Source organism: Coregonus clupeaformis, chromosome 34, assembly GCF_020615455.1.
Source record: "Coregonus clupeaformis isolate EN_2021a chromosome 34, ASM2061545v1, whole genome shotgun sequence".
NCBI classification, from domain to species: domain Eukaryota; kingdom Metazoa; phylum Chordata; class Actinopteri; order Salmoniformes; family Salmonidae; genus Coregonus; species Coregonus clupeaformis.
In genome coordinates this window covers 28,369,004-28,429,951 of record NC_059225.1, presented here as the reverse complement: position 1 = coordinate 28,429,951, position 60,948 = coordinate 28,369,004, and the positions used below count along the sequence as shown (strand labels likewise).

The 60,948-nt window shown below is 43.5% G+C and overlaps 1 protein-coding gene across 2 annotated transcripts; it reads left to right on the top strand.

Moving 5' to 3' along the window:
• The first annotated feature begins 5,325 nt into the window (after positions 1–5,325).
• LOC121549977 (enoyl-CoA delta isomerase 2) lies at positions 5,326–35,535 on the top strand. 2 transcript variants are annotated; one of them, XM_041862014.2, is made up of 10 exons: positions 5,326–5,486; positions 6,394–6,556; positions 6,910–7,008; positions 7,553–7,735; positions 24,762–24,831; positions 31,053–31,155; positions 31,236–31,356; positions 31,802–31,891; positions 32,147–32,290; positions 33,732–35,535. In XM_041862014.2, exons 1-10 carry the CDS (start codon positions 5,443–5,445, stop codon positions 33,885–33,887), a joined length of 1,173 nt encoding a protein of 390 aa, XP_041717948.1. In that variant the 5' UTR covers positions 5,326–5,442; the 3' UTR covers positions 33,888–35,535. The 2 variants fall into 2 exon arrangements, with proteins under 2 accessions (XP_041717948.1, XP_041717949.1); XM_041862015.2 differs by having other exon boundaries at positions 5,393–5,486; positions 6,399–6,556.
• The last annotated feature ends 25,413 nt before the right edge of the window (positions 35,536–60,948 follow it).

Here is a 60,948-nt window from a genome sequence, read left to right as displayed (position 1 = left end):
ATATGATCTTTTCCACAACTTGGACATCTCGGCTTCTCCGTTCTGCAAACACTTGAAACATGACCAAAAGCTTTCAATGATCATCCTGCATTGGTCTTGGGATAAATGCTCTGACTCTGTAGTTAATAACTAAGGGTTTCCCAAGCTCGGTCCCGGGGGCCCCCCCTGGCTGAACCTTTTGTGTTTTGCCCTAGCACTACATAGCTGATTCAAATAATCAAAGCTTGATGATGAGTTGGTTATTTGAATCAGCTGTGTAGTGCTAGGGCAAAAACGTAAACATGCACCCAGGGGAGGCCCCAGGACCGAGTTTGGGAAACCCTGCCCGAACTGCACTTGTGTACGGAGACTCCATATCAAAAAACAAAAGAACAGTGATAATGGCGCCAGAAGGGATGGCTGCCATTTTATGGACTCTTAACCAACCATGCTATTTTGTGTGTTTTTTCGCATTGTTTGTAACTTATTTTGTACATAATGTTGCTGCTACCGTCTCTTATGACCGAAAAGAGCTTCTGGACATCAGAACAGCGATTACTCACCTTGAACTGACTAATCATTTTTCTTTAATGAGTCGGACGAGAGGGATTTGCTCCAGACACCCGACAGGGCCCTCATCCCCGTCATTCAAAGTAGAAAGAAAAGGAGATATCGCGGAAGGAGATCAGGGTGCTTGGTAAGGAGCCGGCGACGAGTGGCTAATCTGCCTTTGCCATCGATACTATTGGCCAATTTACAATCGCTTGATAATAAAGTGGACGAACTACAGGCAAGTATATCCTACCAACGGGACATTAAAAACTAATATCTTATGTTTCACCGAGTCATGGCTGAACGAAGACATGAATAACATTCAACTGGCGGGTTACACACTGTATCGGCAGGATAGAACAGCAGCCTCTGGTAAGACAAGGGGTGGCGCTCTATGTATATTTGTAAACAACAGCTGGTGCACGATATCTAAGGAAGTCTTGAGGTTTTGCTCGCCTGAGGTAGAGTATCTCATGATAAGCTGTAGACTACACTATCTACCAAGAGACTTTATCTATATTCTTCGTAGCTGTCTATTTACCACCACAAACCGATGCTGGCACTAAGACCACACTCAATGAACTGTATACGGCCATAAGCTAAATTACTTCTGTGCTCGCTTCGAGGCAAGTAACACTGAAACAAGCATGAGGGCATCAGCTGTTCTGGACGACTGTGTGATCACGCTCTCCGTAGCCGATGTGAGTAAGACCTTTAAACAGGACAACATTCACACAAGGCCGCAGGGCCAGACGGATTACCAGGACGTGTACTCCGAGCACGCGCTGACCAACTGGCAAGTGTGTTTACTGACATTTTCAACCTCTCCCTGTCTGAGTCTGTAATACCAACATGTTTCAAGCAGACCACCATAGTCCCTGTGCCCAATAACACTAAGATAACCTGCCTAAATGACTACTGACCCGTAGCACTCACTTCTGTAGCCATGAAGTGCTTTGAAAGGCTGGTCATGGCTCACAACACCATTATCTCAGAAACCCTAGTCCCACTCCAATTTGCATACCACCCCAACAGATCCACAGATTATGCAATCTCTATTGCGCTCCACACTGCCCTTTCACACCTTGACAAAAGGAACACCTATGTGAGAATGCTATTCATTGACTACAGCTCAGCGTTCAACACCATAGTGCCCTCAAAGCTCATCACTAAGCTAAGGACCCTGGGACTAAACACCTCCCTCTGCAACTGGATCCTGGACTTCCTGACGGGCCGCCCCCAGGTGGTAAAGGTAGGTAACAACACATCCGCCACGCTGATCCTCAACACGGGGGCCCCTCAGGGGTGCGTGCTCAGCCTATAGGGAGGAGGTCAGAGACCTGGCCATGTGGTGCCAGGGTAACAACCTCTCCCTCAACGTGATCAAGAAGAAGGAGATGATTGTGGACTACAGGAAAAAGAAGAGGACCGAGCACGCCCCCATTCTCATCGACGGGGCTGTAGTGGAGCAGGTTGAGAGCTTCAAGTTCCTTGGTGTCCACATCACCAACAAACTAACACGGTCCAAGCACACCACGACAGTCGTGAAGAGGGCACGACAAAACCTATTCCCCCTAAGGAGACTCAAAGGATTTTGCATGGGTCCTCAGATCCTCAAAAGGTTCTACAGCTGCACCATCGAGAGCATCCTGACTGGTTGCATCACTGCCTGGTATGGCAACTGCTCGGCCTCCGACCGCATGGCACTACAGGGGGTAGTGCGTACGGCCCAGTACATCACTGGGGCCAAGCTTCCTGCCATCCATGACCTCTATACCAGGCGGTGTCAGAGGAAGGCCCTAAAAATTGTCAAAGACTCCAGCCACCCTAGTCATAGACTGTTCTCTCTGCTACCGCACGGCAAGCGGTACTGGAGCGCCAAGCCTAGGTCCAAGAGGCTTCTAAACAGCTTCTACCCACAAGCCATAAGCCTCCTGAACATCTAATCAAATGGCTACCCAGACTATTTGCATTGCCCCCACCCTCCCCCTTTTTACGCTGCTTCTACTCTGTTTATTATCTATGCATAGTCACTTTAATAACTCTACCTACATGTACATATTACCTCAATTACCTCGACTAACCGGTGCCCCTGCACATTGACTCGGTACCGGTACCCCATGTACAGTGGGGAAAAAAAGTATTTAGTCAGCCACCAATTGTGCAAGTTCTCCCACTTAAAAAGATGAGAGAGGCCGGTAATTTTCATCATAGGTACACGTCAACTATGACAGACAAATTGCGGAAAAAAAATCCAGAAAATCACATTGTAGTATTTTTAATGAATTTATTTGCAAATTATGGTGGAAAATAAGTATTTGGTCACCTACAAGCAAGCAAGATTTCTGGCTCTCACAGACCTGTAACTTTTACTTTAAGAGGCTCCTCTGTCCTCCACTCGATACCTGTATTAATGGCACGTGTTTGAACTTGTTATCAGCATAAAAGACACCTGTCCACAACCTCAAACAGTCACACTCCAAACTTCACTATGGCCAAGACCAAAGAGCTGTCAAAGGACACCAGAAACAAAATTGTAGACCTGCACCAGGCTGGGAAGACTGAATCTGCAATAGGTAAGCAGCTTGGTTTGAAGAAATCAACTGTGGGAGCAATTATTAGGAAATGGAAGACATACAAGACCACTGATAATCTCCCTCGATCTGGGGCTCCACGCAAGATCTCACCCCGTGGGGTCAAAATGATCACAAGAACGGTGAGCAAAAATCCCAGAACCACACGGGGGGACCTAGTGAATGACCTGCAGAGAGCTGGGACCAAAGTAACAAAGCCTACCATCAGTAACACACTACGCCGCCAGGGACTCAAATCCTGCAGAGCAAGACGTGTCCCCCCTTCTTAAGCCAGTACATGTCCAGGCCCGTCTGAAGTTTGCTAGAGTGCATTTGGATGATCCAGAAGAGGATTGGGAGAATGTCATATGGTCAGATGAAACCAAAATAGAACTTTTGGTAAAAACTCAACTCGTCATGTTTGGAGGACAAAGAATGCTGAGTTGCATCCAAAGAACACCATACCTACTGTGAAGCATGGGGGTGGAAACATCATGCTTTGGGGCTGTTTTTCTGCAAAGGGACCAGGACGACTGATCCGTGTAAAGGAAAGAATGAATGGGGCCATGTATCGTGAGATTTTGAGTGAAAACCTCTTTCCATCAGCAAGGGCATTGAAGATGAAACGTGGCTGGGTCTTTCAGCATGACAATGATCCCAAACACACCGCCCGGGCAACGAAGGAGTGGCTTCGTAAGAAGCATTTCAAGGTCCTGGAGTGGCCTAGCCAGTCTCCAGATCTCAACCCCATAGAAAATCTTTGGAGGGAGTTGAAAGTCCGTGTTGCTCCAGCGACAGCCCCAAAACATCACTGCTCTAGAGGAGATCTGCATGGAGGAATGGGCCAAAATACCAGCAACAGTGTGTGAAAACCTTGTGAAGACTTACAGAAAACGTTTGACCTGTGTCATTGCCAACAAAGGGTATATAACAAAGTATTGAGAAACTTTTGTTATTGACCAAATACTTATTTTCCACCATAATTTGCAAATAAATTCATAAAAAATCCTACAATGTGATTTTCTGGAATTTTTTTTCTCATTTTGTCTGTCATAATTGACGTGTACCTATGATGAAAATTACAGGCCTCTCTCATATTTTTAAGTGGGAGAACTTGCACAATTGGTGGCTGACTAAATACTTTTTTTCCCCACTGTATATAGCCTCGCTATTGTTATTTTCACTGCTGCTTTTTAATTATTTGTTACTTTTATTTCGTATTATTTTATATTGTATTTTTTTGTGTGATTTTTTGGGGTATTCTTTCTTAAAACTGCATTGTTGGTTAAGGGCTTGTAAGTAAGCATTTCACTGTAAGGTCTACACCTTACAGCGCATGTGACAAATACAATTTGATTTGATTTCAGACTCTTTTTCTTCATTCACCACACGATTCATCCGACGTGCATCAATCACTCCAGGAATATTTTTAATCTCTTCAACATCTACTTCCCACGAGACTCCAGATATACCCCCCTTGAGGGGTGCCCTGTTCCTAAGAGACACAAAGGACACTTCAAACTTATCAAATCGGGTGAGACACAACACACATTTCTTCTGATCCTCAGAAGCACAAAAAATCTAAACCAGCCCGCCTCTCGTGATCCTCACAGGCTTCACTCTACCCAGCACTCTCTCCACCAGTTTGGATATCTCAAATGGATTCCTCAAGATTGGTAATTCGATCAGCTGCTTGCTCCTCATTTACAAACCGTACTCCTACAAGATACGAAGTGACATTCTCATCACTGCACTCTACTTTGCTCGTTTTCCCTTTCTTTTTGACAATATTCCAATTCTCCTTAATTCTACCGCCATTAGATTCAGAATCCACATATATTTCTCCTGTCATGAATGAAAATGTCATATTTTGCAATCTCCCAAAATAAATTAGCTTTCTGACAAGCGACAAAGCTCTCCTCCATTTTATCTTCTGTCGTGAAACTGTGTCCATATGTTAACATCTCGTGTCCTCTCTCCTCGTCTCAGTCAAAACCCATTGGATGAGAAAGCCAGAGGTCCCGCCCCACTGACCTTTTCCTCCAATGGGTTTTGAGAAGGAGACGAGGAGAGAGGAAACAGAACGCGAGGAGGGAGCAATTGAGAAAAGCCCCCTATCTTTGACCTTATGCTCTCTGTCCAGTAGAGGAACGTGATTGCATGAAGATGACATACGGCGTAATGATACGTCACGATGTAAACGGAGCATTAGCCAATGGTGAAAGACAACGAATTGAGGGGGAGGGTTCTGGATTGTAAATAGCGAATTTATTTCGCCGGATTGTCTTGAACAACCATGTACTGCTACTGTACTTTGGACTGAAATTACCTCACTGTCATGTCTGTAGCATTACGCATCTTTTCACCGTGGCGATTTATCAGGTAAGATTAGCTAAAAACATCACACTCACTTGCAAGGTGGATTTACAGATAACTTGATGTGGACATGGTGCACGGAGCTGAGGTCAAACTGAGTAGATTAGAGTTTAGTTGTTCTGTATGAAGGGAGCTATAGCTTGCTAGTTTAGCATAGCCCAATTCTTAAGGAAAACGAATGGTCATTATTTTATTTTCACCATGTAGTTTTAGCTTGTTGGCACGAGAGCCTCAATCTCGGTGCTTGTATTTAGCTAAGGTTGTCTCAAAGATGTCATGTTCTGCACAGATAGCTAATTATCGCTGAGCTGTTATGTGGGAGTGCTACCGTACAATATCAAAGCAGGACATAAATGACCTTACATTCCAACGTATCAGCTACCACTACAAAAGCTTGCATGGTGATCTGCTCGCTAACTAGCTAGTTACTTCTAGTTATATAGCAAATATATTTTAGAACTATCGGTGGTTATAGACTGCTAGCCAAAGTAGCTAGTCTTGCAACAGCTATGACCTTTGCCCCACATCCGGATTTATGAGCCTTGTCTAACCAGACCAAATAACGACCAATTAATGAAAACCAGAGGAAAGGTCAAGTAACTAATTATTGATGGCTCATCGAATGCTGTCACAACATTTTTGTATCACAAACTGTACTGCAACTCTCACAGTACATTGTTATGTGTCATCCTGTCCCAATCCTCCCCATATCCAATACAGTAATTTAAAAAGGCCACTGTAGGTGTTAGGAGCTATCTTAGTGCAATCAGCCAAGTTCATTTGTGCTTTGGCATTTTATTGGAACATTTAGGCTTATGTATAATATTATTTAGCCTTTGTGGCAGTTCGTAATTGTTTTGGAAACAGTACCAGTTAGCAATGTCACTCATTTGTCTTGAAATGATCTCTTAAGGGCAGTCCAAGTATCACAAATTCCCACTCTGAAGCTGCACACAACTGGTTCTATGATGGGGGCGACGGTGGAGCAATTCAACCATGCCAAGAGTCAGATGGGCATGCTGAAGAAAGACCCTGGCAATGAGGCCAAGCTGAAAATCTATGCTCTCTTCAAACAGGTGAGAGGTCATTGTTCTTTGTTCTTAGCTACTTGGCTGTCATGTCTCTGAAGATTTTTGCATGTTGGATGCTGTGTCAGGAAAAAAGACAAGTTTCCATTGTACAGTAGATAAATAAAGATCTGTTGTAACGGTTGTAAATCTATCCAGGGCTGTTTCTTATTGGACAAGTCCAGGTAGTCCCTCCCTGTTTCAGTCTGTTTTCTTCCATTTGAGACCTAATGACAATGACCTAGATTCTTAACCTATCAGAGTGCATGAAGGCGACAGGATGAGGAAAGCCCTTAAAGTCTATTGGAGACACCGATCCTCTCATTTTAGTATCGTCTCTTCTCTCTTTGTTGTCTTATTAGGCCACTCAGGGACCCTGTAACACCCCCAAGCCAGGGATGCTTGACTTTGTCGGCAAGGCCAAATGGGATGCCTGGAAGTCTCTGGGCTCTGGATCTCAGGTAATCTGCAGTCCATTATTGCATATACATAACAGCACTGTCATACACATTTTATTAAAGATGCAGTCTGGGATCTTAAGCACTTATAAGTTCGTAACGTATACAAATTGCAAAACATGTAATTTTTTTTATTTTTTGCAGGACGTAACATATCATACGAAATGGATGATGTAGTACACAACTTTACACTTTTCGGGTACCCGTTTTGGCTCGTGAGCACTACTTTCAAAACGACTAGCTGAAATTATACAAAAGCTCTGGAGCAATATACCCATTTGTTTATCAAGGCTATTCCTCCCAAGTTTGTTAAAAACAACAGACAAAAATACACGACTTGTGAGCAAGGTCAAACACCTTGCTCACAAGGTTATAATATTAAAAACAAATTAGGATCAGCCATTCTTATTGAATGTCTCAATTTTCAGAGCCCATAAAAAACACAAACTACAATGTCCTCAATGTAGTAAAGTGCCATTGTCTTCACACAATGACATTGACAGACATAAATTGCTACATTGTATATCTCTTTATTCCTTCCTCTCAGGAAGATGCCAGACAGCAGTATGTAGACCTGATCGACTCTCTCCTGGCTGCTGAGGGTCCTGCGGTAGCCACACAGCCCTCTGGGAGCACTGCCACCTTTGACACGCTGCTGGTCTCCACAGAGGACAACGTCACCACTATTCGGCTCAATAGGCCACAGAAGAAGAACGCCATCACTGTGGAGGTACATCGATTTAAGTTAATAGGCATTAGTGTCATTGTCTATACAGCCTGGAGGTGTGTTGGTCATTGTCCTGTTGAAAAACAAATGATAGTCCCACTAAGCGCAAACCAGATGGGATGGTGTTTCGCTGCAGAATGCTGTGGTAGCCATGCTGTTTAAGTGTGCCTTGAATTCTAAATAAATCACAGACAGTGTCACCAGCAAAGCACCATCACACCTTTGGTGCTTTGCTGGTGACAGCTGCACCGACGAACCATCAAACAGGCAAAGCGTCAATGCAGGACTAAGATCGAATCGTACTACACCGGCTATTACATTTACATTTACATTTTAGTCATTTAGCAGACGCTCTTATCCAGAGCGACTACAAATTGGTGCATTCACCCTATAGCCAGTGGGATAACCACTTTACAATTATACTTTTTTTTTTTTTTTTGTGGGGGTAGAAGGATTACTTTATCCTATCCCAGGTGTTCCTTAAAGAGGTGGGGTTTCAAATGTCTCCGGAAGGTGGTGAGTGACTCCGCTGTCCTGGCGTCGTGAGGGAGCTTGTTCCACCATTGGGGTGCCAGAGCAGCGAACAGCTTTGACTGGGCTGAGCGGGAACTATGCTTCCGCAGAGGAAGGGGAGCCAGCAGGCCAGAGGTGGATGAACGCAATGCCCTCGCCTGGGTGTAGGGACTGATCAGAGCCTGAAGGTACGGAGGTGCCGTTCCCTCACTGCTCCATAGGCAAGCACCATGGTCTTGTAACGGATGCGAGCTTCAACTGGAAGCCAGTGGAGTGTGCGGAGGAGGGGGGTGACGTGAGAGAACTTGGGAAGGTTGAACACCAGACGGGCTGCGGCATTCTGGATGAGTTGTAGGGGTTTAATGGCACAGGCAGGGAGCCCAGCCAACAGCTATGACGCTCGTCGGATGTGGCAGGGCTTGCAAACTATTACAGACTACAAAGGGAAGCACAACCGCGAGCTGCCCAGTGACACGAGCCTACCAGACGAGCTAAATTACTTCTATGCTCGCTTCGAGGCAAGTAATACTGAAACATGCATGAGAGCATCAGCTGTTCCGGACGACTGTGTGATCACGCTCTCCGTAGCCGATATGAGTAAGACCTTTTCAATAGGTCAACATTCAGAAGGCCGCAGGGCCAGACGGATTACCAGGACATGTACTCTGGCAAGTGGCAAGTGTATTCACTGACATTTTCAACCTCTCCCTGTCTGAGTCTGTAATACCAACATGTTTCAAGCAGACCACCATAGTCCCTGTGTCCAAGAACACTAAGGTAACCTGCCTAAATGACTACCGACCCGTAGCACTCGCGTATGTAGCCATGAAGTGCTTTGAAAGGCTGGTCATGGCTCACATCAACACCATTATCCCAGAAATCCTAGACCCACTCCAATTTGCATACCGCCCCAACAGATCCACAGATGATGCAATCTCTATTGCGCTCCACACTGCCCTTTCACACCTGGACAAAAGGAACACCTATATGAGAATGCTATTAATTGACTACAGCTCAGCGTTCAACACCATAGTGCCCTCAAAGCTCATCACTAAGCTAAGGACCCTGGGACTAAACACCTCCTATAGGGAGGAGGTCATAGACCTGGCCGTGTGGTGCAAGGACAACAACCTCTCCCTCAACGTGATCAAGACAAAGGAGATGATTGTGGACTACAGGAAAAAGAAGAGGACCGAGCACGCCCCCATTATCATCGACGGGGCTGTAGTGGAGCAGGTTGAGAGCTTCAAGTTCCTTGGTGTCCACATCACCAACAAACTAACACTGTCCAAGCACACCAAGACAGTCGTGAAGAGGGCACGACAAAACCTATTCCCCCTAAGGAGACTGAAAAGATTTGGCATGGGTCCTCAGATCCTCAAAAGGTTCTATAGCTGCACCATCGAGAGCATCCTGACTGGTTGCATCACTGCCTGGTATGGCAACTGCTCGGCCTCCGACCGCAAGGCACTACAGAGGGTAGTGCATACGGCCCAGTACATCACTGGGGCCAAGCTTCCTGCCATCCAGGACCTCTATACCAGGCGGTGTCAGAGGAAGGCCCTCAAAATTGTCAAAGACTCCAGCCACCTTAGTCATAGACTGTTCTCTCTGCTACCGCACGGCAAGCGGTACCGGAGCACCAAGTCTAGGTCAAAGAGGCTTCTAAACAGCTTCTACCCCCAAGCCATAAGACTCTTGAACATCTAATCAAATGGCTACCCAGACTTTTTGCATTGCCCCCCCTCCCCCCCGCCTTCTACGCTGCTACTAATCTCTGTTTATTATCTAAGTATAGTCACTTTAATAATTCTTACCTAACATGCTTAAATGTCTTTGTAGTGGCTTCCTTTCCTCTTTACCATAGCCACTGCCCTAGCCTGAAGCGGGGTTGTTTCGGACGCATACAGTCCACACTCAACGCTTTCCAAACGTGCCAAACATTCAATGAGATCCAGGGATATAGTGCAACAAAAATGCTTTATTCTTCTTATCTAACAAAAAGGTATTCTCCAATCAACTTAAAGCAGAGATTACTTGAAATGCAAATACATAATATAATATGACCTGTCTGTCTGTATTTCTGTATGTCTATATGGTCAAAAAACTATACCGCTCCCGCATCTAGCAAGGACTCCTCCCCCGAAGGCCCAACTTCCTGCCTTTATACTAACACAATTAACACAGTACAATGAATGGGCAAGAGGGGGGCCAAAAACTGAGTTACACTAATAACAAATGAATATATCTCAATCCAGTAAATAAATCATAAAGGTACGTACCTAATATTTCATCATATACATTAATATTTAATATATTTACACAAATGTACATGGAGCTCAGTATGTTCAGTCTTTTATACAAAATATGCCCAAATCGGCTCTAACATACCGGCCCCTAATTGTTGACTGCACTGAATGCACAACAATTACTTAATATTCAAACGTAGAGCCAATACAAAAACATTCTATACCAGAGCACCATTACAGTTCATAGCTATATACAAATATACAAGGTGCCATATAGGAAAATAGTCCATAGATCTCAGTCTGAGTTGAAGTGTAAAGGTGTTCAACTTCCAAAAAATGTCAAGAGTTTGACGTCCACAAAATGTATGACATCAAAGAATGTAAGAGTACGACATCAACGAATCAGAGGTGCACGTGATTCAAAGATGGAGCACTGTGTGTGTGTGTGTGTGTCTCACTTCGTCGCCTCAAGGAGCAGACAGAGTTTATTGATAGGTCTCTGTAGGATATTGGTCTTAGTCTTAACCATGACGCTCCGGACAAGACCTTTGGCCCCTGGCAAAGCCTTCACCACACGCCCCCATTAGCCAAGAGTTCCTTGGGGCGGTGTCATCGACTGATGACCACAAGGTCACCAGGACTGAAGTTTCTCTTAGTTTTGTTCCACTTGTTCCGCTCCTGCATAAGTGGAAGATACTCCCCTGATCCATCTCTTCCAGAAGAGGTCAGTGATATATTGTACTTGCTTCCATCTCCTTCGTGAGTATAGGTCACTTCTCTGGAATAGTCCTGGTGGCAGGACTGGCTTTGCTTTCAGATGAAGCAGATGGTTCGGAGTCAGGGGTTCTAGATCGTTAGGGTCATTTGTTACAGTAGTGATTGGTCTGTCGTTCATAATCGCCTCAACTTCACACAAGGCTGTCTGCAAAGCCTCATCATCCAGTTCTTGCTCTTTAAGGACTGAATAGAGGATCTTTTTCACCAGTCGGATCAAACTCTCCAATACCCCCCCATGGTGGGCGACAGGAGGGAGGGTTGAATGACCATGTCACTCCTTCCTTCAGTAATTTATTTTGAATCTTGTTGTGATCCAGCTCTTTCAGAGCTTCTCCTAGCTCTCTGTGTGTTCCAACAAAGTTGGTGCCATTGTCTGTTCTGATACTTGTTACTGGGCCCCTTCGACAGATGAACCTGCGCAGGGCATTGATGCAGGAATCAGTATCCAGATAACTAGCAACTTCTAGATGGACAGCTCGACTCACAAGGCAAGTAAAGATCACACCATACCGCTTCACATGAACGCGGCCTCGCTTCACCTCTATGGGGCCAAAGTAATCTATGCCCACATGGGTGAAAGGCGGCAAATCAGGTGCTACCCGATCTTGTGGAAGGTCAGCCATCTTCTGTTCCCCAGCTCTAGCTTGCATCCGCCTGCAGAAGACACAGCTCTTACGGATCTTCCTTGCTAAGGAGTTGGCACAGGGTATCCAATATCGCTGGCGAAGTTTAGAAAGCATGTGACCTCTCCCAGAGTGGCCAACCTGCTCATGGATGTGGAGTAAGATCAGTCTGGAGATGTAGGAGTCTTTGGGCAGGATCATAGGATTCTTTAGTTCCGTAGGCATAGCAGCTTTGCTTAACCTTCCTCCTACTCTCAGAATGCCATTGTCAACTATTGGATCAAGCTTACAGATTGAGCCGCTTCTCTCTTGGCACATTGTTTTCCTTTTACAACTAGTGCAATTTCTTGTTTAAAGTGCTGTCGTTGCTCAAATCGAATGATGACCTTTTCTGCTTCATCTAGGTCATCTACAGACAGACTTTCTTTTCCAAACGTCAGTTTGAACTTGTCAATTTGTTCCTTCAGTGAGTTTGTCAGACTCTGATCTGATCCTGGATCAGTTTGGGTGAGAACTTTCCTTTTCTGGCTTAACTGTAGTAGAAGTCTCTTCAGTTTCAGCATCCAGGCAACTGCTTTCTTCAAGCTGTTCCATGTTGAATAGTACTCAATCAGTTTGCTGGTCGGACTCTTTTCTTCCACACATGTACTGTTTACGATGACGTCTTTTCTCACCTCTGGATCATCTGGAGGGATGGAGCCAAGCTCCTCGGGGACTTTCGGCCATTGTGTTTCTGTTTTCTCCAGGAATTCTGGTCCTTTGCGCCATCTCTTTGAGTTCAGGAAAGTTTCAACATGTAATCCTCTTGAGGCATCATCGGCTGGGTTGTGTTTGGAGTTCAAATACCTCCACTGTTTTGCTTTCGATAGGTCACGGATCATAGCAACCCTATTAGCCACAAAAGTATGGAATCTCTTGGTATCGTTGCGGATGTATTTTAGCACCGACTGGCTGTCTGTCCAGAAAGTTGACTCCTCAAGTTCAATCTGGAGCTCCAACCTTAACATCCTGTCCACTCGCACTGCCAATGTTGCTGCAGCAAGTTCCAGTCTGGGGATCGTCATCTGCTTGAGTGGAGTCACCCTTGATTTCCCCAGTATGAATGCGATGTGGACCTTTTCCATAACGTTTGTGAACCTAAGGTAGCTTGCCGTGCCATAACCTTGTTCACTTGCATCACCGAAGTGATGCAGCTGTGCGGTCTTGATTTGACCAAAGTTCTCCGGCATCATACACCTGTTGATCTGGAATCTGGAGAGCTGGTCCAGCTCTGAGAGCCATCTCTTCCATGAAATAGAGTGTTCTTCAGGGATGACTTCGTCCCATCCACACTTTAGCTTGCAGAGCACTTGAAGAATTTGCTTTGCCTTTAATACGAATGGGGCGAGGAAACCTAATGGATCATAAATAGAGCTGACAGTTGAGAGAATACCTCTTCTTGTAAGGGGTCTGTTCTTGACAGTGACCTGGAAGTTAAACACATCCCTTTCAATGTTCCATCGGATTCCAAGTGCTCTTTCAACAGGCAGCTTTTCTCTGTCCAGGTCCAGTTCTTTTATCTGCTTGGCTTTGTGTTCATCAGGGATAGAAGCTAGTACAGTGCTGCTGTTGCTGACCCACTTGGTCAATTTGAACCCACCTTGAGAGCACACATCCCTGAGGTTTCTTGTGAGAGCTATGGCTTGTTCTTCTGTGGCCACTGACTTGAGGCAGTCATCAACATAGAAGTTGGACTTGACTGTTTGAATCACCTCTTCATCGTACCCCTCACAGTTGTCTTCTGCAGTCTTTCGCAGTGCAAAGTTTGCACAACTTGGAGAGGATATAGCACCGAAAAGATGTACTGTCATTCTGTACTCCTCCAATCTTTTGTTAGTATCACCATCCGGCCACCATAGGAATCGCAGGAAGTCTAAGTCATCTTCATGGACACGTACTTGATGGAACATTCCTTCGATGTCTGCCATCATGGCAATGTGCTCTTGCCGAAATCTTAGCAAGACTCCTATAAGCGTGTTTGCCAGGTCAGGGCCTTGAAGGAGTTCACTGTTAAGAGATGTACCTTTATAGGATGATGAACAGTCAAACACCACTCGTATCGTTCCTTTGCGCTTATGGTGAACGCTATGGTGTGGTATGTACCATACCTTGCCTTTCTCTCTGAGGAGCTGTTCTTGTGGTACCTTCTCGGCGTAACCTTTTGTTATCATCTCTTCCATGAAGCCTTTGTACTCTGCAGCGTAACCTTTGTCCTTCTTGAACTTCCTGATAATATTTAGAGCCCGCTGCTTTGCCATGTCACGGTTGTTTGGCAGGACTACATCTTTGTTGCGAAAGGGCAACGGTAAGTAGTAGTGATGGTCTTTGAGGGTTATGGAGCTTGATACTATCTCCATAAACCTACGATCCTCAGCTGACATCTCACTTTTCTCTTCATACTCTCTCTCAGGGAAGTCATGGTTGTACTGATTTACAAGAAGAACCCCCAGGTCGGCCATTGAGATACGATTGGCCATCACCGTAGGGACGCCCGGATTCTTCTGCCATGGTACAACTGTTGAGAGGACCATTCATCACCCATCCAAAGAGGGTTTTCACTGCATACGGTCCGTTGCCTTGGCTATTTATGATTTGCCAGGGTTCCATTGCCTTTGGAGCATTTACGCCAATCAGAAGTTCGACGTCAGCATCAATCTCCTTCAACTGAACCTCTTTCAGGTATGGCCACCTTTTGAGCTCTTTCTGAGTGGGAATGTTCTCTCTTGTCACTGGGATCTTATGTTGGGTGTAGACCTTTGGTAATGCAAGAAATGTGTCGCCTTCCACCTTGCCAATCTCTAATCCAGATATCTCAAAGCTCTTGGTAGGACTCTCCTGCCCCATTGTGCGTAGCAGAATTTCAGTCGCACTGCCTTTAGCTTGCAACTGCCTCATGAGTCTCTCCGTACAAAATGTTGCTGAGCTACCAGAATCGAGAAACGCATAGGTTAACACAGACTTGCTTCCATTTGCCACCTTTACTTGAACTGGCACAATTGCAAGTGCACAATCTGTACCGGCCCCGGTATCTTCACCAGCTTCCAGTGAAACAAGAGCACTGCTGACAGTCTCCTCCCGCTTTACTGCTACACCACTCATATCTGCCTTTTGAGATCTAAATCTCTCTCTTCCTTCAATGTGCAGGATAGTGGGGTGCTTTCTTTGACAGCTCTGACAGGTCATCCTTCTTTTACATTCTCTGCTTAAGTGTCCTCTCATCAAACAGCCAAAACAAAGGCCTTTTGATCTCAGAAACTCAACCTTGAATTCATGTGGCTGTGCCTTCACCTGTTGGCAGTCGACCAATAAATGCGCACCAGCACAAAATATACATGAGATACTGGGAGCATCAGAAGGGTAGGTGCCTGGTCTCTTTACTTTGAATGTTTGTTCTTTTAAAGGTTTTTCAGAGTCACAATCTGCCACTACAGCTACTGTAGTGGCAAAGCTGCTTCCCCTACTCTTGGACTTGAACTGCTGTTTAAAGTCAGCTTCTGTTTTGGGTTTTAAAAACCTTTTGTTGTACAGGGGATCTTGAATATCTCCATACAACGGATCCTGCAGTATTTTGGCCTGTTTTTCCATGAACGTTACCAGGTCACTGAACTGGGCCCTCAGGTGACTTCTCTCTAAAATATCACATGCCATAGACCTCCATTTTTCCCTTAGTTTGTAGGGAAGTTTTGACATGATCAGCTTTATGTTGGAGGGAAGATTAAGCTCTTCCATGTTCTGTAGGTCTTGCATAGCGTTACAGCAACCTCTTAGAGTGCATAACCTCCCAGTCCCTTTCCATCATCGGGTTTGATGTTTGTCCAGTTCCAAGCCTTTTCCATGTAAGCAGTGGTGACTTTGATTTCATTGCCAAAGTGTTCCTTTAACAACCTCTTAGCTACTGCATAGCCTCTTCTGGCTTCCATATGCAGACAACTACGGACCAGATCCTTGGGCTGACCAGAGGTGTATTGTTCCAGGTAATAGAGCCTATCCTGGTGACTGCTTGTCTTATCTTCTATACCATGCTCAAATGCACGCATGAATGGCCTAAAGTTTAGAGGATCACCGTCAAACATAGGTATCTCCCTAACAGGGAGTGTGGCTTGTTTGTGCTGTAGTACAAGGAGGTCAGCAATTTCATTCTGCCTTTGCATGACAGTAGAGAGGTTATCATGGCTGGTATTATGGCTGATACCCGCAGTGTTGATTCTGTGTCGATTGCTAGACCTTGCTGTTGGCTGCTGAAGAGTGTGGTTTACGACTGTTTTCGGAATAGGGTTTGATGGCTTTGTGGTCGGTTGTTGTAAAACTCTTTGTAGTGGGGTCTTTGGAACTGCACCTAATGCAGCAAACTCAACAGGTGATGGTTCAGGTTCCACATAGACCTCTGGTTCCTGTTTCTCAAAATAAGAGTTCATTCCATCTTCTTGGCTTAGTAAATGGGCTGCCACAGAATGGGATTGAGAAGTTGACTCGGTACTCTCCAGGACCTTCAGTTTGGCATTATATGCTGCTATGTCCGTTTCCAGTGCCATTTTTTCCATCCTAACATTCAGTTGAGCTTTCTCCAGTTCCAATGCATGCTTGTCTTGTAATGATGCTTGGCGAGCTAGTAGAGCTGCTCGTTCTGCCTCGGCTTTAAGGCGTTCAGAGGACACTGAGGAAGCAGTCTTAGAATACTTAGTTTTACTTGATATTTTTGACACATTGGAAATGCTGTCATGTGGTTCAATGAGCGTTTGTGGCTCAACTTCAGCCTTTTTCCATATTTCCACCTCTTTCAGGAAATGTTCATAAGTTCTCATTCTTGGTTGATAATAGTTAATGCTCTCCTGTTCCTGTTCCTCCTCTGTGACCAGCTCTAGCACAGATTCGTGAGCCTTCTTAAAGTCATTGAGCACAGCATCAAATGCTTCAAGACTCTCATTCACAGTTGCAATGTTTCCTCCATCAACAAGAAGGACTTTTATTTCATTCATTTTGCGTGTACACACTCCAAGTTTGCCTCTCCGGGCTGCATAGAGTGAATTTAGATGCTCCTCTGCCCTCTCCAGTGGAGTCTTATTTGGGATTTCCTCCTCCATCATTCACTTTTAGTTCACTCAATTTACAATGACACGGTTGTTGGTTTGATTGTTAAACGTAATGCCCCTTTAGACCTCCTTTAATCTTTAAAAACACAGTCATCCATTTCAGCATATTGACCCATTTTGAATTGCACATGTGCAAGTTTGGCATTTTAGATGCGTTTTAAACATTTCATCCCGTTGAGGTTTTGTCCCTTTAATGAAGTTTTAACACGCAGTATCTTTAGATCCTTAAGTTGCATTCGTTGCGTTGATGGATTGCATTTCCACGTTAGGCCAAATATTAGATATATGATTAGGCTACATTGTGCATAGGATCTGTGTTTCCCAAACTTAAACTTCTTAATTGTTTTCACAGCGCTGTATTTTGAATTCCATTCCCAAGTTTATCAAACATTCCAATTATAAGCACATTTGCGCTTCCATAATATGCATGATCAAACGATCGCCTTGAACAGGGCAGCTCATTCATTCGCAGTGGTTACTCACGGCTGGCGAAATCTAGGAGTTCAAATCCTTCCAAGCGAGCTGTCCTTATGGTCCGAATGCAATTACAAATAGAACAAAATCCAGCGTGTGTCCGAACCGGAGATTTCCTTCCGGTAGTAATCCTTCACGGAGTTTTTTGACTTGAATGTAGTAGCTTCCTTTCCTCTTTACCATAGCCACTGCCCTAGCCTGAAGCGGGGTTGTTTCGGACGCATACAGTCCACACTCAACGTTTCCAAACGGCCAAACATTCAATGAGATCCAGGGATATAGTGCAACAAAAAATGTTTATTCTTCTTATCTAACAAAAAGGTATTCTCCAATCAACTTAAAGCAGAGATTACTTGAAATGCAAATACATAATATAATATGACCTGTCTGTCTGTATTTCTGTATGTCTATATGGTCAAAAAACTATACCGCTCCCGCATCTAGCAAGGACTCCCCCCCCCCCGAAGGCCCAACTTCCTGCCTTTATACTAACACAATTAACACAGTACAATGAATGGGCAAGAGGGGGGGCCAAAAACTGAGTTACACTAATAACAAATGAATATATCTCAATCCAGTAAATAAATCATAAAGGTACGTACCTAATATTTCATCATATACATTAATATTTAATATATTTACACAAATGTACATGGAGCTCAGTATGTTCAGTCTTTTATACAAAATATGCCCAAATCGGCTCTAACAGTCTTACTCCTGTCGGCCACAGAGAAGGAGAGGCCACAGTCCTTGGTAGTGGGCCTCGTCGGTGGCACTGTGTTATCCTCAAAGCGGGCGAAGAAGGTGTTTAGCTTGTCTGGAAGCGAGACGTCGGTGTCAGTGACGTGGCTGGTTTTCCTTTTGTAGTCAATGTGTTTATGTACAGTGCATTTGGAAAATATAGTTGTGGTCAAAAGTTTTGAGAATGACACAAGTATTGGTCTTCACAAAGTTCGCTGCTTCAGTGTTATGATAAACTTTTGTCAGATGTTACTATGGTATACTGAAGTATAATTACAAGCATTCCATAAGTGTCAAAGGCTTTTATTGACAATTACATTAAGTTTATGCAAAGAGTCAATATTTGCAGTGTTGACCCTTCTTTTTCAAGACCTCTCTAATCCGCCCTGGCATGCTGTCAATTAACTACTGGGCCACATCCTGACTGATGGCAGCCCAATCTTGCATAATCAATGCTTGGAGTTTGTCAGAATTTGTGGGTATTTGTTTGTCCACTCGCCTCTTGAGGATCGACCACAAGTTCTCAATGGGATTAAGGTCTGGGGAGTTTCCTGGCCATGGACCCAAAATTTTGATGTTTTGTTCCCAGAGCCACTTAGTTATCACTTTTGCCTTATGGCAAGGTGCTCCATCATGCTGGAAAAGGCATTGGTCGTCACCAAACTGTTCTTGGATGGTTGGGAGAAGTTGCTCTCGGAGGATGTGTTGGTACCATCCTTTATTCATGGCTGTGTTCTGAGGCAGAATTGTGAGTGAGCCCACTCCCTTGGCTGAGAAGCAACCCCACACATGAATGGTATCAGGATGCTTTACTGTTGGCATGACACAGGACTGATGGTAGCGCTCACCTTGTCTTCAAGGTGATTTCCAGATGCCCCAAACAATCGGAAAGGGGATTCATCAGAGAAAATGACTTTACCCCAGTCCTCAGCAGTCCAATCCCTGTACCTTTTGCAGAATATCAGTCTGTCCCTGATGTTTTTCCTGGAGAGAAGTGGCTTCCTCGCTGCCCTTCTTGACACCAGGCCATCCTCCAAAAGCCTTCGCCTCACTCTGCGTGCAGATCCACTCACACCTGCCTGCTGCCATTCCTGAGCAAGCTCTGCACTGGTGGTGCCCCGGTCCCGCAGCTGAATCAACTTTAGGAGACGGTCCTGGCGCTTGCTGGACTTTCTTGGGTGCCCTGACGCCTTCTTCACAACAATTGAACCTCTGTCCTTGACGTTCTTGATGATCCGATAAATGGTTGATTTAGGTGCAATCTTACTAGCAGCAATATCCTTGCCTGTGAAGCCCTTTTTGTGCAAAGCAATGATGACGGCACGTGTTTCCTTGCAGGTAACCATGGTTAACAGAGGAAGAACAGTGATTTCAAGCACCACCCTCCTTTTAAAGCTTCTAGTCTGTTATTCTAACTCAATCAGCATGACAGAGTGATCTCCAGCCTTGTCCTCGTCAACACTCACCTGTGTTAACGAGAGAATCACTGACATGATGGCAGCTGGTCCTTTTGTGGCAGGGCTGAAATGCAGTGGAAATGTTTTTTTGGGATTAAGTTCATTTTCATGGCAAAGAGGGCAATTAATTGCATTTCATCTTATCACTCTTCATGACATTCTGGAGTATATGCAAATTGCCATCATCAAAACTGAGGCAGCAGACTTTGTGAAAATTAGTATTTGTGTCATTCTGAAAACGTTTGACCACGACTGTACATATTACCTCGACTAACCGGTGCCCCCGCACATTGACTCGGTACCGGTACCCCCTGTATATAGCCTATTGTTATTTTACTGCTGCTCTTTAATTATTTGTTACTTTTATCTTGTATTATTTTATTTTTTGGGGGAGGGGTGTTCTTTCTTAAAACTGCATTGTTGGTTAAGGGCTTGTAAGTAAGATTTCACTGTAAGGTGTACGCCTGTTATATTCGGCGCAGGTGACAATTAAAATTTGATTTGATCCTCCATGCTTCACGGTGGGAACCACACATGCGGAGATCATCCATTCACCTACTCTGCGTCTCACAAAGACACAGCGGTTGGAACCAATAATCTCAAATTTGGACTCATCAGACCAAAGGACAGATTTCCACCAGTCTAATGTCCATTGCTCGTGTTTCTTGGCCCAAGCAAGTCTCTTCTTCTCATTGGTGTCCTTTAGTAGTGGTTTATTTGCAGCAATTCGACCATCAACGTCTGATTCACGCAGTCTCCTCTGAACAGTTGATGTTGAGATGTGTCTGTGACTTGAACTCTGAAGCATGTTTTTGGGCTGCAATCGAAGGTGCAGTTAACTCTAAGGAAATTATCCTCTGCAGCAGAGGTAACTGGGTCTTCCTTTCCTGTGGCAGTCCTCATGAGAGCCAGTTTCATCATAGCGCTTGATGGTTTTTGCGACTGCACTTGAATAAACTTTTAAAGTTCTTGACATTTTCCAGATTGACTGACCTTCGTCTTAAAGTAATGATGGATTGTCGTTTCTCTTTGCTTATTTGATCTGTTCTTGCCATAATATGGACTTGGTCTTTTACCAAATAGGGCTATCTTCTGTATACCACCCCTACCTTGTCACAACCCAACTGATTGGCTCAAACGAATTAAGAACGCATCCAGGAATTAACTTTTAACAAGGCACACCTGTTAATTGAAATGTGTTCCAGGTGACTACCTCATGAAGCTGGTTGAGAGAATGCCAAGAGTGTGCAAAGCTGTCATCAAGGCAAAGGGTGGCTATTTGAAGAATCTCAAATATAAAATATATTTTGAATTGTTTAACACTTTTTTGGTTACTACATAATTCCATATGTGTTATTTCATAGTTTTTGATGTCATCACTATTATTCTACAATGTAGAAAATAGTAAAAATAAGAAACCCTTCAATGAGTAGTTGTGTCCAAACTTTTGACTGGTACTGTATGTGGACACCCCTTCAAATTAGTGGATTCGGCTATTTCAGCCACACCCGTTGCTGAAATCACATATGGAATTATACAAAATCAAGCACACAGCCATGCAATATCCATAGACAAACATTGGCAGTAGAATGGCCTTATTGAAGAGCTCAGTGACTTTTAATGTGGTACCGTCATGGGATGCCACCTTTCCAACAAGTCAGTTGAGCTGCCCTGGTCAACTGTAAGTGCTGTTTTTGTGAAGTGGAAACGTCTAGGAGCAACAACGTCTCAGCCGCGAAGTGGTAGGCCACACAAGCTCAAAGAACGGGACCGCTGAAGCGTGTAGAGCGTAAAATTGCCTGTCCTCGGTTGCAAAACTCACTACGAGTTCTAAACTGCCTCTGGAAGCAACATCAGCACAATAACTGTTCGTCGGGAGCTTCACAAGCCTAAGATCACCATGCGCAATGCCAAGCGTCAGCTGGAGTGATGTAAAGCTTGCCGACATTGGACTCTGGAGCAGTGGAAACGCGTTCTCTGGAGTGATAAATCACGCTTCACCATCTGGCAGTCCGACGGACAAATCTGGGTTTGGTGGATGCCAGGAGAACGCTACCTGCCCGAATGCATTGTACCAACTGTAAAGTTTGGTGGAGGAGGAATAATGGTCTGGGTCTGTTTTTCATGGTTAGGGCTAGGCCCCTTAGTTCCAGTGAAGGGAAATCTTAGCGCTATAGCATACAATGACATTCTAGACGATTCTGTGCTTCCAACTTTGTGGCAACAGTTTGGGGAAGGCCCTTTCCTGTTTCAGCATGACAATGCCCCCGTGCACAAAGCAAGGTCCATACAGAAATGGTTTGTTGAGATCGGTGTGGAAGAACTTGACTGGCCTGCACAGAGCCCTGACCTCAACCCCATCGAACACCTTTTGGGAAGAATTGGAATGCCGACTGCGAGCCAGGCCTAATCGCCCAACATCAGTGCCCGACCTAACTAATGCTCTTGTGGCTGAATGGAAGCAAGTCCCCGCAGCAATGTTCCAACATCTATTGGAAAGCCTTCCCAGAAGAGTGAAGGCATTTATAGCAGTCAAGGGGGGACAAACTCCATATTTATGCCCATAATTTTGGAATAACATGTTCGACGAGCAGGTGTCCACTAAGGCTGTGGCGGTCATGAAATTTTGCCAGCCGGTGATTGTCAAGCAAATAACTGCCGGTCTCATGGTAATTGACCGTTAATTAACAAACACATTTAGAATCTCCTGGCTTCCACGCATAGCCTACAAGCCACTGATGCAGACCTTTTGGAACATCTACATTTTAAAAAGTCGAATAAATCCGTGTAATATAGCCTACTCCATCACAATAAATCCATTATTTATTTTAGACAGGTCTAAAAAAAAAAAACAGGATATGAAGAATATGTAGTCTATTTCAGAAGAACATAATAGCAAACTCTGCGTTGTCCTTATGTTAGGTCCTGATCTGGCTATGCCATATGGCTGTGGGCTAAACTAGTTCATTTAGCAGACAAGATTTGCTTAGAATTCCGTGGCATTATTTTATAGTGTGAAGAATAAAATGGAACATATTTTCTATTTTATTCAACTATATTTTCTCCAAAGGATTTGAGGGAGTGCACACGTGCGGCTATTCTGTGTTGAGCTGTTAACAAAGAAACAGGTACTCCTATATGCTTAATTTAGAGTTATTTCTGTAACTTTAGTTGTGATACAAGTGTTGGCCTATATAGTTTAGATTTTTTATACATTCTAAGGCTGAAACAAGTCGCATGAAAGGCATGAGCTCTGCTTTGTTTTTTGCGCAGGTTGTACACACTTCATTAGTCTCTCATTCACAATTTGACAAGCACTTGTTTGGTAGGCTACTAATGACCAACCGCAGCATCAGAGCTTGGAGAAGGCTAATTACCGTGACTAAACGGTCACGTGGAATTTGACTGCCGTCATGACTCGTGACCGCCGGTCACCGTAACAGCCCTAGTGTCCTCATACTTTTGGTCATGTAGTGTATATATTTTTCAGCAAGAAAATGTCTCTGCCTTGTATAAATGCTATATAAACAAACAATGTAGCTAGCATAAATTGGGACTTAGGCCTACTAAATCTACCTTTTAAATGTGTGGCCAACTGTTTGTATAGAGCCACAATATACAAAAGTTTTCATCAGCCAAGCCTTAACAAAATTGATTGAAACTCATCAACTAATTATGATCTTCAATATAGACTGGGGACTCCATAATGTAAGAGCAAGTTGTCTACTAGATGGCTCTTTTTCCTCACTCGGGTGTATATTTTTCTAAAATGAATTATAGTTAACTTACATCTCAAAGCCATGCAAGAAACCTTGACCTGGTGCACACATTTCTCTTTCCTTAGTTTGATTGAAGGCTTCAATCTGTCTTGATTGCTTCTAGAAAGAAAGAAAGAAGGAACAACACATGAGATGAGCTAGCTACTAGTTTAAAGCAATGAAAGATCTAATTGTTATAAAGAAGGAATGTATACCGGTAGGCTACATTTATGATAATACATGCGTTTGCATACCTTATCAAGTTTGAAGTCCATACACTCATTTTCACTCAAAGGGTGTTGATGCATCCTCTTCCAACACCACGGTTAGGGGAAGGGTATCCATCTGCAAAAGTGAAGTTTCGCTTTGTCAAATCAGCTAATATTGTTGCTACCTTAGCTGTTGTGCTAGCTAACATGTTACTGAACTGTGACACTAGCATATTGAAATGCATATTGTTATTAAAAGACAGCAACGTATTCACCTAAATTTTTTTAGCCAAATCATTAGTTCGATAGCTAGCTATCACATTAATTGTGCAAAAATATGATAGCTAATGTTAGCTAGCTAAGCGCTAGCCAGTCAGTGGCACTGACGGATTGAAACTGATAACAAAATGTGTTTCACTATATCCCATAAAGCATAACATTGCTAACTAGGCATCAATTAGCAAACATAATTTTAAAGTATATTAGGAAGTTTAATTAAGTTAGACACTCACCGGACAACTTCGTTAAGTAGCTAGATAGCTTAGTTTCCATTTTCCAACAGATTTTTCTTCTCCCACTGACTGGTCATCAACGGTTACTGGTCTTGGAACTCGCGTCTACCATAAATGGCTTCTGGTAAACTGTTTGCCACTAGTGGCAATAAATATTGTTGCCAAAGGTTTGCCGCAGATTCACCAGTGGCAAACATTTTCAAACTTCTGGCAACATTTTGTGGCACACTATTTAGTTTGCAGCAAATTTGCCTCAAACTTGCAGGAAGTTTGCCGCAACAAATTCATTTTTGTCAGGGCAGTAACAGTAAACATATTTTGTAGATAAGTACTACATAACTATGTGGAACCATGTCTACCTTCCTATTTAACCACCATGTAAATACATAGTCCTGTGTCCTAAGGCAAAGTGTAATACATGTTGTGGTATGGTTTTTTAAATGTGGAAATGCCTTGTAATAGTGAAAAAAAAATAATAATAAAAAATAATATGCCATTTAGCAGACATTACAAACTGCCTATGCACATCCCAAATATCCAGTAATCATCCAGTTCTTCAATTCTATTGTTTTCCTCCTTCTATCCAGATGTACAACGAGATCATCAAAGCGCTGGAGGAAGCTGGCAAAGATGACTCTGTCATTACTGTAATCACAGGTAGAGCCAACCAACCTATTCCTCCCATTGAAATAATGAATGCATTAAAGAGAGTATCGGTGATATGAATATGTGACCGACCGGCTCGATTCGGTCTTATATAGCAATATTTGAAATGGTGTTATTTGTATTTATTTTTTCAACATTGGATAGAAGTAGAGACTCAGAGGTAGAAAATTGTATATCATACACTACAGTTGAGGAACAACGGGAAAGTAATTCTGCTTTGAAAGTTGATAAACTTGTAACCTCACTTTTGAGAAAATGGCCCTTGAATGTGTTGGTACTTACTGGAGCGCTCTTCTTTGTCTACACCCATTCAGCATCGTTCACACCCTTTTAAGCTTTAGCCCCACCCATCTCGTTTAAGGATTCACATGTGAGGCTATGTGCTCTGGGCGTTCGTAAATTCAGAGTGTTTCACTCTCGGAGCGTTCAGAGCGCCCACTGGACGCTCTGGACGAAAAGTAGGGTTGATCCGAGCGTTCTGACCTAACAAAATTGAGTTAGCTTGCTAGCTACTTCTAGACATGAATGAGAGAACACCTCACTCTGACCATTTTACTTGCCCTAGCAGAGCTGGTTAGGCTGTTTTCATGTTATCCAGAGCGTTGGTGACTAACTGCTGCTGGCAACAATTTAATTACGCTTTTTTGCCGACATTTACTGACACCGGCCATATTCAACGGGTGTTGAGCGTTTGTAAATTCATCAGTTATTCTGCGCTCTGGCACACTCAGACGAGTGCTCTGAAATCGGACTAGATTGCCAGAGCGAATATACTAGCTACGTCTAACGACAGTTGTCGCAGTGACATCATAAACATTCTATTGAAATAGTTACTTGCATAATGGAGTCTTTTGTTTAGACATGTTATGTAGCTAGCCATCTAAACAATGAACCGTAATCCCAACTCATGATGTTACTACCCTGCATGAATATGCAGGTAACTATCCAACCAGGTTCAATGTTAGCTAGCTAACATTAGGCTATAGCTAGCAATGCAAATGGCTCTGAGATATGAATACTATTACTACACAGATCATACACGTAACGTTAGCTAGCTAGCCAGCCAGCTAACGTTAGCTAGCTAGCTAACAGTAAACTTTAACATGAAATGAAACGACTTTCTAACAAAATTAGAAACTTGTAATATCTGAAAATGTAGCTAGCTAGACTATCTTACCCGTATACATGGATGGAAGCTTATCCCTCTCTGTCACAGATGCCATGGTTGCCCTTAGTTTGAAGATGTAATCCGGAGACGGGTGTTTTATACAACAGCCTTCTGTGTGTTCTCTTTTCGACTCCATCTGCATATTTGCAATCAAACGCCAGAATTTTCTCCATCTCCTTAGCTATCATACTCTAATTCCACTGATTTCGAAACTCGGCCCTCCAGAAAGTCGAGAGCAACACTTATGCAGTTCTACTACAGTGAGGGGAAAAAAGTATTTGATCCCCTGCTGATTTTGTATGTTTGCCCACTGACAAAGAAATGATCAGTCTATATTTTTAATGGTAGGTTTATTTGAATAGTGAGAGACAGAATAACAACAAAAAAATCCAGAAAAACGCATGTCAAAAATGTTATAAATTGATTTGCATTTTAATGAGGGAAATAAGTATTTGACCCCCTCTCAATCAGAAAGATTTCTGGCTCCCAGGTGTCTTTTATACAGGTAACGAGCTGAGATTAGGAGCACACTCTTAAAGGAAGTGCTCCTAATCTCAGCTTGTTACCTGTATAAAAGACACCTGTCCACAGAAGTAATCAATCAATCAGATTCCAAACTCTCCACCATGGCCAAGACCAAAGAGCTCTCCAAGAATGTCAGGGACAAGATTGTAGACCTACACAAGGCTGGAATGGGCTACAAGACCATCGCCAAGCAGCTTGGTGAGAAGGTGACAACAGTTGGTGCGATTATTCGCAAATGGAAGAAACACAAAATAACTGTCAATCTCCCTCGGCCTGGGGCTCCATGCAAGATCTCACCTCGTGGAGTTGCAATGATCATGATGATCAACGGTGAGGAATCAGCCCAGAACTACACGGGAGGATCTTGTCAATGATCTCAAGGCAGCTGGGACCATAGTCACCAAGAAAACAATTGGTAACACACTACGCCGTGAAGGACTGAAATCCTGCAGCGCCCGCAAGGTCCCCCTGCTCAAGAAAGCACATATACAGGCCCGTCTGAAGTTTGCCAATGAACATCTGAATGATTCAGAGGAGAACTGGGTGAAAGTGTTGTGGTCAGTTGAGACCAAAATGGAGCTCTTTGGCAACAACTCAACTCGCCGTGTTTGGAGGTGGAGGAATGCTGCCTATGACCCCAAGAACACCATCCCCACCATCAAACATGGAGGTGGAAACGTTATGCTTTGGGGGTGTTTTTCTGCTAAGGGGACAGGACAACTTCACCGCATCAAAGGGACGATGGACGGGGCCATGTACCATCAAATCTTGGGTGAGAACCTCCTTCCCTCAGCCAGGGCATTGAAAATGGGTTGTGGATGGGAATTCCAGCATGACAATGACCCAAAACACACGGCCAAGGCAACAAAGGAGTGGCTCAAGAAGAAGCACATTAAGGTCCTGGAGTGGCCTTGCCAGTCTCCAGACCTTAATCCCATAGAAAATCTGTGGAGGGAGCTGAAGGTTCGAGTTGCCAAACGTCAGCCTCGAAACCTTAATGACTTGGAGAAGAGCTGCAAAGAGGAGTGGGACAAAATCCCTCCTGAGATGTGTGCAAACCTGGTGGCCAACTACAAGAAACGTCTGACCTCTGTGATTGCCAACAAGGGTTTTGTCACCAAGTACTAAGTCATGTTTTGCAGAGGGGTCAAATACTTATTTCCCTCATTAAAATGCAAATCATTTATAACATTTTTGACATGGGTTTTTCTGGATTTTTTTGTTGTTATTCTGTCTCTCACTATTCAAATAAACCTACCATTAAAATGATAGACTTTGATCATGTCTTTGTCAGTGGGCAAATGTACAAAATCAGCAGGGGATCAAATACTTCTTTCCCTCACTGTATGTGATATATTTCAAAAAAGGCGCGTTAGAAAGGATTACCTACACATATTGACCAGCTTATATTATAGACAGAAGCATGCTACATGGCATACCAATCCGAACTAATCTCTCGGCATGTCCAACCCACTCATTATCTCAGCCAATCATGGCTAGCGGGAAGGTTGCTGTCTTTTTCCATGGCTAAACCAACTAGGCTCGTAATTTAACCATTTTATTCATGCTTACAGATGGCACACAAGTTTGTTATTAAGGCACATGACAGTTCACATGTTCCAGAAGGCATTTCTGCAAAAATTGCATTTAGATTTTTTTTTTTAAGTTTACGTTTAAATGGTCACATACAGTGCCTTCGGAAAGTATTCAGACCCCTTGACTTTTTCCACATTTTGGTACGTTATAGACTTATTCTAAAATGGATTTTTTTTATTTTTATAATAAATAATAATAATATGCCATTTAGCAGACGCTTTTATCCAAAGCGATTTACAGTCATGCGTGCATACATTATTATTATTTTTTTGTGTATGGGTGGTCCCGGGGATCGAACCCACTACCTTGGCGTTACAAGCGCCGTGCTCTACCAGCTGAGCTACAGAGGACCACATAATCTTCAGCAATATACACACAATACCCCATAATGAAAAAGCGAAAACAGGTTTTTACAGATCTTTGCTAATTTATTTAAAATAAGCAACAGAAATACCTTATTTACATAAGTATTCAGACCCTTTGCTATGAGATTCGAAATTGAGCTCAGGTGCATCCTGTTTCCATTGATCATCCTTGAGATGTTTCTACAACTTGATTGAAGTCCACCTGTGTTAAATTAAATTCATTGGACATGATTTGGAAAGGCACACACCTGTCTATATAAGGTCCCACAGTTGACAGTGCATGTCTGAGCAAAAACCAAGCCATGAGGTCGAAGGAATTGTCCGTAGAGCTCCGAGATAGGATTGTGTCACGGCACAGATCTGGGGAAGGGTACCAAAAAATGTCTGCAGCATTGATGGTCCACAAGAACACAGTAGCCTCTGACCAACCTGAGCAATTGGGGGAGAAGGGCCTTGGTCAGGGAGGTGACCAAGAACCCAATGGTCACTCTGACAGAGCTCTAGAGTTCCTCTGTGGAGATGGAAGAACCTTCCAAAAGGACAACCATCTCTGCAGCAATCCACCAATCAGGCCTTTATAGTAGAGTGGCCAGATGGAAGCCACTCCTCAGTGAAAGGCACGACAGCCCCCTTGGAGTTTGCCAAAAGGCACCTGAAGGACTCTTAGACAATGAGAAACAAGATTCTCTTTGTCCGGAATGCCAAGCGTCACGTCTGGAGGAAACCTGCCACCATCCCTACGGTGAAGCATAGTGGTGGCAGCATCATACTGTGGGGATGTTTTTCAGCGGCAGTGACTGGGAGACTAGGCAGGATCGAGGCAATGATGAAAAGAGCAAAGTACAGAGAGATCTTTAATGAAAACCTGCTCCAGAGCGCTCAGGACCTCAGACTGGGGCGAAGATTCACCTTCCAACAGGACAACAACCATAAACACAAAGCCAAGACAATGCAAGAGTGGCTTCGGGACAAGTCTCCGAATGACCTTGTTTGGCCCAGCCAGAGCCCGGACTTGAACCCGATCGAACATCTCTGGAGAGACCTGAAAATAGCTGTGAAGCAACGCTCCCAATCCAACCTGACCGAGCTTGAGGGGATCTGCAGAGACAAATGGGAGAAACTCCCAAAATACAGGTGTGCCAAGCTTGTAGCTTCATACCCAAGAAGACTTGAGGCTGTAATCGCTGCCATAGGTGCTTCAACAAAGTACTGAGGTAAAGGGTCTGAATACTTATGTAAATGTGATATTCAGTTTGGCTGGGCGGCCAGCTCTAGGAAGAGTCTTGGTGGTTCCAAACTTCTTCCATTTAAGAATGATGGAGGCCACTGTGTTCTTGGGGACCTTCAATGCTGCAGATTTTTTTTTGGTACCATTCCCCAGACCTGTGCCTCTACACAATCCTGTCTCTGAGCTCTACAGACAATTCCTTTAACCTCATGTCTTGGATTTTGCTCTGACGTGCACTGTCAACTGTGGGACCTTATATAGACAGGTGTGTGCCTTTCCAAATCATGTCCAATCAATTGAATTTACCACAGGTGGACTTCAATCAAGTTGTAGAAACATCTCAAGGATGATCAATGGAAACAGGATGCACCTGAGCTCAATTTCGAGTCTCATAGCAAAGGGTCTGAATACTTATGTAAATAAGGTGTCTTGTTTTTTATTTGTAATACATTAGCAAACATTTCTACAAACCTGTTTTTGCTTTGTTATTATGGGGTATTCTGTGTAGGTTGATGAGGGAAAAATAACAATTTTTATTACATTTTAGAATAAGTCTGTAACTTAACAAAATGTGTAAAGTCAAGGGGTCTGAATACTGTATGCACTGCTGGGCCAAAAATTAACACTAGGACTAAAGAAAAGTCAGAACACAGTATATTACACACAGTTTATTATGGTGCATGAAAACAAGCATGTGGGAGCAACATACTGTGTGTGGGCTTTTCTTTCTTTAGTCCACAGGTGTCAAACTCATTCCACGGAGGGCCATGTGTCTGCGGGTTTTCTCTCCTACCTTGTACTTGACTTATGAATTAAGGTCACTGATTAGTAAGTAACCCTCCTCACATGGTTGTCTATGTCTTAACTGAAAGGAAAAAAACAAACAAAAAAAACAGCAGATGCTAGGCCCTCCATGGAATGAGTTTGACACCCCACCCCTGCTTTAGACCTTTAAATGGGGCAATCTGTGATTGCTACATACATTTTTGGACTTTTAAATTAATTAAATATAGCCATTGAGTCTTGAAAAATATAACTTAGAAATGCCTCATGAGCTTAGTTCAACTAATAAGTTGTAAACAATGTAATTGTAAACAAACACTATATAGCCTTAAAACATGGTTAAATGTTGGAAATTGATATCATGGATGGACAGTCTTTGCATTCATAGCTGGATTTTTACCGAAACGGTGGCCTGGTGACCAACTTTATTGTTTGAATTGCCCCTTTAAGGCTTTACAGTGATGCAGTGACTTGCAAATCAAATTGTATTGCCCTGTTCCAGTCTTCTTAATTGCTTCATGTGGCAGTTCTTGTTCACCCCCTCAAGGTAGTGGAGACTTCTACTGCAGTGGCAACGACCTGACAAACTTCACCAAAATCCCTGAGGGCGGGATGCAGCAGATGGCAAAAGATGCAGGCGAGTTGCTGAGGTAAGTACTTACCCAAAAGGAGCAGGCAAGAGTTTACTTTGAGATAAGCATTTTCATAACGTGTGTGTGTGCGTGTTCAGGGAGTTTGTCAAAGCGTTCATCGACTTCCCCAAGCCCCTGATTGCGGTGATCAACGGTCCGGCTGTGGGCGTGTCCGTCACTCTATTGGGCCTGTTTGAGGTGGTCTACGCCACAGAGAGGGTAAGGTGCTTTGTCATGTCCACTCAGTGTTGGCTTAGAACACATTTATATCGTCTCTCTATATATATATGTCTGTTAGTTGATAATACAAGATTAGCATTGGTTTATATTAGGGGTATCCAACTCCAGTCCTGGAAAGATATTGGGTGTCCATGCTTTTGATCCTGTCCACCAGCACTAACAACTAGACTATGATTAGTTGATTTTCTTAAACTTCTGTTGATACTGGGCTGGATGAAAAGCTCTCCAGGATCTTCATCGGGGACCCCTGTTTTATATGCATACCTCAGTGGAGGTCAAATAAGCAACGGTGTTGTGACCACCAGTGCACCACCCATACCACTAGGTCCACATTGGCATTCTCCACTTCCATTTTTCACTATACTCTGCAGTAAGCGGTTGGGGGTGTTCCTGCCTAATGTGCTTCTCCCCCCCCTCCTGACAGGCTACATTCCACACCCCCTTCAGCCAGCTGGGACAGAGCCCAGAGGGCTGCTCCTCCTACACCTTCCCCAAAATGATGGGCAATGCAAAGGTATGGATACTCCCCCTTGTTCCTTTGCTGCAACTAATGCATTTCATAGAAGGATTTCCCCAGGCAGCTCTCTACTCAGTTTTCCTATTTCCAACATCAATGCATGATTGACGAGAAAGGCAAAGTTACACATATGGATCAAATATTTTTAAATGTATTTATTTTACTTCTGTTCTTTATTAGTATGTATTTGACTTGCAGTTTGAATTGAATGAAATTACACTAATGGACAACATTGCCATGGTCTGTGACTAGGCCAGTGAGATGCTGCTGTTCAACAAGAAATTGACGGCCGCCCAGGCGTGTGCCCAGGGCCTGGTTACCGAGGTCTTCCCCGACAGCAGCTTCCAAACCGAGGTGGCCACCAGACTGAAGGCCTATGCCAAGCTTCCCAGAAACGTGAGTCAAAGCCCCAGCAAACATTGAACGTCAGACAACGTTTGAAATGTTTGTGTGTTTTGTGTAATAAAAAAATAATATATATTTAACCAGGTAAGCCAGTTGAGAACAAGTTCTCATTTACAACTGCGACCTGGCCAAGATAAAGCAAAGCAGTGCGATTAAAAACAACAACACAGAGTTACATATGGGGTAAAAAAACATAAAGTAAAAAAATACAACAGAAAATATATATACAGTGTGTGCAAATGTAGCAAGTTATGGAGGTAAGGCTATAGTGCAAAATAATTACAATTAGTATTAACACTGGAATGCTAGATGTGCAAATAGAGATACTGGGGTGCAAAAGAGCAAAATAAATAACAATATAGGGATGAGGTAGTTGGGTGGGCTAATTTCAGATGTGCTGTGTATTTTACATAACTTCCTTTTTGAACGTTCCAGGAATTTTGCATTCTATATTATGTTATTGGCTGTGGCTGCGCTTCCCTGGACGGACTCCTTTTCCTATTTCTATGTGACCAGAGCCACATTCTGCACATTGAATTTCATTCACAAATTCATAAAAATGTTCAAGGGTCCCAGCTGATTAGATGGACAGCACAGTTTGCAGTGATTTGAATGACTATTCCAAAATGTTAGTGAAGTGCCAGTAATATAGGATATGGCAGTATATCAAGGCCACAATATTATATAATCACAAACATAAGCAGGGAAAATGTTACAGGAAAGCGTCACTATTTCTATATAGTCTGGTGGCAAGGCTACAGGATGTGCACATTTGGTAGGGAGTTAGACAACTAGGAAATGAAATTATAGTTGTAATATGGTTAACACAGATTGTTTTGCTTCAGAACAGTAGAAAAGATGAGCCTATAATTGTTTGTCATGTTATGAAGGCTAAGTTAGATTTCAGCTCATATTCAGCCATTTCAGCTCATATCCAGCCATTTCAGCTCATATTCAGCCATTTCAGCTCATATTCAGCCATTGATTCCGCTGTGACATTGCGGTCGTTTGGGCAGTACCATTCACTTACTATTGGGCAAGGCATAACCAATACACAATTTAAATGCATCCACAGTTTATAAAGTAGCCGGCTTGATGCCTTTATTGCATGCACGGGATATGGGACCAAATACCAACCTACTTATGGTTTCCTAAAAAAGGTGGACTAGATACATAATGTGCTTTTATTTCTAATTGAATTAACTGCTATGCATGAAAATACCATTAAAAAAGGACTTCAGACATCAATTGATCATACATCCAAATTGCTGGAGTACAGGGCACTGTATTTGAAAACACAAAACAAGTTTATTTTATTTTATGTCAGTCAAATATATAAGTATGATGAAACTAAAGACACATTTCCACATTTTGTGGACAGTGCAGTTTTGTACCTCTACTTTCATCCTATTGCTGTTTCCTGTCTGTCTAGTCCCTAGCCCTGTCCAAGCAGCTGATCCGTGGGACAGAGAAGGAACGGCTCCACTCTATCAACGACAAGGAGGTGGAGCGCCTGGTGGAGCGCTGGCTCTCAGACGAGTGCATGCAGGCCATCATGAGCTTCTTCCAGGCTAAGGCTAAGCTGTGAGGAAGAGATCCACCCCTCCTCCTCCAGAGACCCACAGACAGAGCCCACGGAGCAGAGTGCCTAGCCTGAGTCGTGTTCATTAGGTACCAAGCGGAATAGAAAAAAAAATTAACAGGGAGGGACTACCACTACCTGGTGTTAAAAGAAACGCTAATCTGTTTTTATTGCAAAACATTTACAAATGTATTCCATTGCGTGCCCTAATGAGCATGACCCACATTTTACCAGCCTTGAGCAGATGCCTTATTTTCTACAGTTTTATCAGATGGTTTTGTAAATTAATTATATTAATAGTAACACACAAACCCATTCTGTATATTTTTAACCGTTGATCTGGTTTGTTTTGCATTTAACATATCTGGGCATTCCCTGTTTTGAAACACCAGTGAAGGAATGTAACTTACATGGACTAAAGCTACCAAGGGGTGTGTATAGTAAATTGAAGGTGGGTAGTGCCTTAGTCCAAAATGCCTTAGGACTGAACAAATGCTTTGGAATACCTTCCAAGAGGAAGTGTCTTGTACTGTCCCGTGGTATTCTATATGTACTAAAGGATTTGTGGAGATGATGACATTGTTTCACACATCCAACTATATCTGTTTTGATTGCAGTAATACATTTATTTTAGATCAAAATGTTTTTCAATGTCTTTTTGTGACGAAGGGACAATGATTTGAGGAAGGGAAAAGGATAGTGATGGGTTGTACGATGTCTGCCCTTTCACTTAGCATCCTACAGAGGGCGTACTGCACCAAAAAAAAGATATATATATTCAACAGCTCTTCAGCCTTCATGCCAGAAATGTGAGTTTGTCCTTTTTCATTTGGAAGATGAACTATGGAAGTTTATTTGCTAATTGTATACATATATTTGGTTTGAATGTTTATACCTAAATGATATAATATGAATCAATGTATCTAATGAAACCTGTATGCATTTTCTCATGGGTAAGGGGAGGTGTGCCTTATCTGTCCAATGAGCTAAATTCGGGACAGACAATATTTCTGTCCATTTGGAGTGACCCCTTTTGGCCCAAGAGCACCCCAGAGGCGCATTCCAATACTTAATTTATTGACACCCTCCCCACTAGATGGCATAGGTTCTCTATCCATTGCATTTGGTTTGACAGGCCAATGCAGTGTACCTCAAGGCATGAGAGATTAGTACATTTGTCTCTTGCATGATGTATCAGACTAACACAACTGAGAGGGAAAATATATCACATCGTCCACACTGGGCTGTCCCTTACCTCTACAGCGGCCCTGCTTTGCGTGTCACACCTGGTTTGCTTAACCTTTCCCTGACCGATAGCAGGTACATAACAACCTGCTTTTGCCAAGCAAAACACTTGTAGCGATAAAGCGCTCCCAAAGGTTATATTTACTATCTATGGGCTGCAGAGTCAAATGGTTGTGAACGGAATGGATATGGAACGTAGTAAATTGGGTACAACACTAGTGTAACAAAACATACAGTTTGAATTATGATAGACTAAACTTGGGTATTTAGAATAATGGAAATTCAAACAAATGATGGCTGTAAGGTTGTACCACCCTTTCAATAAATCATACCTTTCGTGAAATCAGTCGCTTTGAATGTAGCCAAGCCTGGTCAAATAAATAAGTGGTAATAAAGATAATGGTGTTGGCTCATTTGGTTATATTCAAACCTCATCAGCACTGAACAAACCTACCAAGGAGATTATAAATCCTACAGTGAACTGACATTGAAGAAGCAATGAAGTAATGAGTAGATATATAGAAAAGGAAATGTCCATATAGAGATGTATAGCCTAGACAGACATAGCCAGGGAAGGAACATTTGCAGTGATCTGTTCATTAACTGCCACCTGCCGTGATGCGGCACAGAGCTCTTGGAAGTCATTAGCGGCACATGTTAGCATTGTCACTGAAAGGCAAACGTTGAAATACCAGTCTCCATTGTCCAGGAAGTTAGACACTTTATCTCCCAACTTTCCTCTCCGGGCAGTGAGCGCTGCTTCACCCACCGCCCTCTCAGATGACCCATCCAACCAAATGTTGGCATTTCCAGAAGTGGCTGGGCAATAACACTGATAATGTTTCCCTGTGTGATGCCACAGAGTGGGGCCCACACCCACTACATTTTGAATGCCGCTCTTGGTGCTGCGACCCGGCCAGTGTCCCCAAGGACAGGAGGATGGGAAGACGGGTAGTGGGGGTGGAGGTATTGTGCCGGTAAGACATTTTTGCTAAAAGCCAGATGGCGGCTCCCTCGCCGGTTGAATAGTCTGCGTTTCAGTGGGTTGGGCCCAGCATAATGGACTGTTGTGGTTTCCTTGTAGAATGTGCAAGGCGACCGGCGGGCCCCTCCAGATCCACAACATCTGAGAGATTAAGTCGAATCGAAAAGACATCCGACTGTGTCATGTTCATTTTGAGTAAAAAAGACAAATCTCTTATGTAGAGCAGTTAATCTACCGTTACAAGTGCTGAGTGGAGGCCTCTGAAACCAATGTCTATTTTCTTTTACATAACAAAACAGCTCTATGACGGGATGAGAACTCAAGCTTGTTATTTATCTTTTGTGGCCTGATTCAAACGTTCCAAAGTGATAGAAACATAAGATCAACGTCATAAACTCAAGACTCGTGAGAGCAACACATATGAAACCTAACACTATCCCATATTACATAAAACTACAGCTTCATCTCAAACCCCCTTTCCCTCTGAAGCTGAAAACAGAGAAAACCCTATAATAGAGGCCATCCTAGCCATCACACTCATTTCAGTGTCTCTGTAATTATATGATGGAATTTACAGACTTGATTGATACTTCCATTGAAAACGAGGAGTTCTTGATGAGCTCAGATTTGAATTGGCATCGCTCTCTCAGCTGCAGTGTTGTCGGAGCTAAAAGGACAATTTACCTGTCTATCTTTAAAAACACGGACCTATGATGTGTTAGTGGTTGTAGAAATGTACTACAGTACCCATAATGCTCTGTAACTATTTCCAGTTTATCTTGCTAAACACGTTCCTAAAGCTAACACTGTGGTATCCTGTCTCCTTATTAATACATGGTGTCAGAAGTAGAAATCCGATGTTGATTGCAACTCTGTCTGCTAGAACTTGTACCTAATGAGCTAACACTATAGTGTCCCATCTCCCATCTAATACAGTATTATTCATGTGACATTTAAATGTGAACAACCAGATGTGACCATTCATTGAGGATGTCAGTAATGTACACTACCAGTCAAAAGCTTGGACACACTTACTCATTCCAGGTTTTTTCTTTATTTTTACAAAGCTGTCAAGGTAAAGGGTGGCTATTTAAAGAATCTCAAATATAAAATATATTTTGATTTGTTTAACACTTTTTGGGTTACTACATGATTCCATGTGTTATTTAATAGTTTTGATGTCTTCACTATTATTCTACAATGTAGAAAATAGTAAAAAATAAAGAAAAAACCTTGAATGAGTAGATGTGTCCAAACTTTTGACTGGTACTCTATATACAGTAAACTTGATCCACAACCATTCCAATATGCATGGGCGGTCCAGCTACAATACTTTGTAAAAGTTCTGTATTTGACTGTATGCCTATATGGGGCCACAGCATGCAAGCCGAACCCAAACAGACTTCTCCATCCTCTCCCACTCCACTCTGTGTTTGACAGATGGCAGTTAAGCACAGCACGTCACACTGCTGATGAATGAACCCTCCCAACAGGGACCGGCAATCAGGCCTATGTCTAGTGTTACCACGGACACTGGAGGCACAGCCATGGGGAGGAAGTAAAACGGAAACAGAGAAAGGGAAGCGCATCCAAGGACCGTGTGAGAGTGAGGGAGGGGGTGGGGGTGGAAATACTGTAGTTGTCAGACATCTGGGAGCTGCTCTGCTCTTACAGGTGCACATGATAATTAGCTAACACTCGGAAGGAACATATTCACTTTTATTGCTGACAAGGTAATTGGCCAATTGGAGCCATTGATTGGGTGGCAATTTCACACACTTACTATTCAGCCTAAATCAGGTACAGTATAATTAATTCTTATTACAAGGCAAAGATTAACCTGAACACATGCTAATGTTATTCTTAATTTTTTGTATTGGAACATACTGCTTTGGGCCTTGGCCCACCTCAAATTAGTATTCAGAGTGCCTTGGAGAGACATTACATACAATCAGATCCATAAGTATTTGGACAGAGACACTATTTGCATCATTTTGGCTCTGTACGCCACCACAATGGATTTGAAAGGAAACAATCAAGATGTACTTTAAGCGTAGACTTTCAACTTTAATTTAAGGGATTTGTCAAAATTATTGTATGAACCGTGTAGGAATTACAACCATTTTTATACGTAGCCCCCCAATTTTAATGTCTCAAAAGTAATTGGACAAACTAACAATCATAAATTAAATTGTGAGTTTTAATACTTGGTTGCAAATCCTTTGCAGTCAATGACTGCCTGAAGTCTGGAACCCATAGACATCACCAGATGCTGGGTTTCTTCCCTGGTGATGCTCTGCCATTCCTTTACTGCAGCTGTCTTCAGTTCCTGCTTGTTCTTAGAGCGTTTTGCCTTCAGTTTTGCCTTCAGCAAGTGAAATACTTGCTCAATTGGATTCAGGTCAGGTGATTGACTTGCCCATTGCAGCATATTCTACTTCTTTGCCTTAAAAAAGTATTGGGTTGCTTTCTCAGTATGCTTCGGGTTGTCCATGTGCACTGTGAAGCACAGTCCAATGAGTTTTGAAGCATTTGGCTGAATCTGAGAAGATAATACAGCCCTAAACACCTCAGAATTCATCCTGCTGCTTTTGTCAGCAGTCACATCATCAATAAATACAAGGGAACCAGTTCCATTGGCAGACATACATGCCCAGCCATAACACTACCTCCACCATGCTTCACAGATGAGGTGGTATGCTTCGGATCATGAGCAGTTCCTTCCCTTCTCCATACTCTTCTCTTCCCATCATTCTGGTTGTTATTAAAGTTGATATTTGTGTCATCTGTCCATAGGATGTTGTTCCAGAACTGTACAGGCATTTTTAGATGTTTTTTTGGCAAACTCTAATCTGATCTTCCTGTTTGAGGCTTACCAGTCGTTTACACCTCTGTATTTACTCTGGTGAAGTCTTCTCTTGATTGTTGACTTTGACACAGATACGCCTACCTCCTGGAGTGTGTTCTTGATCTGGCCAACTGTTGTGAAGGGGTTTTTATTTAACCAGGGAAATAATTATTCTGTCATCCATCACAGTTGTTTTCTGTGGTCTTCTAGGCCTTTTGGTGTTCCTGAGCACACCAGTGCGTTCTTTCTTTTTAAGAATGTACCAAATAGTTTATTTGGCCACACCTAATGTTTTTGCTATCTCTCTGAAGGGTTTGTTTTGATTTTTCAGCCTAATGATGGCTTGCTTCACTGGCAGTGACAGCTCTTTGGACTTCATATTGAGGGTTAACAGCAACATATTCCAAATGCAAATGCCACACTTGAAATCAACTCCAGACCTTTTATCTGCTTACTTGTAAATTAACTAATGAGGGAATAAGGTCCCGTGTAGCTCAGTTGGTAGAGCATGGCGTTTGCAATGCCAGGGTTGTGGGTTTGATTCCCTCGGGGGGCCAGTATGAAAAAAACAAAAAAATATGTATGCACTCACTAACTGTAAGTCGCTCTGGATAAGAGCGTCTGCTAAAATGACAAAAAAAAAGTAAAAAAATAACACACACCTGGCCATGGAACAGCTGAGCAGCCAATTGTCCAATTACTTTTGGTCACTTAAAAAGGGGGGGGACCACATAAAAAGTGCTGTAATTCCTACACCATTCACTTTATTTGGATGTAAATACCCTCATATACATTATTTAATTTCAACTCTAATATGCTGTGGTAGACAGCTAAAATAATAATAACTTGGTCAATGTCCAAATATTTATGGACCTGACTCTATCTGGTAACAAAGTTTTCTTCCCCATGAAAGGTCTGTTTTCTTCCCAAAGAACAATGATTCCATAGGCACTATAATGGAAGAGACCCAGAGCTGTCAAGGTGGACTTCAGTTCCAACTCATCACGTCCTTCCTGTGTTGCATGCAGACTGCAGAGTATGGATACATCGACAAAAAAAAGCTGCAGTAGAAAAAAATGTTTTCTTCCCCCTTACATATTGTTCCCATATATGTGGTATTATCCATAATGTGTATTCGGTGAGTCACATATGTCACCATTACTGTGCATGCAGTTCCTCCATGTCCAGTAAAAAAGAATAAAGAATGTACCCTTTTGCTAATCCAAGGATAACACCCAAAGGTAATAAATACTGTGTCCCGGTGACTCTGTCATATAAATTGACCAGTGGAATCCCCACATACGCTGAAGCGTCCCACGTGACACTTTGTTTATAGGGTTTGAGGAGATAAGGCCCGTGGACCATTGCTATGTGGACAGTAGCTCTGTGGAAGGAGGAGCAAGGGGACTGTGGGATTTAAGAGTCAGAGAAAGGCCCCTGTTGGCTCGAGGGGTCCTGTGATGCCACTGCCACGAGATGAGTGATGTTCCCCAGGGGAGATTGCCTTCCTACCCCAAGCAAGGCCTGCCTAAGTTGGGACTCCTCAGTTAACATTTAGGTGGTGGGGGGCAAAGATGGGGCTCCAAGGGCTCCGATTAGGACAAGAGGGAAGGAGAGGGAAGAAGAGGGGAGGAATGAAAGATAATAAGGGAGGGCCCCGGCACCAGAATCCCTGGTGCTGAGTACCGGTCCGTCCCGCACCGAGGACCGTAGGCAGAGGATTACTTTATACTATTCCAGGTATTCCTTAAAGAGGTAGGGTTTCAAGTGCATCCGGAAGGTGGTCAGTGACTCCGCTGTCCTGGCGTCATGGGGGAGCTTGTTCCACCTCTTGACATCTAACTTTTAGACACAAACCACAGGATTTAAAGGCCCATTGCAGTCAAAAACGTTTCCTGTATTCAGAAAGTATTCAGACCCGTTGACTTTTTCCACATTTTGTTAGGTTACAGCCTTATTCTAAAATTGATTAAAGTGTTATTTTTTCTTCATCAATCTACACACAACACCCCATAATGAAAAAGCAAAAACATGTTTGTTGCAAATGTATAAAATAAAATAAACTGAAATATCACATTAACATACATTTTCAGACCCTTTACTCAGTACTTTGTTGAAGCCCCTTTGGCAGCGATTAGAGCCTTAAGTTTTCTTGGGAAAGACGCTACAAGCTTGGCACACCTGCATTTGGGGAGTTCTCCCATTCTTCTCTGCAAATCCTCTCAAGTTCTGTCAGGTTGGATTGGGAGCGTCGCTGCACAGCTAGTTTCAGGTCTCTCCAGAGATGTTAGATCGGGTTCAAGTCCAGACTCTGACTGGGCCACTCAAGGACATTCAGAGACGTGTCCCGAAGTCACTCCTGCATTGTCTTGGCTATGTGCTTAGGGTTGTTATCCTGTTGGAAGGTGAACCTTCGCCCCAGTCTGAGGTCCTGAGCGCTCTGGAGCAGGTTTTCATCAAGGATCTCTCTGTACTTTGCTCCGTTCATCTTTCCCTCGATCCTGACTAGTCTCCCAGTCCCTGCCGCTGAAAAACATCCCCACAGCATGATGCTGCCACCATGCTTCACCGTAGGGATGGTGCCAGGTTTCCTCCAGACGTGACACTTGGCATTCGAGACAAAGAGTTCAATCTTGGTTTCATCAGACCAGAGAATCTTGTTTCTCATGGTCTGAGAGTCCTTTAGGTGCCTTTTGGCAAACTCCAAGTGGGCTGTCATGTGCCTTTTACTGAGGAGTGGCTTCCGTCTGGCCACTCTACCATAAAGGCCTGATTGGTGGAGAGCTACAGAGATGGTTGTCCTTCTGGAAGGTTCTCCCATCTCCACAGAGGAACTCTGGAGCTCTATCAGAGTGACCATTGGGTTCTTGGTCACCTCCCTGACCAAGGCCCTTCTCCCCCGATTGCTACGTTTGGCCGGGTGGTCAGCTCTAGGAAGAGTCTTGGCGGTTCCAAACTGTGTTCTTGGGGACCTTCAATGCTGCAGACATTTTTTGGTTGGCACCCTTCCCCGGATCTGTGCCTCGACACGATCCTGTCTCGGAGTTCTACGGACAATACCTCGACCTCATGGCATGGTTTTTGCTCTGATATGCACTGTCAACGGTGGGACCTTATATGGACAGGTGTGTTCCTTTCCAAATAATGTCCAATCAATTGAATGTACCACAGGTCGACTCCAATCAAGTTGTAGAATCATCTCAAGGATGATCAATGGAAACAGGATGCACCAGAGCTCAATTTCGAGTGTCATAACAAAGAGTCTGAATGCACTGTATTATGCTCCACTTGGGTACCAGCTTCGCCATGAACGTGGCCTTGGCATCTGACAGAGGGTGTAGCCTGATCGACACTTTTTCACCTTCTTCGAAAGCAACAGCCGTTCACCTTTGGTTGTAGCTGTCCACCTGACGCTTCTGAGCTTGGGCCACATTCCCCTGCACTTGCCGTAGGATCTGCTGCTGCCGCTCGACGATAGCATAGTCTTTTTGATTTGGGTCTGGAGGCTGAGTCAACAGTCGCTCTAGAGGACCCTTCCGTTTTCTTCCCAAAGCGACCTTGGCAGGAGAGAAGCCTGTGCTCTCATGGTAGGTCCTGTTGATAGAAAAACAGAATTCTCCCAGCAGATCCCAGTTCTGAGGATTAGCCTTAACGTAAGAGGCCAATATCGTCTTTAGGGTCTAGGCAACCCTCTCCGTCAAGTTGGTTTGGGGGTGGTAGATGGTGGTAAGTTTCTGAACTACCCCCCAATGCTCCTTCAGCAGCTGATTTGTGAACTGCGGCCCCCGGTCCACTTTGTCTTGGCATCCAGCAGCGAGAAGTGTTCAACCCACTTTGAACAGTAGTCAACAATGACGAGCAGGTAGTTGTTGCCCTTTTTGCTTCTCGGAAAGGGTCCCATCAGTTCTACTCCCAGCCGGTTCCTTCACGGTAGTGGACGGGAGGAGTCCGGCTGGTTTCTGGCACACAGGCTTGTACTGCAGACAAGGCAGTTATTTGTGTATGCCCATACAATGTTTCTGACTTGTGGCCAGTAAGCTACATCCAGCAGTCACAACATTGACTTCAGCCGTCCCATGTGACAACCCAGAGGGCAATCATGGAAGTATTCCAAGAATGGGGTACGGAGCTTTTGGGGCATAAACAGCGGTAACTTATGGGCAACCCTCTGTCCTGGTATCTGGCTGAACAGGAGGTCATTCTCCAGGATGTAACTGATTCAGCCTGGCCTTTTGTTTCCCTTCTTGACCTCTTCTATGAGAGCTTGCGTCTTCCTTGCCAGAGGCTTGAGCATCTGCAATCTCCAACCAGTCAGACGGAAGGTTGCAGGGTTGGATAGTCTCACTCCTTATACAAGGCATCAGGTACAGTGTTGAGCTTTCCCTTTCTATACACCACATTGAAGTCAAAGTCTTGCAGCCGGATCGTCTATCTGGTGTGCCTTAAGGACGGTTTAGGGGTGATGAAAGCCCACACCAGGGCAGCATGGTCTGTGACTACTTCAAACTGCTGTCCTTCTAGCATGGTACGCCACTTCTCTGCAGCCCACACCACAGCGAGACATTCCTTCTCTGAGACAGTAGTTGACCTCGGCAGGATTCAGCAGTCTCGAGGCATATGAAATAACATCCTCTTGGATATCTCTTTGCTGGGTCAGCACAGCACCCAAAACATTGTTGCTGGCATCAGTCTGGAGCCTGAATGGGAGGCTGGAGTCTGGCCGCTGTAGGATTGGTGCTGCTTGAAGGGCTTTCTTTAGGTCCTCAAATGCGACTTGGCATTCTTGAATCCACTCCCATTTGCCATCTTTCTTCTTCTTCAAGGCATTCAGAGGAGCCGATCTCTATGCGAACTTTGGAATTAATCTGCGATACCAGCCCCATACCTAGGAAATGATGGGCTTCGTTCACAGATTTTGGGGTAGAGAAGGCCTGTACTGCTTCCACTTTCTGGTTGTCCATCACAATTCCATCAGCAGATACGATGTGGCCAAGGAATTCCAAGCTGTGCTGCATCAGGTTGCACTTTGAGGTTCAGAGTGAGGTATGCATTTTCCAGCTGGAGGAAGACATCTGCCAGGTCCTGGAGGTATTAGGTTTCAGACTTGGAATAGACGATGATGTCGTTTATGTACATAAAGCATTTGACTCCCTTCAAATCAGCCAACACAACCTCCATCAGCCATTGGAACGTGGCCGCAGCATTCTTCAAACTGAAACTCATGTACTTTAATTAGAATAGGTCCGAAGGTGTCACAAAGGCTCTCTTCTGCTGGCTAGCAGGATCCGTCTTCACCTGCCAGAAGCCACTTTTAAGATCCAATGAGCTGAAGACCTTTGCTCCATGCAGTCTCAAGGATTTCCTGGAGGTTGGGCATGGGATAGGCATCCAGGTGTGCTTTTGAATTCAGACCTCAGTAGTCAACACAGAATTGGATGCTGCCATCCTTAACAAGGACAACCGGAGCAGCCCAGAGAGATGTGGATGATTGAATGCAGTCTTTCTCAAGCATTACCTTTACCTCCTTGTCCATCACAACCTTCTTCATTGGGGATACTCAATAAGCCTTTTTTCTGATTGGCTGTTCATCTTAGGTTTGGGTCGTGTGGGTTACCACCTGTGTTTGTCCCAGTTGGTCTGTACAGACCTTTGGCCATTGGTGCAGGAGATTATGTAAGGCTTCCTTGGTGGATGTGTCCATGTCAGCCTTTTCCACAAGAGCCTTGATGTGGCTGTCCTTCAGATGGTCACTGGGGGGCGCTGCAAGATATAGCCCTACCACTGATGATCCTTCACAGCTGGGCTCGTCCCATCCGACCTTGCCCTGGAGAAAAGGATGGTACTCCTGCCATCTTTCATGTCGCACTCCATACATGCCTGTCCAGAGCGTCTGCTAAATGACGTAAATGTAAATGTAAAAATGTCCACAGCAGAATGGCTTTGTCCATTTTCCAAGAGAAATGCTTGCTCAGAGCATGGGGTCAGAGATTCTTGGGGTTTCTTTATAAGGTTCCAGAGGGATTCTTCCAACAGAGTGAATGGACACCCTGTGTCCAAAAATGACTTGCACTTCACCCCCCGCACCATCATGGGTACTACGATCTTGGTCAGTGGTTGTCTTCTCTGATTACTAGAGCATTCAGGCAAAACTGCATTCAGATGGACTTTGGATCTTGCTCCTTTGCCTCCATCTGGTGGCCACTTATCCTGGTCCTTGCTGGGCCTTTGGATTTTGAACTGCTCTTTGCCTGTGATAGCATTCACCCGGTTCCAGTAGGTGGTCTGGCCTGACCAGTCAGCTTCTATGAGGGCCCCAATCCGCAACAGTTCGTCAACTGTGTGGGCTGTCCCTCTGAGACTGCTGGCCAATTTTGGGTTACAATTTCCGAGTATCAGATTGACTATTTCCTTTTCAGTGTGACCAGGCTTCCAGCACACACACAGAGCTCTGTAATGAAAAGCGATGTCTCAGATGCTCTTTTTGGCCTTGAATCCTATCTCTAAGCCTCTTCTCCGTAGTATTCAGAGAGAAATGCCCAGAGGAATGCAGTCTTGAACCTCCCCCAGGTATCAACCCGTGACCTTTCAACTCACCACCAGCCTTTGGCTGTAGAACAGTATTCATAGCCAACACCTCTTCATGTGTTAAAGGATGATGAGCCAGAAATTCTTCACATTTCTCCAGATAGGTCAAAGGATCTTCATCATCGTCCCGTCCTCCAAAGCTGGAAAACTGGACCTTCACTGGTAGTTTGTATCTGTGAACAGCAACGCCACTCTCTTCCTGGCGTGGGCCTCCGGTTCATTCTCTGTTGCCCCAGTAGGCGCCCTTCCTGTCCCCGACCCCACCATGTCACTTCTCTGTACAAACCCAGCCTCTCTTCTTGCTGCAGACCCGGCATATCTCCTTGTCCAAGACACTGAGAAATTGACAGACAGAGCTTCATCACGCATGGAGGTGCTCACTTTCCTAGTAAGGTCCTTGAGTTGTATATCCAACTGTCTGTCTCTCCGCACCAAACAATCAACCATTGACTGCCTGATTTTAGTCATAGCACCATCAAAGGCATTTTGCAAGTGTTGGCATTTATGGTCAATATAGTACCGTACAGCATTGAAATGGAATACCTGAATATCTCTTTCAACAGCCTTTAAGCGTGAAACCAAACAATTGTATTCATCATCATCGTGGATCGGTTTCCTCGGGCCTGATGCTGTCTCATTATGGGCACGGCAAAGAGGTGGTTCATCAGTACTCTCTCTTCTTCATCCTGAGAATCTCCCACATAAAGTGGGTCGAAAGTCGCTGTTAGATCCCGTACTGGGCTTCGTCTGATCACAAAGGGACCGGCCATGAAATCTAAAAGAAGCCCTTCTTCCTGCTCCAGGGGAGAATCCTCCCTCTCACAATGGATATCAACAAGAGCTGTAGAAGCAGTCATGCATAAGCAATCCTAAACCCCCAATGATCCTATAAACAACACAGAGAATTATATCTCTCACTGTCCCTTTGTGGTCACCATTTTCTGTAACAAACTTGCATGAACCACACAATAAAGATTATGAAAGGTATTCACTGCAATGGTGTATTGACAGGAAAAATTATATGGGGTTCAGCATAAACAACAAAAGCATAATACAATAATCAGCAACACATGAACAGACCTGTCAGAGCCAACAGTAACCATAAGAAAACCTTCGTCCTACCAGAACCTATGGTTGAGTCTTTCAGTCCTTGAAAGGAAGTCCAAATCCAAGTCCAAAGTAATGTTTGTAATCCAGAGGAAAAAACAAACCAACAATCTCGATGAAAAAATGTTTGGAATCATGTTTGTTTTGTCGCGTTATTTGTAATTTATACTGTACATAATGTTTCAGCCACTATCTCTTATGACCAAAAAGAGCTTCTGGATATCAGGACAGCGATTACTCACCTCATATTGGACAAAGATTTTTTCTTCAAAGAGTCGGACGCAAAGGATATTCTACAGACACCCGACAAGGCCCAAATCCCCGTTATTCGCATGAGAAAGAGATGGAGATATCGTGGACGTAGGTCGGGGTGCCTTGTAAGGATCTGACGGCAAGCGAGTAAACTGCCTCTTCCATCAATCCTATTAGCCAATGTTCAGTCATTTGAAAATAAATTGGACGACCTAAGATTAAGGTTATCCTACCAACGGGACATTAAATCTGTAATATCTTATGTTTCACCGAGTCGTGGCTGAACGACGACATGGATAACATACAGCAGGCGGGATATACGCTACATCGGCAAGATAGAACGGCTGACTCCGGTAAGACAAGGGGTGGCGGTCTGTGTATATTTGTAAACAACAGCTGGTGCATAAAATCTAATACTATGGAAGTCTCAAGGTTTTGCTCGCCTGAGGCAGAGTATCTCATGATAAGCTGTAGACCACACTATTTACCAAGAGAGTTTTCATCTATATTTTTCGTAGTTGTCTATTAACCACCACAAACCGATGCTGGCACTAAGATTGCACTCAATGAGCTGTATAAGGCCATAAGTAAACAGGAAAAAGCTCTTCCAGAGGCAGCACTCCTAGTGGCCGGGGATTTAATGTAGGGAAACTTAAATCCGTTCTACCTAATTTCTACCGGCATGTTAAATGTGCAACCAGAGGAAACAAATCTCTAGATCACCTTTACTCCACACACAGAGAGGCGTACAAAGCTCTCCCTCGCCCTCAATTTGGCAAATCTGACCATAACTCTATCCTCCTGATTCCTGCTTATAAGCAAAAACTAAAGCAGGAAGCACCAGTGACTCGGTTAATTAGGAAGTGGTCAGATGATGCAGATGCTAAGCTACAGGACGGTTTTGCTAACACAGACTGGAATATGTTCCGGCATTCTTCCGATAGCATTGAGGAGTACACCACATCAGTCACTGGCTTCATCAATAAGTGCATTGATGACGTCGTCCCCACAGTGACCGTACGTACATACCCCAACCAGAAGCCATGGATTAAAGGCAACGTCCGCACTGAGCTAAAGGGTAGAGCTGCCGCTTTCAAGGAGCAGGACTCTAACCCGGACGCTTATAAGAAATCGCGCTATGCCCTCCGACGAACCATCAAACAGGCAAAGGGTCAATACAGGACTAAGATTGAATCATACTGCACCAGCTCTGACGCTCGTCGGATGTAGCAGTGCTTGAAAACTATCACAGACTACAAAGAGAAGAACAGCCGTGAGCTGCCCAGTGACACAAGCCTACCAGACGAGCTAAATCACTTCAATGCTCACTTCGAGGCAAGCAACACTGAAGCATGCATGAGAGCATCAGCTGTTCCGGGTGACTATGTGATCACGCTCTCCGTAACGGATGTGAGGAAGACTTTTAAGGAGGTCAACATTCACAAGGCCACAGGGCCAGATGGATTACCAGGGCTTGTACTCCGAGCATGCGCTGACCAACTGGCAAGTGTCTTCATTGACATTTTCAACATGTCCCTGACTGAGTCTGTAATACCACATGTTTCAAGCAGACCACCATAGTCCCTGTGCCCAAGAACACTAAAATAACCTGCCTAAATGACTACCGACCCGTAGCACTCACGTCTGTAGCCATGAAGTGCTTTGAAAGGCTGGTAATGGCTCACATCAACACCATTATCCCAGAAACCCTAGACCCACTCCAATTTGTAATTTATTGGTCCTCTGTAGCTCAATTGGTAGAGCATGGAGCTTGTAACACCAGGGTAGTGGGTTCGATCCCCGGGACCACCCATATGTACAAATGTATGCACACATAACTGTAAGTCGCTTTGGATAAAAGTGTCTACTAAATGGCATATTAAATATTATTACATTTGTATACCGCCCCAACAGATCCACACATGATGCAAGCTCTATTGCACTCCACACTGCCCTTTCCCACCTGGAGAAGAGGAACACCTACAGTTGAAGTCGGAAGTTTACATACACTTAGGTTGGAGTCATTAAAACTTGTTTTTCAACCACTCCACAAATTTCTTGTTAACAAACTATAGTTTTGGCAAGTCGGTTAGGACATCTACTTTGTGCATGACACAAGTCATTTTTCCAACAATTGTTTACCGACAGATTATTTCACTTATAATTCACTGTATCACAATTCCAGTGTGTCAGAAGTTTACATACACTAAATTGACTGTGCCTTTAAACAGCTTGGAAAATTCCAGAAAATGATTTCATGGCTTTAAAAGCTTCTTATAGGCTGATTGACATAATTTGAGTCAATTGGAGGTGTAGCTGTGGATGTATTTCAAGGCATACTTTCAAATTCAGTACCTCTTTGCTTGACATCATGGGAAAATCAAAAGAAATCAGCCAAGACCTCAGAAAAAAAATTGTAGAACTCCACAAGTCTGGTTCATCCTTGGGAGCAATTTCCAAACACCTGAAGGTACCACGTTCATCTGTACAAACAATAGTATGCAAGTATAAACACCATGGGACCACGCAGCCGTCATACCGCTCAGGAAGGAGACGCGTTCTGTCTCCTAGAGATGAACGTACTTTGGCGCGAAAAGTGCAAATCAATCCCAGAACAACAGAAAAGGACCTTGTGAAGATACTGGAGGAAAAAGGTACAAAAGTATTGTCGTATATGATGAATGGTGGTCATCATTGCTGATGAACAAAAGGAGTCTGCTCATACTGAACGTTGATCATAAGGTTTATTCAGATCACAAGCTTCAGCATGAGTAACAGACTTGCAAGGTCTGGAGAGCAGTGTCCTCCAATTCTAATGGCTGCTCTGGGGTTTATTGTCTAAAACCCTTCTTATATAGACAATACCAAAATAAGGGTTACCCCCTCTTCTGGCCAATCACCAGTCTCCCCTCGGGCGTCACCCTCCAAGCGGCACATTTCAAATAACATCATAAAACATCCCCCCTCTGGCCTGAACAACCAACATTCCATTTCGTCATGAAAAACATTTAACAAAGGCATAATCTTCAGATACGATAGTATCTATATCCACAGTAAAACAAGTCCTATATCGACATAACCTGAACGGCCGCTCAGCAAGGAAGAAGCCACTGCTCCAACACCGCCCTAAAAAAGCCAGACTACGGTTTGCAACTGCACATGGGGATAAAGATCGTACTTTTTGGAGAAATGTCCTCTGGTCTGATGAAACTAAAATATAACTGTTTGGCCATAATGACCATCGTTATGTTTGGAGGAAAAAGGGGGTTGCTTGCAAGCCGAAGAACACCATCCCAAGCGTGAAGCACGGGGGTGGCAGCATCATGCTATGGGGGTACTTTGCTGCAGGAGGGACTGGTGCACTTCACAAAATAGATGGCATCATGAGGAAGGAAAATTATGTGGATATATTGAAGCAACATCTCAAGACATCAGTCAGGAATTTAAAGCTTGGTCGCAAATGGGTCTTCCAAATGGACAATAACCCCAAGCATACTTCCGAAGTTGTGGCAAAATGGCTTAAGGACAACAAAGTCAAGGTATTGGAGGTGCCATCACAAAGCCCTGACCTCAATCCTATAGAACATTTGTGGGCAGAACTGAAAAGCGTATGCGAGCAAGGAGGCCTACAAACCTGACTCAGTTACACCAGCTCTGTCAGGAGGAATGGGCCAAAATTCACCCAACTTATTGTGGGAAGCCTGTGGAAGGCTACCCGAAACGTTTGACCCAAGTTAAACAATTTAAAGGCAATGCTACCAAATACTAATTGAGTGTATGTAAACTTCTGACCCACTGGGAATGTGATGAAAGAAATAAAAGCTGAAATAAATCACTCTCTACTATTATTCTGACATTTCACATTCTTAAAATAAAGTGGTGATCCTAACTGACCTAAAACAGGGAATTTTTATTAGGATTAAATGTCAGGAATTGTGAAAAACTGAGTTTAAATATATTTGGCTAATGTGTATGTAAACCTCTGACTTCAACTGTACGTGAGAATGCTATTAATTGACTACAGCTCAGCGTTCAACACCATAGTGCCCTCAAAGCTCATCACTAAGCTCAGGACCCTGGGACTAAACACCTCCCTCTGCAACTGTATCCTGGACTTCCTGACGGGCCGCCCCCAGGTGGTAAGGGTAGGTAACAACACATCTGCCACGTTGATCCTCAACACGGGGGCCCCTTAGGGGTGTGTGCTCAGTCCCCTCCTGTACTCCCTGTTCACCCATGACGGCATCGCCAGGCACGACTCCAACACCATCATTAAGTTTGCCGACGACACAACAGTGGTAAGCCTGATCACCGACAACGATGAGAAAGCCTATAGGGAGGAGGTCAGAGATCTGGCCGTGTGGTGCCAGGATAACAACCTCTCCCTCAATGTGATCAAGACAAAGGAGATGATTGTGGAATACAGGAAAAAAAAGAGGACTGAGCACTCCCCCATTCTCATCAACGGGGCTGTAGTGGAACAGGACGAGAACATCAAGTTCCTTGGTGTCCACATCATTAGCAAACTATCATGGTCCAAACACACCAAGACAGTCGTGAAGAGGGCACAACAAAGCCTTTTCCCCCTCAGGAGACTAAAATATTTGGCATGGGTCCTTAGATCCTCAAAAAGTTATACAGCTGCACCATCGAGAGCATCCTGACTGGTTGCATCACCGCCTGGTATGGTGACTGCTCGGCCTCCGACCGCAAGGCACTAGAAAGGGTAGTGCGTACGGCCCAGGCCAAGCGTCCTGCCATCCAGGACCTCTATACCAGGCGGTGTCAGAGGAAGGCCCTAAAAAGAAGGCCCTAAAAATGGTCAAACACTCCAGCCACCCTAGTCATAGACTGTTCTCTCTGCTACCGCACGGCAAGCAGTACTGGAGCGCCAAGTCTAGGTCCAAAAGGGTTCTTAACAACTTCTACCCCCAAGCCATAAGACTCCTGAACAGCTAATCATGGCTACCCGGAATATTTGCATTGCCAGTCAATTACTGTAGATTTACAGGACCTTTACTGTAACACAAATTTACAGCATATTACTGGAATACTTGCCTACAGCAACATGCTGTATTTCTAGAATTTACAATGCATTACTGGAAGTACAGTGTTTAGTAAACTGTTGCAGATTTACAGTGCAGATAGCTGGTGCCTACGATGGGCAGTATTTATGTTACATTTATTTGATATAGGTATTTCAATACTTTCAATCCCTATTTCGTCATTTGTTTTTCACTGGCCTGACCTAAAATTCATGTAGCCTATTTTGAAACAGTTTAATTAGAATACATGTATTTTGTATTTTCTTATTTTCTGGCACTTGCAAAGTACATTGCTGGGTATTATTCTAATGACCTTCGCCCCCAAATAAGGCCACATTTAATCAAAATACAAATCGTTTGAGGGCGGCGCTCATTAGAATAATACCCAGCAGTGTACTTTGCAAATGCAAATTTTTAACATGTACATTTTGGTCATTTAGCAGATGCTCTTGACCAAAGCGACTCATCTAAGGTTGATAAAAAAATCACATATCACAGTCATAGCAAGTAAAAGTTTCTGTAACCATTACTGGGAATGTTGTTGTAGTTAAGGATACATTGGTCTTCAAAATATTCTGTATTTGTAACAAGATACCTTACTGTAATATTCACAGTAACTTGCCACCAGCTTCCTGTAAGTTACTGTAAAATGCAGAGCAAAGACATTAGCCTACTGTACTGTAAGTAAATGCTACTGTAATCATGTTGGTATTTTACTATAATTACATGGGATTAGGGCAAGCAGGTTGGCTGCTAGCTATTTGTATATTACAGTATATTTATGAATATTTTGTGTTTTATATCACTTGCACGTCAAGAGGCCTAACCAAAGGTTTCCAAACTGGCTGTAATTACAGGGCAAAACAGATCGAAAGAACACATCTTAATATGCAACCATAATAGGTTTAAGAACTGCTGTCACTCTGCTCTGTCCCCTATACACATTAGGTTAACAGGCCACTACTACGGCATATTACATTTACATTTTAGTCATTTAGCAGACGCTCTTATCCAGAGCGACTTACAGTTAGTGCATACATTATTTTATATTTATCATACTGGCCCCCCGTGGGAATCGAACCCACAACCCTGGCGTTGCAAACACCATGCTCTACCAACTGAGCTACATCCCTGCCGGCCATTCCCTCCCCTACCCTGGACGACGCTGGGCCAAATGTGCACCGCCCCATGGGTCTCCCGGTCGCGGCCAGCTACGACAGAGCCTGGATATCAGTTCAATTGGTACAGCAGTCTCATTAATGGGTGCAAGAAATATAGCCACTTACAAGGCATGCCTCAAAATATGTTAATGAGCCAGATATTCCTTCACCGCCCACAACATTTTCCGACAATCCACCATAATCCACAGTATGCTGCTATAAATATACAGCGAAACAGGTAATACAGTACTTTGTAATTGTATTGTAATTTTAAAGCAGTGTAGAGGAATGCCATTGAGCCCCCATAATGCATTGCTCTTTACAGTATTGTACTGTAATATAGAATTACAGTAGCTAACTGTATGATAGCATTACTGGCCTTTTGGGCATGTGCAATGCACCCCTTGTCAGCTAAAGGAGAGAATAGCTGAACTCACAGAATGTTTACATGTTGAGCAATATGTTCTCAAATTAAAATGATAATGTATATGATTTAGTACCTGTTTAGTGCGAATCCAACCCTAATGTGTAGAGATCTAATATGGAATGTGTTAAAATATTCAAGGGAAATTGTAATTTGAAGTTTATAGGGGCAACAGTTTTTATTGCATTTGTAACTCTCACGTGCTCATTACTGTCCTTTAAGAACCAACAATGTGCTACCTTTTTGTAGCATTTCTGACTAGCATTTCTGACAATGCTAACATATTTTTAGCTGAATCTCAGAATTCTAAAGCCGGACCAAAGCACCTGGGTTGCGCAACAACAGCGCTAGTCGCTAGCTAACACCAGTCGGAAGCTAGCTATATTTTGCTATGGAAGGTTTTTCACATGGCTAAAGTAATCTGTGTAAACTGTTGGCCGTGACACTTGCGTGTAATCAGAGCACAAACAAATAAGCACAATTAAGATAGTGAACATCCTTGGCTGCTATTGCCAGTTAGCTAGCCAACTAACGTCTACAGGTTTGTAACATTAGCAGTATGGACATATCGCGATGCACCGGCACAACTCAATGTTGACAATATCTCACACATCCTTCCACAAAGCACAGCTAGCTAGCTAGCTAGCTAAGTAAAGGACATGGTCAACACCAAACTGCCAAGCTGCTAATGTCTGATACATGCAATGGCCATTGCTAATTCTAGCATCAATGTTAGCTAAAGTTACTCCAGTCAACCTGGCTTGCTTAGCAATGCAGCTAGCTAGCTAACGTTACAGCCCTTACATTGTGCATTAATTCAGTGCGCTCCCATCTCTGTCAATGCAATGCTCTTCTTGTCATTATAATCCAAATTTGCGCTGACTAATTAACACAGTGTCAAGTTACTTTTTAATGTATTTTGGAAAACCTAAAGTCGCCATCCAAGTAAACAAGTAAAAAGTAGCCAGGGGGTGTGTGTGTACCCAGGTTAAACAACAACAACAACATTGCTTACTTGCGTGACTTTAGTGCAGTCAAAATAAACCGGCATGCTTGCTAATTTGGTTAATTATGTGACTGTTTTCAACACACTGTTTTAGACTATTTTTTTAACCAAGCAAGAGAAATAAATGTTCAATCAGTACTGAGTGAATTAATAACAACAAAAGCTTCCTGTTATCACCAGACTGTCCATTTAAATAGTGTCAATATAATGTATTCATGACAGGGTTCGTAGCGTAAGCATTAACATCACCGCATTAACAAGGTCAAATCATGATGTCAGTGATCTTCAGGTCGGAGCTCTACAAAGAGGCACACACACACAACCGGCCCGCATGCACGGTGTGTGTTTATTTTCTAATATTAGGTGGCTCATAAAAGAGCAACGTTGAGTGGCTATGTACAGGGACTCTGGTGTGTGTACTACTGCGCGCTTCTATAGTGTGTGAATCTGGCCTGCAGTGTCTTCAGAAAGTATTGACACCCCTTGACGTTTTTCATATTTTGTTGTAAACCCACTAGAGAAAATGGCCCTTGAATGTTTTGGTACACCTACTGGAGAGCTCTTCTTTGTCTACACCTATTCAGCATCGCTCAGACGCTCTCAAGCCTTAGCCCCACCCTTCTCTTTACAATAAGGAAAAACTCAAGGTAATAATACACTTTATCTAGTCCTTGGCCTATATCCTAATCTGACTTTGAATCCAGATACAAATATTTTATAAATGTTTTATAATTATTAGATGATGCTTCCCAGACACTTGTCTAAATTGATGGCTCATGTGAAAGAAATGCTATAACCACACCCCAGCCATATCTAGCTAAGTGGATGGGTCACTATTGTCTAGACATGTACACATGTTCATGAAATACAATAGATGGCCGTAATCACCCCCAGACACACCTGGCTAACTTGATGGGTCATGTAATCATTATCTTGCGAAGTGGAGTCTTTTGTTTAGACATGTAGCTAGCTAGCTAAACAATTAACCATAATCCCAACCCATAGCTACAGTTTGTCTTATTCTAGCCATGGATTGTCATAGTCTAGCCACTATGCATGAAATGCTGGAGTATGAATCTGCAGGTAGCTAAAGCTAACCGACTACGTTCAATGTTAGCTAGCTAGCTAACATTAGGCTATAACTAGGAATGCAAATGGCTTTCTGAGATACTAATAATATTACTACACAGATCATACACAAAACTCTCGCTAGCTAGCTAACAGTACACTTTAACTTACAATGAAAACGACATCATGACAAAACGTATAATATTTGAAAATGTAGCTGGACTCTTACCCGTATACATGGGTGAACGCTTCACAGCAGTGTGTCTTATCCCTTTGGTTTGTAGCTAGCTACAGCTTGTTTGGCCTGTTGTTGTGTCAAGTCACTCCAGTTCACACTGACCTTGCGCAGAGAATTAGTCCATCACAACTTTTTCCCACGGATCTTTGTCGATTGCGCCTGCTAAATTCTGGCCAGCAATGTTGTTGAGAGCAGTAGCAACACTTTTGCAGATATCTATGGCTAACGTTATATCTTTCAAAAAATCGACACATACTGAGCAGCTCATGTTATAGTCAGAAGTGTGTCACATGGCAGACCAATTCGATCTCATCTCTCACCATTTCCAGCCCATCCATTATCTCTGCCAATCATGGCTAGCTGGAAGGTTCCTGTCTTTCTCTGTGGCTAAACCACCTAGGCTCGTAACGTAACAATTTTAATCGTATTTAAAGATGGCATACAAGTTTATTATTAAGGCACATAAAAGTTCACATGTTCCAGAAGGCATTTCTGTGACAATACGGATATTATTTTATTCATTATTTTTTGACCCAATTTATCTCCCCAATTTCGTGATATCCAATTAGTAGTTAAGTCTTGTCCCATCGCTGCAACTCCCGTACGTACTCGGGAGAGGCGAAGGTCGAGAGCCATGCGTCTTCCGAAACACGACCCTGCCAAGCCGCACTGCTTCTTGACACACTGCTCCCTTAACCCGGAAGCCAGCTGCACCAATGTGTCGGAGGAAACACCGTACAGCTGGCGACCGAAGTCAGCTTGCATGCGCCCGGCCCGCCACAAGGAGTTGCTAGAGCGCGATGGGACTAGGAAAACCCAGCCCCTAACCCGGACGACACTGGGCCAATTGTGCGCCACCTCATTGGTCTCCGGGTCACGGCCGGTTGTGACACAGCCTGGGATCAAACCTGGGGCTGTAGTGATGCCTCAAGCACTGCGATGCAGTGCCTTAGACTATTGCGCCACTTGGGAGGCTCCTCAAAAAAATAATATATATATATTGTGAAGTAGTAACATGCGACATACGCCTAGCTTCTTGAAACGGGTCACATTTACAGTGCTTTGCAAAAGTATACATACCCCTTGGATTTCTTCCAATTTTATTGTGTTACAAAGTGGGATTAAAATGGATTTAATATTAGCCCATTATTCTTTTCATAATTCTTCAAGCTCTGTCAAGATGTTGTGGGTCATGGCTAGACAGCAATTTTCAGGTCTTGCCATAGAATTTCAAGCAGATTTAAGTCAAAATGTGTAATTTGGCCACTCAGAAACATTCACTGTCTTGTTGGTAAGCAACTCCAGTGTAGATTTGGCCTTGTGTTGTAGGTTATTGTGCTGCTGAAAGATGAATTCCTCTCCCAGTGTCTGGTGTGAAGCAGACTGATCCAGGTTTTCCTCTAGGATTTTGCATGTGCTTAGCTCCATCCCATTTATTCTTATCCTGAAAAACTCCCCAGTATTTGCCGATTTCAATCATACCCAAACCATGATGCAGCCACCACTATGCTTGAAAATATGGAGAGTGGTACTTAGTAATGTGTTGTGTTGGATTTGCCCCAAACATAACACTTTGTATTCAGGACAAAAAGTTAATTACTTTGCCACATTTTTTAGTGCCTTGTTGCAAACAGGATGCATGTTATGGAATATTTGTATTCTGTACAGACTTCCTTCTTTTCACTCTTTCAATTAGGTTAGTATTGTGGAGTAACTACAATGTTGTTGATCCATCCTCAGTTTTCTCCTATCACAGCCATTAAACTCTGTAACTGTTTTAAGGTCACCATTGTCCTCATGGTAAAATCTCTGAGCGGTTTCCTTCCTCTCTGGCAACTGAGTTAGGAATCCAATGTAAAAAAAAAAAAACATTTCAATCTACACACAATACCCCATAGTGACAAAGCAAAAACAGGTTTTTAGAAATTGTTGCTAATTTATAAGAACATAAATACCTTATTTACATAAGTAGTCAGACCCTTTGCTATGACACTCAAAATTGAGCTCAGGTGTATCCTGTTTCCATTGATCATCCTTGAGATGTTTCTACAACTTCATTAGAATCCACCTGTGGTAAATTCAATTGATTGGACATGATTTGGAAAGGCACCTTTCTATATAAGGTACCACAGTTGACAGTTCTTGTCGGAGCAAAAACCAAACCATGAGGTCGAAGAAATTTACCGTAGATCTCTGAGACAGGATTGTGTCGACACACAGATCTGAGGAAGGGTACAAAAACATTTCTGCAGCATTGAAGGTCCCCAAGAACACAGTGGCCTCCATCATTCTTAACTGGAACCACCAAGACTCTTAATAGAGCTGGTCGCCCGGCCAATCTGAGCAATTGAGGAAGAAGGGCCTTGTCAGGGAGGTGACCAAGAACCCGATGGTCAATCTGACAGAGCTCCAGAGTTCCTCTCTGGAGATGGGAGAACCTTCCAGAAGAACAACCATCTCTGCAGCACTCCACCAATCAGGCCTTTATGGTAGAGTGGCCAGACGGAAGCCACTCCTAAGTGAAAGGCACGACAGGCCGCTTGGAGTTTGCCAAAAGGCACCTGGTCTGATTCTCTGGTCTGATGAAACCAATATTGAACTCTTTGGCCTGAATGGCAAGCGTCACTTCTGGAGGAAACCTGGCACCATCCCTACGGTGAAGCATGGTGGTGGCAGCATCATGCTGTGGGGATGTTTTTCAGCTGCAGGGACTGGGAGACTAGTCAGGATCGAGGGAACGATAAATGGAGCAAAGTACAGAGAGATCCTTGATGAAAACCTGTTCCAGAGCACTCAGGACCTCAGACTGGCGCGAAGGTTCACCTTCCAACAGGACAACGACCCTAAGCACACAGCCAAGACAACGCAGGAGTGGCTTCGGGACAAGTCTCTGAATATCCTTGAGTGGCCACGCCAGAGCCTGGACTTGAACCCGATCTAACATCTCTAGAGAGGCCTGAAAATAGCTGGGCAGTGACGCAGAGAAGAAGGGGAGAAACTCCCCAAATACAGGTGTGCCAAGCTTGTAGCGTCATTCCCAAGAAGACTTGAGGCTGTAGTCGCTGCCAAAGGTGCTTCAACAAAGTACTGAGAATACTTATGTAAATGTGATATACTGTATGTTCTTAAAAATCTAAAAACCTGTTTTTGCTTTGTCATTATGGGGTTCTCTAAAACGACGTTGGAGGCAGCTTATGGTAGAAAAATGAACATTAAATTATCTGTCAACAGGTCAGGTGGACATTCCTGCAGTCAGCATGCCAATTGCACGCTCCCTCAAAACTTGAGACATCTGTGGCATTGTGTTGTGTGACAAAACTGCACATTTTAGAGGGACCTTTAATTGTCCCCAGCACAAGATGCACCTGTGTAATGATCATGCTGTTCTGTTCAATCAGCTTTTTGATATTCCACACCTGTCAAGTGGATGGATTATCTTGGCAAAGGAGAAATGCTCACTAACAAGAATTTCACAGAAATAAGCTTGTTGTGTGTATCGAAGATTTCTGGGATCTTTTATTTCAGCTCATGAAACATGGGACCAAGGCTTTACATGTTGCGTTTATATTTTTGTTCAGTGTAAAATAATAATATTTTTTCCGAACTTATGAATAGGAACCAGCGTTTTACCTGACCAGGGTGGTCCCCACCCCCATTAAAGTTGCCCATCCCTGCTCTAGAATAAATGAGGGCCCATTGTAGCCTATACTGTGACAGTAGATAGACAGGTATTTCCAATAATTTGTGATCCTCTGTTTGCGACAGAGTTTTACCAGTGAATTTGTAGAGCAATAAGTGCAAGACACTTATTATATGAATTATCAATGTTATATGAACTATTGGGCCATTGCAGTATAATGTCAGCCACTTCTCTGTATGTGTGTTTGCATTTAATTCTGTATTTACCAGATGTTGTGTTCGTTAACAGCCTAGGTGCCAGTATCGCTTCATGAAGCCGCTAGTATGTTTACTGTTGTATTACAACCCTCAACACACACACACACACACACACACACACACACACACACACACACACACACACACACACACACACACACACACACACACACACACACACACACACACACACACACACACACACACACACACACACACACACACACACACACACACACACACACACACACACACACACACACACACACCTCGACCCCATTACAAGCAATACAATAAGTTCAGTCCAGCTGTGGTAGTAGTAGCTGAATGCTCATTGGCTGTGCTGACTAATCAGTCGTTTTTCAGGTGCCAGAAACGTGGGGGTAGCCTTCACTTTTGCCTTTATGACAAATCCTTACATGGCCATCATTAAAATGGAGGAAACCTTCTCACCCATTGATGTCATTATTTCATGCCAAAGGCTGTCTGCATTTTTTAAATGTTTACTGACTAAGTGAGCTTTCAGCTTTTATAGCTCAAAGGGTCCAAGTCAAAACCCTGAGCTGCACTGCTGTTCCTCACTTCTGCTTGTTTGATTTGAAGCCCTCATCAAAGTGTAATGTTGTGGCTTGGGGTGTACACACAACAGTGAGAACAGACTTGAGGCTGTGCGTCTGTGGCCATAAAACTGAGACTTTTCTATGGCTGCGTTAAACCAGGGTACTAATACTAGTATAGTACTGTGATACTAATGTTTACCAGCTAACGCTTTATTTACTTTTATGTTTAAAATAGGTCATAATACATCGTATTCAAACCCCTCAAGCCTCACTGTAAGTACATTTTATTTGGAGGTAGATTTGAGTCTGGACTTTTAAAGAGGCTGTATGGAACATTTGCCTCTGGGGCTGCTGTTGAGCCAAAAGTTGTCCCATAAAACTTCCATAGTGTATCTTTAACAGCATTGGTTCCACTTCAGGCGCAGCCTCTATTCTTTTGTCCTGTATGGGTATTAGTAGTCATTGAAGTGTGTCTGGCACATGCCCAATGTTGGTGAGACAAAAAAAATTGCGGCCCTCATCCTATCCTAGCAAAGTAGAATAGTAGCCTAGGCTCAGCTTTAATATTGCAGATAGATTGAAGCTTCCATCAATGCAATTGTCTGCATCATTTCCAATCCCCCATATATTCTTTTTGCAAATATATA

Coding starts and splice junctions, on each gene's coding strand:
- LOC121549977 (XM_041862014.2), top strand. CDS start 5,443: ATGTCTGTAGCATTACGCATCTTTTCACCGTGGCGATTTATCAG. Junction 31,156..31,235: donor GATGCAGGCGAGTTGCTGAG/GTAAGTACTTAC, acceptor GTGCGTGTTCAG/GGAGTTTGTCAAAGCGTTCA. Junction 31,892..32,146: donor AAATGATGGGCAATGCAAAG/GTATGGATACTC, acceptor GTCTGTGACTAG/GCCAGTGAGATGCTGCTGTT.